At 54.5% G+C, this 65,000-nt stretch overlaps 3 protein-coding genes across 12 annotated transcripts in view; all 3 read right to left on the minus strand.

Moving 5' to 3' along the window:
- The window catches only part of LOC115397555 (rap guanine nucleotide exchange factor 1-like), a 21,840-nt gene extending 16,261 nt beyond the window's left edge, over positions 1–5,579 (minus strand). For 6 of the 8 annotated variants that reach the window (XR_003932516.1, XR_003932515.1, XM_030103899.1 and 3 more), the window contains exons 1-13: positions 5,423–5,579; positions 4,903–5,015; positions 4,627–4,829; positions 4,412–4,550; positions 4,066–4,325; positions 3,643–3,757; positions 3,481–3,550; positions 2,837–2,956; positions 2,616–2,753; positions 2,249–2,400; positions 1,018–1,061; positions 830–902; positions 681–747 (exon numbers count right to left, since the gene is read on the minus strand). Coding sequence is in view for 6 of the 8 variants with exons in the window: in XM_030103899.1 (XP_029959759.1) it covers positions 681–747; positions 830–902; positions 1,018–1,061; positions 2,249–2,400; positions 2,616–2,753; positions 2,837–2,956; positions 3,481–3,550; positions 3,643–3,757; positions 4,066–4,325; positions 4,412–4,550; positions 4,627–4,829; positions 4,903–5,015; positions 5,423–5,450 (1,522 nt within the window). In the remaining 2 variants the exon portion in view is untranslated. Of the gene's footprint in view, positions 1–680; positions 748–829; positions 903–1,017; positions 1,062–2,248; positions 2,401–2,615; positions 2,754–2,836; positions 2,957–3,480; positions 3,551–3,642; positions 3,758–4,065; positions 4,326–4,411; positions 4,551–4,626; positions 4,830–4,902; positions 5,078–5,422 lie in introns of all 8 variants that reach the window. The other 2 variants (XM_030103897.1, XM_030103898.1) reach the window with 2 other exon arrangements.
- A 4,617-nt stretch (positions 5,580–10,196) lies between these two features.
- LOC115397556 (dynamin-1-like) lies at positions 10,197–43,006 on the minus strand. Of its 3 annotated transcripts, none has more exons than XM_030103903.1 (24): positions 42,782–43,006; positions 42,362–42,435; positions 33,768–33,917; positions 33,196–33,399; positions 32,609–32,707; positions 32,372–32,532; positions 32,083–32,225; positions 30,540–30,675; positions 29,820–29,887; positions 25,831–25,969; positions 23,251–23,337; positions 23,088–23,158; positions 22,901–22,946; positions 22,746–22,763; positions 18,272–18,385; positions 17,956–18,065; positions 17,578–17,689; positions 13,952–13,963; positions 13,694–13,861; positions 13,514–13,600; positions 12,256–12,410; positions 12,013–12,180; positions 11,204–11,239; positions 10,197–10,258 (listed from the first exon to the last, which is right to left on the minus strand). In XM_030103903.1, exons 1-23 carry the CDS (start codon positions 42,940–42,942, stop codon positions 11,218–11,220), a joined length of 2,505 nt encoding a protein of 834 aa, XP_029959763.1. In that variant the 5' UTR covers positions 42,943–43,006; the 3' UTR covers positions 10,197–10,258; positions 11,204–11,217. The 3 variants fall into 3 exon arrangements, with proteins under 3 accessions (XP_029959763.1, XP_029959762.1, XP_029959765.1); XM_030103902.1 differs by having other exon boundaries at positions 22,746–22,757; positions 22,895–22,946; XM_030103905.1 differs by lacking the exon at positions 11,204–11,239 and having other exon boundaries at positions 10,198–10,258; positions 22,746–22,757; positions 22,895–22,946.
- Positions 43,007–52,820: 9,814 nt separating this feature from the next.
- On the minus strand, positions 52,821–64,365 carry LOC115398268 (disabled homolog 2-interacting protein-like). Its single transcript, XM_030104949.1, has 19 exons — positions 63,949–64,365; positions 61,341–61,369; positions 60,367–60,511; positions 60,096–60,268; positions 59,758–60,029; positions 59,466–59,674; positions 59,148–59,292; positions 58,891–59,035; positions 58,267–58,503; positions 57,727–57,916; positions 56,917–57,170; positions 56,744–56,835; positions 56,197–56,670; positions 55,878–56,125; positions 55,595–55,708; positions 55,186–55,308; positions 54,159–54,238; positions 53,190–53,277; positions 52,821–53,059 (listed from the first exon to the last, which is right to left on the minus strand). Exons 1-19 carry the CDS (start codon positions 64,363–64,365, stop codon positions 52,889–52,891), a joined length of 3,606 nt encoding a protein of 1,201 aa, XP_029960809.1. The 3' UTR covers positions 52,821–52,888.
- Between the last annotated feature and the right edge of the window lie 635 nt (positions 64,366–65,000).

The following is a 65,000-nucleotide window of genomic DNA, read 5'->3' on the forward strand; positions in this document are numbered from 1 at the left end:
AACCAGGGAAGAACCCTGCAGAACCAGGCTCAGAGGAGGAGGCTTTCAGCTACTGCTGTTGTGGTGAGGTCGTTAGTATGGGCTCTAGAACAGAACCCTGTGGAACTCCATGTTTAACTTTGACCTGAGCTGAAGACTCGTTAACAGGAACCAAGGAACCACTTTAACGCAGAACCTTTAATCCCAATAAGATGTTCTAGTCTCTGTAGCAGGTTGAGACCAGGACAGGGACCAGGACTGCGACCAGGACAGAGGCCAGGACAGGGATCAGGACAGGGACCAGGACATAGACCAGGACAGGGACCAGGACTGGGACCAGGACAGAGACCAGGACAGGGACCAGGACAGGGACCAGGACAGAGGCCAGGACAGGGATCAGGACAGGGACCAGGACTGGGACCAGGACAGGGACCAGGACAGAGACCAGGACTGGGACCAGGACAGAGACCAGGACTGGGACCAGGACAGAGACCAGGACAGAGGCCAGGACAGGGATCAGGACAGGGACCAGGACTGGGACCAGGACAGGGACCAGGACAGAGACCAGGACTGGGACCAGGACAGAGACCAGGACAGGGACCAGGACCGGGACCAGGACAGGGACCAGGACAGAGACCAGGACAGAGACCAGGACTGGGACCAGGACAGTCCGTCCTCAGTCCTCCGTCTGCTCCACCCACCACTGTCTGTGGCGAGGACCAGCAGGACATCGGCAGAGGCTGCCTTCATGTCGGGTCCGTCGTCGTCCTGAGGGACACAGGACCCTGGTCAGATGGGACAGGGGTCGGCGGGGACACACATGGCAAAGGTCAGAGGTCAAGGGCCATACCGCTGACTTCATCACGACCCGCTGAATGACTTCATCGCTGGACAGCAGCACCTCCTGCTGGTCGCTCTGCAACCTGCAGGGAAGACGCTGAGTCAGACAGAGTGTGTGTGTGTGTGTGTGTGTGTGTGTGTGTGTGTGTGTGTGTGTGTGTGTGTGTGTGTGTGTGTGTGTGTGTGTGTGTGTGTCACCTGTGTGTGTTCTCTGTGCCTTCAGGTTGTTGTTCAGTTGAATCCTGATGAAGAAACAGAACTGTCACTGCTGACGTGGTACTGTGGCTTTTAGTGTGTATTACTGTCACGGTGTTTTGTTACTGTTGTGCTACTGTCACGGTGTTGTGTTACTGTTGTGTTACTGTCACGGTGTTGTGTTACTGTTGTGCTACTGTCACAGTGTTGTGTTACTGTTGTGTTACTGTCACGCTGTTGTTACTGTTGTGTTACTGTCACGGTGTTGTGTTACTGTTGTGCTACTGTCACGGTGTTGTGTTACTGTTGTGTTACTGTCACGGTGTTGTGTTACTGTTGTGCTACTGTCACAGTGTTGTGTTACTGTTGTGTTACTGTCACGCTGTTGTTACTGTTGTGTTACTGTCACGGTGTTGTGTTACTGTTGTGCTACTGTCACGGTGTTGTGTTACTGTTGTGCTACTGTCATGGTGTTGTTACTGTTGTGTTACTGTCACGCTGTTGTTACTGTTGTGTTACTGTCACGCTGTTGTGTTACTGTCACGGTGTTGTGTTACTGTCACGGTGTTGTGTTACTGTTGTGTTACTGTCACGGTGTTGTGTTACTGTTGTGCTACTGTCACGGTGTTGTTACTGTTATGCTACTGTCACGGTGTTGTGTTACTGTTGTGCTACTGTCACGGTGTTGTGTTACTGTTGTGCTACTGTCACGGTGTTGTTACTGTTGTGTTACTGTCACGGTGTTGTGTTACTGTTGTGTTACTGTCACGGTGTTGTGTTACTGTTGTGTTACTGTCACGGTGTTGTGTTACTGTTGTGCTACTGTCACGGTGTTGTTACTGTTGTGTTACTGTCACGGTGTTGTGTTACTGTTGTGTTACTGTCACGGTGTTGTGTTACTGTTGTGCTACTGTCACGGTGTTGTTACTGTTGTGTTACTGTCACGGTGTTGTGTTACTGTTGTGCTACTGTCACGGTGTTGTTACTGTTGTGTTACTGTCACGGTGTTGTGTTACTGTTGTGTTACTGTCACGGTGTTGTGTTACTGTTGTGCTACTGTCACGGTGTTGTTACTGTTGTGTTACTGTCACGGTGTTGTGTTATTGTTGTGCTACTGTCACGGTGTTGTTACTGTTGTGTTACTGTCACGGTGTTGTGTTACTGTTGTGTTACTGTCACGGTGTTGTGTTACTGTTGTGCTACTGTCCTGTTGTGTATTCAGCCACACCCCAACCTGTTCCTGCTGTTTCTTCTTCGGTGGTAGAGCAGGAGGGTGTTCAGCTGAGGGGGTGGAGTCTGAGTCCAGGTGTGAGTCCAGGTGTCTCCGGTAGAGAGAAGCTGTTGACTGATCACTGTAGAAGGAACAGAACTGAAGATACTGATGGACTGGACACACACACACACACACACACACACACACACACACACACACACACACACACACACACACATTAGAGTTTCAGACGTACATTCAAACAACCAAATGAGGATTCAGAAATGAATTTTCAGGATCACTGAATGGACCTCTTCCTGAAGTGTGTGTGTGTGTGTGTGTGTGTGTGTGTGTGTGTGTGTGTGTGTGTGTGTGTGTGTGGACGCACTGTGCCGGGTCTTCTCGGGCAGCGGAGGCGGACTCTTGTTTGCATCGGGACCTGCGGTGTCTTCAGAGTGGGCGGAGCCCAGATGGTGAGGCGGAGAGTCAAACCCAGAGGGGGGCGGAGTCTGGGAGCAGGTGAGTCCTGAGGTGGGACAGACAGGGACGCTAAGTCAGAGACCTCAGAACATTCCGGCGGATCCGGTGGATCCCGGATCGTCTCGGTACCTGAGCCGGTCCTCGTCTTCTCTGGCAGGGTGGGGGGCGGGGCCACAGTGGAGGGGGGCGGGGCCAGAGTGTCCAAGCAGGACATGTCTGTGGTGAGGAAGCGGTAGTCTGGGTCGTCCTCTGTGAATGAGACGAGCAGGACACGCTGGAGCAACCCGTCTCCATGGTAACAGGGAGACGTGGCGGTCGGCTGGGTTCTGGGCTCTGGCCTGTGGGGGGCGCCGTCCCCCTGCTGAAAACCTGATCCCAGTCAGACTGACGGGGGCGGCTGGTCCAGCGCCGGGCCGGAAACACACAGGAAGTGTGTGTGTGTGTGTGTGTGTGTGTGTGTACTCGTATTTCTATCCTTGTGGGGACCAAATGTCCCCACAAGGATAGGAAAACCAGCTTGATGTGCCTTGTGGGACCTTCTTCTGGTCCTAAGTAGGAGAAACAGTGTTTTCTTCACCATGTTGTTGTTACTGAAAACAGTCAAAGGTCAAAACATTTCTTTAGGGTTCGGCTGTGTGGTGGTCAGGGTCAGGGTCAGGGTCAGGGTCAGGGTCAGGGTTAGGGGCTAGACATGAATGGGAGTCAATGGAAGGTCCCCACAAGGATAGAAATACGAACCTGTGTGTGTGTGTTTGTGTGTGTGTGTGTGTTACCGCAGTGTGAGTCATGAGCGGTAGACTCTGCAGAAGAAGAGGGTCGCTTCAAACAGTCATCTTCACACTCCTGTGAAACACACACACACACACACACACACACACAGGTATTAAAGTTTGTGTGTGTGTGTGTGTGTGTGTTTGTGTGTCCGGTCTGCTCGCCTGTTCGACCTGGCGCTTCTCTTCAGGCTCTTGTCTCATTGGTGTTACTATGGCAACCCTGCAGGGGGCGGGGCCTGATGATGGCTGACGCTTCTTTGGAGGGAGAGCTGGAGGACTGAGACAGTCAGACAGTTACAGTGGCACAAACTCTGTGTGTGTGTGTGTGTGTGTGTGTGTGTGTGTGTGTGTGTGTGTGTGTGTGTGTGTGCGCGTGCACTATGTTGCTTCTAATTTCTACACCTTGACTTCGCCAGCAGAACTGCAGGCCTGTTCACCAGCTTCCTGCTGTTAACACACAGAGGAAGTGTGTGTGTGTGTGTGTGTGTGTGTGTGTGTGTGTGACTTCCTGTTTGGTTCTGCTCTGTGTTTCAGCAGATCAGACAGTCGGAACTGAAACTTACAGAGTGTCAGTGAATGCCTCACCTCTGGCCCAGTGAGACTCTGGTAAGGGGGCGGGGCTTCAGGGGCTTGGGCGGAGCCAGATCGGTCTGCCCCGCCCCTGTCCTTTCCCCACTCACTGCTTCCTCTTTGTCCTCGTCCCTTAAAATACTGAAGCATGTCTCCGAACTGTTCAGTGTCTCCTGGTCATCAGAATGTCCCGTCTGTCCCCCAGCAGTCTGCGATTGGACGGAGGACAAAGGGGCGGAGACTTTGTGTCTATCTGCAGCCAAACGTACCAGATCCTGATGGACACAGAGACAATAAATCAGGAAGAGGACAGAGTGCAGAGGACAGAACAGGGAGGACGGAGAGGACGATCTGTCCTCACTTTGACGGTGTCCAGCACCGCCCTGATGACGGCGGTGATGCTCGGTGTGGACTCCTGGTTGCCGTGGGAGACGCCCTGCACCATCACCTGATCGGCCCAGCGAATCAGCCGAGCCAGAGCGTCGTACGAGACCGTCTCGCTACGAGGACACAGACGGGACGAGACGGGGGTCAGTGGACACGCCGAGACGAGGACCGGCAGGGGGCGGCTCGTACCTGTTCTCCAGCTGCTGCACCAGAGCCTGCACCGACTCCAGGACGCCCGAGGAGGCCCCGCCCACAAGACCCCCGACCACCGAGCGGTCCAGCAGCGGCCTGTCCCCCCCGTCCCCCCTGTCCAGGCCCAGTCTGTCCACCAGAGCTTTGAAGTACTGCAGGGCGCTGACCACGTCCCTCTGCCGGTCCAACAGCGCCGCCCGCTGCACACACACACACACACACACAGGTCAGGTGTGTGTGTGTGTGTGTGTGTGTGTGTGTGTGTGTGTGTACCTCGTGGTTCTGCTGCCTCAGGTCAGCTGGTTCCACCTTCACCGTCTCGGACCGTCGCCGTGGCGACTGCAGCTTGTCTCTCAGCTTCATGGTCAGGCTGGACAGCTGGGAGGCTGGAGACCAGCAGCCAATCAGCAATCAGGACAGCAGCCGGAGGCCACAGCACCTTCATCACCTTCATCACCACCATCAGCATCTTCGTCACCACCATCATCATCATCATTGTCACCATCATCATTATCTTCATCATCATCACATGATCTTCCTCACTACCATCACCAAGATCGTCACCATCAATATCATCACCAACCTTCATCCTCATCCTCATCACCATTATCTTCATCATCATCATCTTCATCACTACCATCACCAACATCATCATAGTCTTCATCATCACCATCAATATCTTCATCATCATCACCACCATAATCATCATCATCATCAGGTTCATCTTCATCGCCATCCTCATCCTCAGCAGCAGCTCCTCACTTCCTGGTTCAGAGGTGTGGAGGCGACCCACCTGTCTTACTGTCAGTCCAGGAGCTCATGTCTGCAGAGGGTTCCAGCGTTCCGTTCCAGGCTGACAGGAGGTTCCAGACTCTGACGGAACGTTCCGGACAGCTGAAGCCACAGACGGAGCAGAGTGTGGTCTTACTTCCTGATGTTCCACTCCTCTGTCTTCTCTTCTCTTTCTTCCTTCCTCCTTCGTTACTTCCTGTTTCTGTGTCACAAACTCTCATCATCGTGCAGCAGCCCCCCCTGCTGGCTGCAGGCTGAACAGCAGCCTGCTAACCAGAGAGGAGAACCCTGCAGAACCAGACTGAGGAGAACCTGCAGAACCAGACTGAGGAGAACCTTCAGAACCAGACTGAGGAGAACCTTCAGAACCAGACTGAGGAGAACCTGCAGAACCAGACTGAGGAGAACCTGCAGAACCAGACTGAGGAGAACCCTGCAGAACCAGACTGAGGAGAACCTGCAGAACCAGACTGAGGAGAACCTGCAGAACCAGGCTCAGAGGAGAACCCTGCAGAACCAGACTGAGGAGAACCTTCAGAACCAGGCTCAGAGGAGAACCTTCAGAACCAGACTGAGGAGAATCCTGCAGAACCAGACTGAGGAGAACCTGCAGAACCAGACTGAGGAGAACCTGCAGAACCAGACTGAGGAGAACCCTGCAGAACCAGGCTCAGAGGAGAACCCTGCAGAACCAGGCTCAGAGGAGAACCCTGCAGAACCAGGCTCAGAGGAGAACTCTGCAGAACCAGGCTCAGAGGAGAACCCTGCAGAACCAGGCTCAGAGGAGAACCCTGCAGAACCAGGCTCTGGGTCGGTCCGTGCTGGAGCTCTTCAGATTGTCTGGGCTGTTGGTTCTTCAGGAACGGTTCAGTTCTCACTGTTTAAGGACGGAACCTTCAGAACGTCTCACTGCTCCCAGGACCTGGTTCTCTACTGAACCTCCTGCAGCTGCTGGACCTCCAGGACCCCACTGGAATCTGGGAGCTGACCTTTGACCTGGCAGACCAGAACAGAACCTCCACATTCGAGAACCGCTGCTCTTCTGGAAACTGGAAAAGCTGCATAGGAATCCTGCGTGCTGAGAGATACAGCTGCAGTGAGACGTCAGGCTGCTGAAGCTGAAGCGACGTCGCTGCAGCTCCAGCTGGTTTGGCTCATTTCTGCCACACAGACCTGAAACACGGAGGTCTGAACGTTCAGCACAGATAATTCCTTTGTAGACGGCAGATCGTGTTTATTGATGAGGATGAGGAGGAGTCCTGAGAATGTTCTCCCCTGGAGGAGGTTCCTGCTCCTAAAAGAGAATCCTGGTCAAGTTAAATCCAGGTTTTGAATGATCATTTGGTTTGTAGACCTTTTTCACACTTCCTGGTTTTTTAGCCGGAAATACGTCATCACGGTGGAACTCCACTTCCGGCACAAGCTAAAAACAACAGATACTGTAGCCTCCAGATAACAGGGGACTTTCTGCCTCAGCTGGACCTAACTAGCTGCAGCTAACTAGCACTTCCTACCAGCAGTGATCAAGACTTACTTTATTGACCATCTTCATCCATCCGCCTGGTTCTCCTGGTGTTTGAGTTTTAAAGGTTCTGACTGGAAGGCCGCTGGGAAAACCTGGACTGGATTCTCAGCGTCGTGGTGGTTCTCTGTGAGAAGCAGTGGAATGGATTCACTGCAGGACTCTCTCATCCTCTTTCCCACTGAAACCAGCGGGTCGACCCGCCAACGACCAGAACCGCCTCCCGCCCCACTGCCCGCAGACCCGGGTCTGGTCTCCCGCAGACCCGGGTCTCGGGTCTGGTCTCCCGCAGACCCGGGTCTGGTCTCCCGCAGACCCGGGTATGGTCTCCCGCAGACCCGGGTCTGGTCTCCTGCTGGCCAGCTGCGTCACTGCGTTTTCCCGCGCTGATGATGTCCCACGTTGATGACATCATCAGCGCGACAGAGCACAGCAGGTAAACAGTGCAGAGAAGGTCAGCTCCGTTAGCTGAGGACGACTCTCCGCTCCCCCCGGATCCAGAGGCGCTCTCCGGTCTCCCGCCTCACCAACGCCGGCTCACCTTGAAGGAAATCTCAGCTGTTTCCAAAAACAAATAGCGCGCTAACGTAGCCACGCGACGGTGACGTCATCACGTAAATTACCACGTCGTCCCGGGTCTGCCTTTCCCCCTGAAGCCCATCGGAGGCGAGCTCAGTAAAACCCGGGTGGACCCGCCGTTGATCCAGACCCCCTCCTCATGATCCAGACCCCCTGATGATCCAGACCCCCCCGCTGATCCAGACCCCCCTGATGATCCAGACCCCCCTGATGATCCAGACCCCCCCTGATGATCCAGACCCCCCTGATGATCCAGACCCCCCCCCTGATGATCCAGACCCCCTCCTGATGATCCAGACCCCCCTGATGATCCAGACCCACCCTGATGATCCAGACCCCCCCCCCTGATGATCCAGACCCCTCCTGATGATCCATACCCCCCCCCTGATGATCCAGACCCCCTCCTGATGATCCATACCCCCCCCTGATGATCCATACCCCCCCCTGATGATCCATACCCACCCTGATGATCCAGACCCCCTCCTGATGATCCAGACCCCCCTGATGATCCAGACCCCCCCCTGATGATCCAGACCCCCCCCTGATGATCCAGACCCCCCCTGATGATCCAGACCCCCTCCTGATGATCCATACCCCCCCTGATGATCCAGACCCCCTCCTGATGATCCATACCCCCCCTGATGATCCAGACCCCCCCTGATGATCCAGACCCCCTCCTGATGATCCAGACCCACCCTGATGATCCAGACCCCCTCCTGATGATCCAGACCCCCCCTGATGATCCAGACCCCCTCCTGATGATCCAGACCCACCTTGATGATCCAGACCCCCTCCTGATGATCCAGACCCACCTTGATGATCCAGACCCCCTCCTGATGATCCAGACCCACCCTGATGATCCAGACCCACCCTGATGATCCAGACCCCCCCTGATGATCCAGACCCACCCTGATGATCCAGACCCCCCCTGATGATCCAGACCCACCCTGATGATCCAGACCCCCTCCTGATGATCCAGACCCCCTCCTGATGATTCAGACCCACCCTGATGATCCAGACCCACCCTGATGATCCAGACCCCCCCTGATGATCCAGACCCACCCTGATGATCCAGACCCCCCCCCCCCGGAGACCCACAGGAAGGACAAACCTCCAGCAGACTCTTGACTTCAGCCACGTTGTGTTTAATTCAGACGAACTGTGCTGAGAGGAACCGTTCTCCAGCCATACAACCTTTATTCAAGTCAACACAACACCAATATACACAACACATCAACAAACACACACACACACACACACACACACACACACACACACATACACACACACTTGAGTGTGGGCCGCTGCGTATCGGGTACAGACGTGGTTTAGACAGATTCTTCACACGGACCAGCGTCCAGAGTCGTCTTCACACAGAGTTTAACACAGAACAACGTGGAGAACACGTTCCACACGGCGCCTCACGGGCTCCGACGGCGGAGAACCCGGGTCAGCCGCATGCTGAGCCACCCGGGACGTCACAGCTACACCACGACACCGAGCGTGCACCGAGGGGCGGGGCTAGAGGGGCCAGAGGGGCGGGGCTACAGCGGCCAGAGGGGCGGGTCACAGGTGCTCCAGGGGGCGGGGCTAGAGTGGGAGGGGCCATATAGGCGGGTCACAGGGGCCATAGGGCCGGGGCAGGTCAGAGGGGGCGGGGTCAGCAGGGGAGGTTCCCATGCTTCACCTCATCCTAACCACAGGTACGCTATTTAACACAGCCTGTTAGTACCGACAGGAACCAGTCAGAACCAGTTAGTACCGACAGGAACCAGTCAGAACCAGTTAGTACCGACAGGAACCAGTCAGAACCAGTTAGTACCGGCAAGAACCAGTCAGAACCAGTTAGTACCAACACGAACCAGTCAGAACCAGTTAGTACCAACAGGAACCAGTCAGAACCAGTTAGTACCAACAGGAACCAGTCAGAACCAGTTAGTACCAACACGAACCAGTCAGAACCAGTTAGTACCAACACGAACCAGTCAGAACCAGTTAGTACCAACAGGAACCAGTCAGAACCAGTTAGTACCAACACGAACCAGTCAGAACCAGTTAGTACCAACACGAACCAGTCAGAACCAGTTAGTACCGGCAGGAACCAGTCAGAACCAGTTAGTACCAACACGAACCAGTCAGAACCAGTTAGTACCAACAGGAACCAGTCAGAACCAGTTAGTACCGGCAGGAACCAGTCAGAACCAGTTAGTACCGGCAGGAACCAGTCAGAACCAGTTAGTACCGACAGGAACCAGTCAGAACCAGTTAGTACCAACAGGAACCAGTCAGAACCAACAGGAACCAGTTGGTCACATTATTTATCACAGCAGGAACCATGAGGAAGTAGATGGTACTAAGAGAAACCAAAAGGAACTTGTCAGAACCAACAGGACCAGACCAGATGGAAGTACACTTACAGTTTGTGCTCAGAACCACATGTAGAACATTTGAGAACAAAGTGAGGAGAACTTCAGGAATACTTTGAACAGCAGCATAGAACACGAACAAATCTTTACAATAATCAAATATTCACAAATAAGTTAAATTCTAATGTCGAGAACGGTTCTCAGAGTCCGAGAAACAACAACTTTTCCACGTTATGAAGAACACTGAAGAGAACCGAGCGGGATGAGAAGCTGCTGCTCATCGGGTTCTGTCCGGGCCGCAGGGTTCCGTCAACCCTCCACAGAGGACTGCGGGCTCTCGCCGTGGGCGGGGCTACCTTTGTTTGGACGACTGGAAAGAAACCACAGAACAGAAAGAAGAACTCAACAGAGAGAGCTGCAGCGAGAACCAGCTGGAACCAGTGAGAACCAGCTGGAACCAGCGAGAACCAGCTGGAACCAGCGCGAACCAGCTTTAACCAGCTGGAACCAGTGACAACCAGCGAGAACCAGCTGGAACCAGCGAGAACCAGCTGGAACCAGCGAGAACCAGCTGGAACCAGCAAAAACCAGCTGGAACCAGCAAGAACCAGCGAGAACCAGCTGGAACCAGCAAGAACCAGCTGGAACCAACGAGAAACAGCGAGAACCAGCTGGAACCAGCTGGAACCAGCAAGAATCAGCTGGAACCAGCGAGAACCAGCTGGAACCAGCGAGAACCAGCTGCAGCCGGGGAGAACCTGAACAATGCGGGGATATGGAATGGTGGCTCAGACCACTCAAACCAGCAGGAACCAGGTAGAACCAGGTAGAACCGGCTGGACTCAGTCGATGTTGATCAGAACTGGGTGGTGCCGGTTAGAACCGGTCAGAAGCTGCCTTGCCCATCGGTTGATGGAATTGTGCAGTTTGCCGGAGCCCGGTAGTCACAACAGGGTGGAACCAGGTGTGGAACCAGATGTAGCACCAGGTGCGGGACCAGATGTGGAACCAGGTGTGGAACCTTGTGAACTCAGGGAGACTTTCTGTGCTTTGATGTGTGATTGGTGGATGTGTGTGAGGGGGCGGGGCCAGAGGCGGGTCTTGAGGATCAGGATGGAGATGCGGAAGCCTCCCACTGGACACAAACAACAACAAACAAATAAACACAACAGAGAAACAACAACATGAAGAGTCAGTCGCAGGCCGGAGGAGCTGTCAATCACACATGGTGCTGGGGGAGTGGGCGGAGTCAGAACTGAGATGAGGAAGGAGGGACGATGACATCACAGTGACATCACAAGAACACCCGACGTACCATTGGAGAACTCCTCACTGGTCACTGATAGAGATTCTGCAAGAATAACCATATATGGTCACTGTGAGAGCAGGAGTGGGCGGGGCTAACTGCTGTACCACACACCTGACAACTTCCTGTTTTACCTTAAAAGGTACTGATAGACCAGGATCACACAAACAGAGACAATCCCAGGTAGAGACAGTCAGAGACAGACAGACAGGTGGAGAGTAGAGACAGGTACTGACAGACAGACAGGTACTGACTCGTACAGCCAGACAGCCAGACAGACAGACAGACAGACAGACAGACAGGTAAGACAGGTACTGACAGAGACAGACAGAAGGACAGAAGGACAGGGACAGACAGACATGGCTCCATGGTGAAGTGAGGATGAGGTGAAAGGTTCTGTGGTCTGGACATCGGGGGGAGTGATGGCATGAGAGGGAGGAGTCTGATGAGCAGTGGGAGGAGTCAGAACATGAGTGGGAGGAGTTTAATGATCAGTGGGAGGAGTCAGAGAATCAGTGGGAGGAGTCTGATGTGAAGTGGGAGGAGTCAGAACATTAGTGGGAGGAGTTAATGATAAGTGGGAGGAGATGGTGCATCAGTGGGAGGAGTCTGATTAGCAGTGGGAGGAGTCAGAGGGTCAGTGGGAGGAGCTTGATGAGGAGCGGAAAGACCAGCGGTCTTTCTTATCCATGTCTGTGGAAGTTGTTTGTGGATCCCTGTTTTACGTTGCACAGCACCAACGAAGAAGAAGCCGTGTCTTCTTTGTTGTGAACAACCGTACAAATCGGTGTGTGCCACACTGCAGCAGGGGGCGCTACCTGGGCACTCCGGGAGGAGGCGCTCTGTTGGGCCGGGACGGGACGGAGGGCGGTCCGGGGTCGGGCGACACCGCCGGGCGGGACGGGGGTCCCGGGGCGGAGCGGCCCCCGGGTCGTGGCGGTCCCGGAGGCGCCCGGCGCTGCGGCGTGGGGCTGGACATCGGGGACCTGCGGGGAAGACGGGGACGGGTTCAGAGTCCACCTCCTCCACGTGGATGGACGGGAGGTCTGTTGCTAGGTTACCTGCGTCCCGACGGCATCCCCGTCACCTGCAGCCACGAGTCGTCCACCGGCGGCGGCATCGCCGTGGTGATGGTGGACGTGCTGATGTCCCCGATGATGTTCAGGCCCTCGCGCAGGGCGTGGTACATCCGCAGCATCTCGTCCCGGTGCTGCGCCTGGGGGACACGGGGACGGGTCAACAACAACAACAACACAACAACAACAACAGCAAAAACAACACAACAGCAGCAGCAGCAACAACAACAACACTACAGCAACAACATCCGCAGCATCTCATCCCGGTGCTGCGCCTGGGGGACACGGGGACGGGTCAACAACAACAACAACAACCACAACAACCACAACAACACTACAGCAACACAACAACAACAACAGCCACAACAACACAACAACACCACAACATCAACATAATAACATTAACACAACATCAACACAACAACAACATCAACACAACAACAACAACAATACATCGACACCACCACAACAAGAACAAGAACAACAATATCAAAACAACAAAAAACAACAATGCAACAACACCAACACTATAACAACAAAATAACAAAACCAAAACACTATAACAGCACAAAACACTACAACAAAACCACAACAATAACAACAACAATAACAACAACAATAACAACAACAACAACAACAACAACAACAGCACTACAACATGCTGAAGGACTGTTGGTCCAGTGTCCTCCCAGTAGAAGCAGCAGCCTGCCTGCAGACCCGGTTCCCTCTGCTCTAACAGCTCCATGGCTCTGAGGAACAGATCGAAGGACCATGACCTGCTCTCTTCCTCTCTTTAGAACGGCGCTAAAGAACAGTCTAGAACCCAACGTTCTTCAGAACTGCAGGCCGGAACCCAGCTGACCACTTTAAAGTCAAGTTCTAGAAAGACTGGTTCTAACCAAGTCAGCGACTTTTAATCACAAATAAGATTTTAGAAAGACGTCAGTCTGGTTCTGGAGGGAACTGCAGAACCCAGACGCCTGTTAAAGGTTTTAAATGACATCAGGAGGAATTTAGACAACAGAAGACTCAGTGTTGGTTCTACTGGACCTGACAGCAGAACCTCACATTTTAATGAACAGACTGACACCTGGTGGACCTCTCTGGTACTGCTCTGAACCGGTCCGCCCTTTTCTCCCTGATCTGTGGTTTTATCTAAGTATGGATGTGTGTGTGTGTGTGTGTGTGTGTGTGTGTGTGTGTGTGTGTGTGTGTGTGTGTGTGTGTGTGTGTGTGTGTGTACCTGTTCCTGGGACTCCTCCATCAGGGTATTCTGGTCTCCACAGGAGTACAGCTGAGCCAGCAGGTCAGCGTGGATGAACTCTTTAGTCTGAGGACGAGAACACAACAGTGTGTGTGTGTGTGTGTGTGTGTGTGTGTGTGTGTGTGTGTGTGTGTGTGTGTGTGTGTGTTCCTGTCGTACATTGTTGACCATCAGGTGCATGATGGTCTTGGGGATCAGGTCCCTGACGGTGCGGTGGATGATGGACAGGTACGAGTCCACCAGGTTCCTGACGATCTCCACCTGCCGCTCCAGCTGAGGGTCCAGACTGTGGATCTGACCGTCAGTACTGGACTCCTCCACCTCCGCCTGGACACACACACACACACATTACACACACACACGCACGCACACACGCATGCACACACGCACGCACGCACGCACACACCACAAACTAACCTTTTCTTTGTCCTGCAGCCGTAAAAAAGGAAACAGTGAATAAGATTAACTGAAGCACTATTGCAGTAATAAGCAGCAGTATTGTAGTAATAAGCAGCAGTATTGTAGTAATAAACGGCAGTATTGTAGTAATAAGGGGCAGTATTGTAGTAATAAGCAGCTGTATTGTAGTAATAAGCGGCAGTATTGTAGTAATAAGCAGCTGTATTGTAGTAATAAGCGGCAGTATTGCAGTAATAAGCAGCAGTATTGTAGTAATAAGGGGCAGTATTGTAGTAATAAGGGGCAGTATTGTAGTAATAAGCAGCTGTATTGTAGTAATAAGCGGCAGTATTGTAGTAATAAGCAGCTGTATTGTAGTAATAAGGGGCAGTATTGTAGTAATAAGCAGCTGTATTGTAGTAATAAGCGGCAGTATTGTAGTAATAAGGGGCAGTATTGTAGTAATAAGCAGCTGTATTGTAGTAATAAGCGGCAGTATTGTAGTAATAAGCAGCTGTATTGTAGTAATAAGGGGCAGTATTGTAGTAATAAGCAGCTGTATTGTAGTAATAAGCGGCAGTATTGTAGTAATAAGCAGCTGTATTGTAGTAATAAGCGGCAGTATTGCAGTAATAAGCAGCAGTGTTGTAGTAATAAGCGGCAGTATTGTAGTAATAAGCAGCTGTATTGTAGTAATAAGCGGCAGTATTGTAGTAATAAACGGCAGTATTGTAGTAATAAGGGGCAGTATTGTAGTAATAAGCAGCTGTATTGTAGTAATAAGCGGCAGTATTGCAGTAATAAGCAGCAGTATTGTAGTAATAAGCAGCAGTATTGTAGTAATAAACGGCAGTATTGTAGTAATAAGGGGCAGTATTGTAGTAATAAGCAGCTGTATTGTAGTAATAAGCGGCAGTATTGCAGTAATAAGCAGCAGTATTGTAGTAATAAGCAGCAGTATTGTAGTAATAAACGGCAGTATTGTAGTAATAAGGGGCAGTATTGTAGTAATAAGCAGCTGTATTGTAGTAATAAGCGGCAGTATTGTAGTAATAAGCAGCTGTATTGTAGTAATAAGCGGCAGTATTGCAGTAATAAGCAGCAGTGTTGTAGTAATAAGCAGCTGTATTGTAGTAATAAGCGGCAGTATTGCAGTAATAAGCAGCAGTATTGCAGTAATAAGCAGCAGTATTGTAGTAATAAGCAGCTGTATTGTAGTAATAAGCGGCAGTATTGCAGTAATAAGCAGCAGTATTGTAGTAATAAGCAGCAGTATTGTAGTAATAAGCAGCTGTATTGTAGTAATAAGCAGCTGTATTGCAGTAATAAGCAGCAGTATTGTAGTAATAAGCAGCAGTATTGTAGTAATAAGCAGCTGTATTGTAGTAATAAGCGGCAGTATTGCAGTAATAGGCAGCAGTATTGTAGTAATAAGCAGCTGTATTGTAGTAATAAGCAGCTGTATTGCAGTAATAAGCAGCAGTATTGTAGTAATAAGCAGCAGTATTGTAGTAATAAGCAGCTGTATTGTAGTAATAAGCGGCAGTATTGCAGTAATAGGCAGCAGTATTGTAGTAATAAGCAGCTGTATTGTAGTAATAAGCAGCTGTATTGCAGTAATAAGCAGCAGTATTGTAGTAATAAGCGGCAGTATTGTAGTAATAAGCAGCAGTATTGTAGTAATAAGCAGCTGTATTGTAGTAATAAGCAGCTGTATTGCAGTAATAAGCAGCAGTATTGTAGTAATAAGTGGCAGTATTGTAGTAATAAGCAGCAGTATTGTAGTAATAAGCGGCAGTATTGTAGTAATAAGTGGCAGTATTGCAGTAATAAGCAGCAGTATTGTAGTAATAAGCGGCAGTATTGCAGTAATAAGCAGCAGTATTGTAGTAATAAGTGGCAGTATTGGAGTAATAAGCAGCAGTATTGTAGTAATAGGCAGCAGTATTGTAGTAATAAGCAGCAGTATTGCAGTAATAAGCAGCAGTATTGTAGTAATAAGCGGCAGTATTGCAGTAATAGGCAGCAGTATTGTAGTAATAAGCAGCAGTATTGCAGTAATAAGCAGCAGTATTGTAGTAATAAGTGGCAGTATTGTAGTAATAAGCAGCAGTATTGTAGTAATAAGCGGCAGTATTGTAGTAATAAGTGGCAGTATTGCAGTAATAAGCAGCAGTATTGTAGTAATAAGCGGCAGTATTGCAGTAATAAGCAGCAGTATTGTAGTAATAAGTGGCAGTATTGGAGTAATAAGCAGCAGTATTGTAGTAATAAGCGGCAGTATTGTAGTAATAAGCGGCAGTATTGCAGTAATAAGCAGCAGTATTGCAGTAATAAGTGGCAGTATTGTAGTAATAAGCAGCAGTGTTTTAGTAATAAGCGGCAGTATTGCAGTAATAAGCGGCAGTATTGTAGTAATAAGCAGCAGTGTTGTAGTAATAAGCGGCAGTATTGTAGTAATAAGCAGCAGTATTGCAGTAATAAGCAGCAGTATTGTAGTAATAAGCAGCAGTGTTGTAGTAATAAGCGGCAGTATTGTAGTAATAAGTGGCAGTATTGCAGTAATAAGCAGCAGTATTGTAGTAATAAGCGGCAGTATTGCAGTAATAAGCAGCAGTATTGCAGTAATAAGTGGCAGTATTGTAGTAATAAGCAGCAGTGTTTTAGTAATAAGCGGCAGTATTGCAGTAATAAGCGGCAGTATTGTAGTAATAAGCAGCAGTGTTGTAGTAATAAGCGGCAGTATTGTAGTAATAAGCAGCAGTATTGCAGTAATAAGCGGCAGTATTGCAGTAATAAGCGGCAGTATTGTAGTAATAAGCAGCAGTATTGCAGTAATAAGCAGCAGTATTTTAGTAATAAGGGGCAGTATTGAAGTAATAAGTGGCAGTATTGCAGTAATAAGCAGCAGTATTTTAGTAATAAGTGGCAGTATTGCAGTAATAAGCAGCAGTATTGTAGTAATAGGCAGCAGTATTGTAGTAATAAGCAGCAGTATTGTAGTAATAAGCGGCAGCATTGCAGTAATAAGCGGCAGTATTGTAGTAATAAGCGGCAGTATTGCAGTAATAAGCAGCAGTATTGTAGTAATAAGCAGCAGTATTTTAGTAATAAGCGGCAGTATTGAAGTAATAAGTGGCAGTATTGCAGTAATAAGCGGCAGTATTGCAGTAATAAGCAGCAGTATTTTAGTAATAAGTGGCAGTATTGCAGTAATAAGCAGCAGTATTGTAGTAATAAGCGACGGTATTGCAGTAATAAGCAGCAGTATTGTAGTAATAAGCGATGGTATTGCAGTAATAAGCAGCAGTATTGTAGTAATAAGCAGCAGTATTGTAGTAATAAGCAGCAGTATTGTAGTAATAAGCAGCAGTATTGTAGTAATAAGCTGCAGTATTGTAGTAATAAGCGGCAGTATTGTAGTAATAAGCGGCAGTATTGCAGTAATAAGCAGCAGTATTGTAGTAATAAGCAGCAGTATTGTAGTAGTAAGCAGCAGTATTGTAGTAATAAGCGGCAGTATTGCAGTAATAAGCAGCAGTATTGTAGTAGTAAGCAGCAGTATTGTAGTAATAAGCGGCAGTATTGCAGTAATAAGCGGCAGTATTGCAGTAATAAGCGGCAGTATTGCAGTACTGCAGTACCACGCTGCGTTCAGGGTACACTCCGGCCCGTAGGAAAGACGCCTTCCAGCTGTCCACCTCCTCCTGGGACTCGCTGGCCAGCTCCAGCTGACGGTAGTCTTTGTAGACATTCCTGGAACCACACAGCAGTCTGGTTACCCCGTCACACGCAGAACCCGCAGAACCCACAGAACCCGCAGAACCCGCAGAACCCACAAAACCCGCAGAACCCAAAAAACCCGCAGAACCCACAAAACCCGCAGAACCCGCAGAACCCACAAAACCCGCAGAACCCGCAGAACCCAAAAAACCCGCAGAACCCACAAAACCCGCAGAACCCACAAAACCCGCAGAAACCGCAGAACCCACAGAACCCTGAGGAACAGCCGGGGTTCTGACCTGTGTTCCGTGTTGAACAGGGCGAAGATGTGTTTGCTGGACATGAAGCTCTTCTCGATGTCCTTCAGCTTCAGGTTGTCCACCGGCAGCATGTACTTCTTCTCCTTCTCCTGCAGGGGGCGACAGACCGGGCTCCAGTGTGTGTGTGTGTGTGCGTGCACGTGCACATGTGTGTGTGCGTGCCTGTGTGTGCGTGTACGTGTGTGTGCGTGTGTGTGTGTGTGTGCGTGCCTGTGCGTGCGTGTACGTGTGGGTGCGTGCGTGTGCGTGTGTGCGCGCGAGTGTGCGTGCGTGTGCGTGTGTGTGTGTGTGTCACCTCGTCGTCCTTGTACCAGGACAGCGTCTCGGCCGTCAGGACGAACCAGTACTCTTTGGCTCCGCCCTTCATGATGCCGATGTTGTTGATGGTTAACCAGCCTTTACGGATCACCTGACGATGACATCATCGGAAAGCTGGTTGGTCACGATGTCACCTAACCCTAACCTACCCAGACCGGTCTGAACTAGTCTGCAAAAGAACTTGCTGAGCCTGAACTCGGCTCGCCGCCCGGTCCCAGCCCGGCCTGACTGGCTGAACCTGGTGATACGAGGGGGTGAAAATGAACACATGACAGGAAGCAACACCCGTTCATGTTCCAAGCTGCTGGTGCTGTCCGGGGTCAGGGGGCGGAGCCAAGCCAACCTGTGAGCAACAGTGCGAACCACTGCACCACCGTGACACCAAGCAGTGTCTGAATCCGGAGCCCGCGCCGCCCTGACCGCCCACCAGAGGGAGCTGTGAGGAGCAAAGCTCCAGAGCCTGCAGGGCGTCGTACCGGCAACCCCTGGCGGAACCTCCGCCGGGACACACAGCTCTCTGCAGATCAGGAAATGTGAGCAAAATATACGAAGGCATGAAGACGGCTGCAGTCCCAGAACCATCAGCACCAGGACCGCCCCCCAAGACCACCAGCACCAGGACCGCCCCCCAAGACCACCAGGACCAGGACCGCCCCCCCAAGACCACCAGGACCAGGACCGCCCCCCAAGACCAGGACCGCCCCCCAAGACCACCAGGACCAGGACCGCCCCCCCAAGACCACCAGCACCAGGACCGCCCCCCAAGACCACCAGCACCAGGACCGCCCCGCAAGACCATCAGCACCAGGACCGCCCCCCAAGACCACCAGCACCAGGACCGCCCCCCCAAGACCACCAGGACCAGGACCGCCCCCCAAGACCACCAGCACCAGGACCGCCCCCCAAGACCACCAGCACCAGGACCGCCCCGCAAGACCATCAGCACCAGGACCGCCCCCCAAGACCACCAGCACCAGGACCGCCCCGCAAGACCATCAGCACCAGGACCGCCCCCCAAGACCACCAGCACCAGGACCGCCCCGCAAGACCATCAGCACCAGGACCGCCCCCCAAGACCACCAGGACCAGGACCGCCCCCCCAAGACCACCAGGACCAGGACCGCCCCCCAAGACCAGGACCGCCCCCCAAGACCACCAGGACCGCCCCCCAAAACCATCAGGACCAGGACCGCCCCCCAAGACCACCAGGACCAGGACCGCCCCCCAAGACCACCAGGACCGCCCCCCAAAACCATTAGCACCAGGACCGCCCCCCAAGACCACCAGGACCGCCCCCCAAAACCATCAGGACCAGGACCGCCCCCCAAGACCACCAGGACCAGGACCGCCCCCCAAGACCACCAGGACCGCCCCCCAAAACCATCAGCACCAGGACCGCCCCCCAAGACCACCAGGACCAGGACCGCCCCCCAAAACCATCAGGACCGCTGAGATGGAGAGCCGGGCGGAGCACTAAGACCTGTCCTCCAGAGGAACCACCGCCTCAACACAGCCTCCACCGTCCACCGTCCCTCCACCGTCCACTGTCCCTCCACCGTCCCTCCACCGTCCACTGTCCCTCCACCGTCCACTGTCCCTCCACCGTCCCTCCACCGTCCACTGTCCCTCCACCGTCCCTCCACCGTCCACTGTCCCTCCACCGTCCACTGTCCCTCCACCGTCCACTGTCCCTCCACCGTCCCTCCACCGTCCACTGTCCCTCCACCGTCCCTCCACCGTCCACTGTCCCTCCACCGTCCACTGTCCCTCCACCGTCCACTGTCCCTCCACCGTCCCTCCACCGTCCACCGTCCCTCCACCGTCCACTGTCCCTCCACCGTCCACTGTCCCTCCACCGTCCACTGTCCCTCCACCGTCCACTGTCCCTCCACCGTCCCTCCACCGTCCACTGTCCCTCCACCGTCCCTCCACCGTCCACTGTCCCTCCACCGTCCCTCCACCGTCCACCGTCCCTCCACCGTCCACTGTCCCTCCAACGTCCACTGTCCCTCCACCGTCCACTGTCCCTCCACCGTCCCTCCACTGTCCACCGTCCCTCCACTGTCCCTCCACCGTCCCTCCACCGTCCACCGTCCCTCCACCGTCCACTGTCCCTCCAACGTCCACTGTCCCTCCACCGTCCACTGTCCCTCCACCGTCCCTCCACTGTCCACCGTCCCTCCACCGTCCCTCCACCGTCCACCGTCCCTCCACCGTCCCTCCACCGTCCCTCCACTGTCCACCGTCCACTGTCCCTCCACTGTCCACTGTCCCTCTACCGTCCACTGTCCCTCCACCGTCCCTCCACCATCCACTGTCCCTCCACCGTCCCTCCACTGTCCACCGTCCACTGTCCCTCCACCGTCCCTCCACTGTCCACCGTCCACTGTCCCTCCACCGTCCACTGTCCCTCCACTGTGATCCCAGTATTCCTAGTTTTCCCTGTATTCCCAGCATTCCCAGTGTTCCCAGTATTCCTAGTTTTCCCACTGTTTCCTGTATTCCCAGTGTTCCCATTATACCCTGTGTTCCCTGTATTCCCAGCATTCCCAGTGTTCCCAGCATTCCCAGTGTTCCCAGCTTTCCCAGTGTTCCCTGTATTCCCAGTGTTCCCTGTATTCCCAGTGTTCCCAGCATTGCCAGTGTTCCTTGTATTCCCAGTGCTCCGAGCATTCCCTGTGTTCCCTGTGTTCCCAGCGTTCCCAGTGTTCCCTGAATTCCTAGTGTTCCCATTATTCCCAGTGTTCCCAGCATTCCCTGTGTTCCCAGCGTTCCCAGTGTTCCCTGAATTCCTAGTGTTCCCATTATTCCCAGTGTTCCCAGCATTCCCTGTGTTCCCAGTGTTCCCAGCGTTCCCAGTGTTCCTTGTATTCCCAGTGTTCCCAGCGTTCCCTGTGTTCCCAGCGTTCCCTGTGTTCCCAGTGTTCCCTGTGTTCCCTGTATTCCCAGTGTTCCCTGTATTCCCAGTGTTCCCAGCGTTCCCTGTGTTCCCAGCGTTCCCAGTGTTCCCTGTATTCCCAGTGTTCCCTGTATTCCCAGTGTTCCCAGCGTTCCCTGTGTTCCCAGCGTTCCCTGTATTCCCAGTGTTCCCAGTGTTCCCTGTATTCCCAGTGTTCCCTGTATTCCCAGTGTTCCCAGCGTTCCCTGTATTCCCAGTGTTCCCAGCGTTCCCTGTATTCCCAGCGTTCCCTGTATTCCCAGTGTTCCCAGTGTTCCCTGTATTCCCAGCGTTCCCTGTGTTCCCAGTGTTCCCTGTATTCCCAGTGTTCCCTGTATTCCCAGTGTTCCCAGTGTTCCCTGTATTCCCAGTGTTCCCTGTATTCCCAGTGTTCCCAGCGTTCCCTGTGTTCCCAGCGTTCCCTGTATTCCCAGCATTCCCAGTGTTCCCAGTATTCCTAGTTTTCCCACTGTTTCCTGTATTCCCAGTGTTCCCATTATACCCTGTGTTCCCTGTATTCCCAGCATTCCCAGTGTTCCCAGTGTTCCCAGCTTTCCCAGTGTTCCCTGTATTCCCAGTGTTCCCTGTATTCCCAGTGTTCCCAGCATTGCCAGTGTTCCTTGTATTCCCAGTGCTCCGAGCATTCCCTGTGTTCCCTGTGTTCCCAGCGTTCCCAGTGTTCCCTGAATTCCTAGTGTTCCCATTATTCCCAGTGTTCCCAGCATTCCCTGTGTTCCCTGTATTCCCAGTGTTCCCAGCGTTCCCAGTGTTCCTTGTATTCCCAGTGTTCCCAGCGTTCCCTGTGTTCCCAGCGTTCCCTGTGTTCCCAGTGTTCCCTGTGTTCCCAGCGTTCCCTGTGTTCCCAGCGTTCCCAGTGTTCCCTGTATTCCCAGTGTTCCCTGTATTCCCAGTGTTCCCAGCGTTCCCAGTGTTCCCAGCGTTCCCTGTGTTCCCAGCGTTCCCTGTGTTCCCAGCATTCCCAGTGTTCCCTGTATTCCCAGTGTTCCCAGCGTTCCCAGCGTTCCCTGTGTTCCCAGCATTCCCAGTGTTCCCTGTATTCCCAGTGTTCCCAGCGTTCCCAGTGTTCCCAGCGTTCCCTGTGTTCCCAGCGTTCCCTGTGTTCCCAGCATTCCCAGTGTTCCCTGTATTCCCAGTGTTCCCAGCGTTCCCAGTGTTCCCAGCGTTCCCTGTGTTCCCAGCGTTCCCTGTGTTCCCAGCATTCCCAGTGTTCCCTGTATTCCCAGTGTTCCCAGCGTTCCCAGCGTTCCCTGTGTTCCCAGCATTCCCAGTGTTCCCTGTATTCCCAGTGTTCCCAGCGTTCCCAGTGTTCCCAGCGTTCCCTGTGTTCCCAGTGTTCCTCAGCTTGTGCTGGACTTGATGTTCCAGTTGATGGAACGTTGTGGAACGCTGTCAGGCTGAACTGGAAAAACGATGAACCTGAATCTGGACACTGGAGGGAGTGACGGTGACCCCTGACCCTGTCACGACCCCCGACCCCGACATACACACTCACCATGATCTCGTCCTGGTTGCCACGGCAACAGACGCAGAAACAGGTTGAGAAGAAAAAGAAAAGAAATGACATGAAGAGTCTTGAGCGATTCACCTCTGACCTCCCAAAACACACACACACACACACACACACACACACAGGTGACTCACCTGGTTTCCAGCTGCCTTCTTCTTATTCATTTGACTGCTCTTCTGCTGAGCACTGTCTCTCACACACACACACACACACACACACACACACAGACACACACACACACACACACACACACGGACACACACACACACACAGGTTGTCAGTGTGTTGTCGCTCCCTCACGGGAGCGTCGAGCTGAAACTTCCTCACTTTGCGAAGCCGATGAAGTCTTCATGGTTGGTGTTCATGTAGGCCAGCTCGATGTCGATCAGCAGCAGCACCTGGACACACACACACACACACACACACACAGAGCCGTGTTGAAGCTCCGCCCTGCCGGGGCGGCGCCACCCACCGGGAGGCGGGGTCAGACCTGGGACTTGGTGCGGCTCTCCCGGTCCCGGATGTGCTGCGTGACGATTCGCTCCATCTCCTCCCGGAGGAGAGGATACTGAGCCAGCTGAGGAGGAAGAACATGCAGCTGCCGTCAGGCTCAGGGCTCACAGGTCACGGGTCACAGGTCACAGGTCAGGGCTCACAGGTCACGGGTCACAGGTCACAGGTCACGGGTCAGGGGTAACGGGTCACAGTGTGGTGTGTTTGAGTCACATGGTGATGACGTCATGCTGTAAAGCGGGCGTCGGCTTTTTGTCGGCTCTGTTCTCACACCCCGGGGCTGATGGGAAATGGATGCTGAATGAAGTGGTTCATTCATTCATTCATTCATTCATTCTAGGGCTGAATGATACATCGTTATCATATCGATATCGGGATCTGAACATTCAGGACTTTAGTTTCTCAAAATCAACGACATCAAGATTCATGCACAGTCAGCTCCATGCACAGGTCAGGCCGGCCAATCACAAGCCTCCTTTACTGGTTGACAGCTGATGGCAGCCAATGAGAAGCATCAGAGGGAGGGGCAGGAGGGAGACGAGACGCACACGCCACAGAGAGTAAGCAAAACAGCAACAGGAGTGCTGAAGAGAGGGCGGCTGCAGAGTCCGGCGGTGGCAGCGAGCTCTCATGAATAAATCTGCTTTTCTTTATGATGTTTTTATTTTTCTGAAAAATGCTTAACTTTCACTGAATCCATTGTAATATATCGTATTGATATCGAGATATCTGGCATGGATACAGAGATATGAAATTTTGCCCATATCGTTCAGCCCTAGTTCATTCATTCATTCATTCATTCATTCATTCTCCGCTGTCGTCCGGTTCGTTATTCTGGATGAGACACTGGCGAGGAGGATGAGCTTCGACTCCGCCCCTCCCTCAGTCCCTGCTCTGCCGGCGAGCCGCCATCCCCTGGACCCGACGGTCCGAGTCCTCTCAGACTTTCCTCACCGCCGCCGGGCTAGCCGAGCTAGCCAAGCTAGCGCCGCTAATCCACACCTGGGAAGCCAGGGACCACGTATCTTCCACACTCTGGGACCGAGAAGGACAGGACTGTCGTCTCACTGGTGGACACTTCGCCATCGTCCGGCGGATCGCTCTGACGGCGCACAGATCGGGTGAACCCGTCCACCAGGACGTCCCGGACCTCCGGTGTTTGGCTAGCTTCTGCTAATTCCTTCATCTGGACGACGAGTTTCTTGGCGACCAGCCGGCGGAGCAGACAGCTGATCTGAAACCAGGTGAGGAGCTGCTCCTGGCGCCGGGCGGCCTGTCCTCGTCAGGCGGTGAGACGGCGTTCCAGCTGGAGGCGGCCGCAGTTAGCATCACGGCTAACGGCTTCGTCGCGCTCAGCCTCGCCCCGGCGGCTCCGCCCCCCGACCCCGCCGACTCTCCTGACGAGCTGGAGGTTCAGGTCGGGGTCGCCGGGGTCGCTCAGCGGACGGCTCGTCGTCCCAGCGGTCCGTCCAGCTGCAGGACAGACGGGGGTCTGAGTCCTGCGGGGGTCTCAGGCAGGTGAACCAAGCTGTGGTTCCAGAGAAAGACCCGCTCCCCACAGTGGAGGCCTCTCTGGTCCAGGACTCGACCTAGACCTGCACCAGGACCACCTGCAGGTCCCTCTGCACCCCCATACCCTGGGCCCGGCTCTGGTCCCGGCTGCTTCCGGAAGGCCTCCCTGGTCTGGCGGTTTACCTGGACCACCTCCGCCCTGCTCGGAGACCGCCTCTCCAGGGTCCTGGACGTCCTCTCAGGTCCTGACCTCTGACCCCACGGTGAGGAGCGCCGCTTCACAGCCGCTGCCTTCGAGTCCGTGAGGCTCCGCCCAGACGGCGAGGGTCAGAGTCCGCTGCATCCCGATCTGACGCCGTCCTGGCCCGAGGCCCGCGTCCCTCCAGGACTAAATTCCGGACTTTGGAGCTCAGCTGGTTCCACGTCCCGGTCCACGTCCCGGTCCACGTCCCGGTCCACGTCCCGGTCCACGTCTCGGTCCACGTCCCAGTCCACGTCCCGGTCCACGTCCCGGTCCACGTCCCGGTCCACGTCCCGGTCCACGTCCCGGTCCACGTCCCGGTCCACGTCTCGGTCCACGTCCCGGTCCACGTCCCGGTCCACGTCCCGGTCCACGTCTCGGTCCACGTCCCGGTCCACGTCCCGGTCCACGTCCCGGTCCACGTCCCGGTCCACGTCTCGGTCCACGTCCCACGCCGTGGCAGAGCAGGTCCGCAGGGCTCTGCCGGTGAACCGGTCCCGCCGGCTGCTCATGGGGGTTCAGGCGTGTTAAAGGGGTTTGAGTCACATGGTGATGATGTCATGCCACAAAGCAGGCGTCGGGGATTTGTCAGTGCTGTTGTCGCACCGCAGGGCATGATGGGAAATGTCTGCTGAATAAAGTATTCACTGAAGCTACACCGTCACTCTGGATGTAATACAGAGGTCAGGGGTCAGGGGTCAGAGGTCAGGCGTCATAGGTTAGGGGTCAGGGGTCACAGGTTAGGAATCAGGGGTCACAGGTTAGGGGTCAGGGGTCACAGGTCAGGGGTCACAGGCGCCCTACCTTCTGAGTGCACTGCCTCACGGTGTTGACCAGCTCACTGATCACCATGTCGACGCACTTCTGACACGGTTCCTTGATCTGAGCGATCTGACGCTTGACGATGGTCTCAAAGGCCATGTCCGGGGTGAAGAGCCCCGTCCTGCACACACACACACACACACACACACACGCTCAGTCTTGTATTTCTATCCTTGTGGGGACCGTCCATTGACTCCCATTCATGTCTAGCCCCTAACCCTGACCCTAACCCTAACCCTAACCCACACCACAACAAAGCCTAACCCTAAAGAAATGTTTTTGCACTTTTACTTTTTTCAGTAACAACAACATGGTCAAGAAAACACTGTTTCTCCTACTTAGGACCGGAAAAAGGTCCCACAAGGCACGTCGTTCCACGTTTTGCTATCCTTGTGGGGACATTTGGCCCCAACAAGGATAGAAGTACGAGAACACACACACACACACACACACACACACACACACACACACACACACACACACACACACACACACACGTCTGGTCTGCTATTCCGGTGGGGACTTACCCTTGACTCCCATTCGTATCTAACCCCTAATCCCGAGCCCCTGACCCTAATTAGGAGATTCCATGTCGGGTACGGAAGGTCTTTGAGCAGCGGGAGTAGGTGCGTTTGAACGGGCTCGTCGCGCTGAGCAACATATCAACTCTGGCCAACTTTACCCGGAATGTGTCACTGGGATTTATTTCCCTAACCATGGACTCTAACCTGGAATGGACCATATAGGAGCGTTCAGGGGATTTTTTAGAGCCTGGTGATGTGCTTTTTGACCCTCTAGCGCCTTTTTTCAGTTGTTGCAGTACCGCCGGATCGCCACCAGATGGAGCAAACACAATGTAGCAATTTGGAACCGGCTTCCGCTAACCTACATCGCGCTGGATAAACATGCTAGAGACCTGGAAGTGCGTGGAAACTCAATCTTTGGAGCGGGTCTCTGGGGTCCCCAATTCTGGAGTCCCTGTGACCCTTCCCCTAATATGGATCTAACTTCCACTAACCTACATTTCTCTGTAGAAACATGCTAGAGAGTTGAGAGTGTCAGCAAACTAAATCTTTCGAGCAGTTCTCCGGGGTCCCCAATTCTGGAGTCCCTGTGACACTTCCCCTAATATGGATCTAACTTCCACATTCCAGAAAGTGACATTACATCAAGCTCGAGCTCTGGGACCAGCTGCAAATGAAAGCTGAGGTCCTCAGCAGTGGATTGGTAGGAGTTTTAAGCATGAAAGCTTGTGTCTGCCCCAAACTTTTGGTAGGGACATGAGACGCTAGATCCTTCATCGGGGCTGCCAGGGCATCCATCGTGTGAATTTTCAGCTCTCTACAAGACTTTTCTGCCAAAAAAGTGGCCGAGGGAGATGAAACGCTAGCTCCTGCATGGTGGCTGCCAGGACATTCACTGTGTGAAGTTTTCACATATCTCTCGGGGGTCTGATTGTCTGTTTTGGGTGTTTTTGGGCTGATCCAAACACTTAGAGGTTCAATGTCGCTTTATGGAATGCAATTCCAGATTTCGTCAACCAATGACTGATCCTGGAATCCTCTGTAACACTGCTCAGGAAGGAGCTAGAGGGCTGGGATTGGCTTCAAATGAGAGCTAAGAGCCTTACAAGTGTGATGGTGGTAGTTTCAAGTGTCAAACTTATCCTTTAAGGGTCAATGTCGCTTTATGGAATGCAATTCCAGTTTTGGTCAACCAATGTCTGATCCTGGAATTCTCTGTAACACTGCTCAGGAATGACCCAGAGGTCTGGGATTGGCTTCAGATGAAAGCTGGGGGGTCCCTGACAGGTGTGTTGTGATGTCATCTCTCTAGCCCTTGCAGAAAAATTTGACCTCATGAATCACCCCATAGTCTATATGGTTGGATCCGTGGGGATGAGCCTTGGGTGTCCTGAGGGTCGGTTCGGTCAATTTCCACCATGAAATTTGGGACCCTCCGGGGACTGGCAACGACCCCGCACACATCTTTTTTGGGGGGGTGACTGTATGTTTTGGGTGTTTTTGGGCTGATCCGAACACTTTTTTTAAGCAGTGACATTTCGGTCGAAAAACCCATATAGCCATGTTCTCTGATTTATTTAGAGTCATTTTGGTGAAAAAAATGGGTTACCCACTTCAAAAGGGACTTTTAAAATGCATTTATAAAATTTCATGGCTCTCTAGCACCAAAAAATATAGTGGCCAAGTTCCGGAATTGAAGCCGGAATGAATCAAATGGAAATTCCAGAACTGAAAATTCCAGATCCAGAATCTTCAGTTCTGGATCCGGAATCTTCAGTTCTGGAATCCCAGATTCCTATCTGGGGAGATGAAATGCTAGCTCCTGCATGGTGGCTCCCAGGAGTGTAATGGTGGTAGTTTCAAGTGGGTTAAGGATCTGGCGAGAGATAAATTCCACATTGCTGCATTGTGGAAGAAAATTCCAGGTTGCTGCAATGTGGTTTCAGGCTGTAACTCTGCCCAGGAAGGAGCTAGAGGTATGTGATATGCTGCAAATGAAAGCTTAGAGCCTCAGCAGTGTAATGGTGGTAGTTTCAAGTGTCTATCTACAACTTTTTAATTTTCAATGTCGCTTTTTGATATGCAATGCCAGGTTGCTGCATTGTGGAAAGTAGCTTTAACTCCTCTCAGGAAGGAGCTACAGGTGTGGGATGGGCTTCAAATGAAATCCAAGGGCCTTAGCAGTGTAATGGTGGTAGTTTCAAGTGTCTAACTTAAACTTTAAGGGTCAATGTCGCTTTATGGAATGCAATTCCAGAATTGGGTAACCAATGACTGATCCTGGAATCCTCTGTAACACTGCTCAGGAAGGAGCGAGAGGGCTGGGATGGGCTTCAAATGAAAGCTTAGTGCCTCAGCAGTGCAATGGTGGCAGTTTCAAGTGTCTACCTGCAACTTTTTAATTTTCGATGTCGCTTTCTGGAATGCAATGCCAGCTTGCTTCATCATGGAAAGTAGCTTGTGTGAGATGGGCTTCAAATGAAAGCTTAGGGCCCCAGCAGTGCAATGGTGGTAGTTTCAAGTGTCTAACTTAAACTTTAAGGGTCAATGAAGCATTCTGGAAAGGGATTCCAGATTTGGTCAAGCAATGACTGCTTCTGGAATCTGCTCTAACTCCGCCCAGGAATGACCCAGAGGTCTGGAATTTGCTTCAAATGAAAGCTGGGGAGGTCCCTGACAGGGGAGTTGTGGTGTCATCTCTCCAGCACCTGCATAAAAATTTGACCTCATGAATCAGCCCCCACTCTCTAGCGTTGATCCGGGGGGAAGAGCTTTAGGTGTCCTGAGGGTCGGTTCAGTCAATTTCCACCTAGAAATTTGGGACCCCTTGGGGACCGGCAACACCCCCACACACATATCTGTTGGGGGGTTGACTGTCTGTTTTGGGTGTTTTTGGGCTCATCCCAACACTTTTTTGAAGCGGTGACATCTCGGTCGAAAATCCCATATAGCCGTGTTCTCTGATTTATTTAGAGTCATTTTGGTTAAAAATATGGGTTACCCAATTCAAATTTTAAAATGCTTTTCTAAATTTTTATGGCTCTCTAGCGCCAAAAAATATAGTGGCCAAATGCCGGAATTGAGATTCCAGAACTGAAAATTCCGTATCCGTAATTTTCAGTTGTGGAATCCGGAACTTGCAGTTTTGGAATTCCAGATTCCTATCAAATCGACGCTGTCCCCTGACCCTGACCCTGACCCAGACCACCACACAGCCAAACCCTAAAGAAACGTTTTTGCACTTTCACTTTTTTTAGTAACAACAACATGGTCAAGAAAACACTGTTTCCACCGGTGGAGACCTCGTTTTAGGTCCCCACCGTGAGACAAGTCCCCATCTAAATACACACAGTCAGGTCTAAGTCCCCACCAGTATGTATAAACACACACACACACACACACACACACACACACACACACACACACACACACACTGGTTGGCCAGACCTGATTCCGTGGATGTTCTTGATGGCGTAACTGATTTCCTTCCGCAGTGTTTTCTCATCACCTTCAAGCTGCAGAAAGTAAGAGGTTCAGTCGTTACGGAACAGTCAGTCCGACTGTCAGACTATATCAGTCGGACTGTCAGACTGTATCAGTCGGATTGTCAGACTGTATCAGTCGGACTGTCAGTCAGACTGTATCAGTGGGACTGTCAGACTGTATCAGTCGGACTGTCAGTCAGACTGTATCAGTCGGACTGTCAGACTGTATCAGTCGGATTGTCAGACTGTATCAGTCGGACTGTCAGTCAGACTGTATCAGTGGGACTGTCAGACTGTATCAGTCGGACTGTCAGTCAGACTGTATCAGTCGGATTGTCAGACTATATCAGTCGGACTGTCAGACTGTATCAGTCGGACTGTCAGTCAGACTGTATCAGTCGGATTGTCAGACTGTATCAGTCGGACTGTCAGTCAGACTGTATCAGTCGGATTGTCAGACTGTATCAGTCGGACTGTCAGACTGTATCAGTTGGACTGTCAGACTGTATCAGTCGGACTGTCAGTCAGACTGTATCAGTCGGATTGTCAGACTGTATCAGTCGGACTGTCAGTCAGACTGTATCAGTCGGATTGTCAGACTGTATCAGTCGGACTGTCAGACTGTATCAGTTGGACTGTCAGTCAGACTGTCAGACTGTATCAGTGGGACTGTCAGCGTTACCTTCACCAGCTCGAAGGGGAAGCGCTCGTGGAAGATGCGGTTGATCTTTGCTCCTCCTGACAGCTCGTACGTGTCCACCTGGTCCCCAGACCCCTCGATCCGCTTCTCAAAGTCTACCGCGAACTGCTGCACCATCCTGACACACACACACACACACACACACACACACACACACACACACACACACACACACACAGCATTAAAGGAGGAAGCAGTGTGATCCTGCTGGTTCTGCTATCAGTGATGCCCTGGAGGCAGTTTTAAGTTCCTCCAGTAGCTTTAGCATTAGCTTTAGCATTAGCTTTAGCCGCGATGTTGTGAGTGTGGTAGCATTAGTCTTAGGGCCGATCCCAATTCTACCCCTTACCCCTACCCCTTACCCCTACCCCTATGATATGCGCGTTCACGAGGCTTCAGGGCTATCCCAATTCTCCTTTTTGAACAGGGGTAGGGGTAAGGGGAGGGGCTATTTCACCCCTTTCAGCGAAGTCTGCATCGATGCTCCCTGTTCTCTGTAGGGGTAGGCGGAGTTTCACATTGGCCAGAAAAAAACAACATGGCGCCCACCACGGAGTCGCACAAATGTAAGATTGCTTTCTGTATACTATTTAAAAAGCTATAAAAAGTGTATTTGCTTCACTGAATTTATAGATATACTAGTGTGACAGTGTCCCAGTCATGGATTAACGTTTTAGCGCTGCGCAGCACCGTGTCCGATCGTAAATGTGTAACTTCTGAAGAGCACTAATCACTGTATTAAAGTCATCTTTTATCACGTTTTTAACGTAATATGTTTGACACAGGGACCCCCGATGAAACCCGACTTCTGATTCAGTTTAGAGGTGAAAATGAAGAAAAGTTTTTGAAATCAAAATACAGCGCCAAAACACAGTGGGAGTAAATTATATTATTCGTCTGAGCTATAATATGTCAGTAATAAAACGTGTTTATATAAACATGTATGTATTACTTTAGGAAATTCATAAAAGAAAATGGCTTGGAAGGGGAAGCTTCAAAAAAGTGGGAGAACCTCAAAAAGAAATATAAGGTAAATAATAATACCATTATTAAAAAATTTAAGTAATTTCTAATGTAATTTCTATCATTTCTAATATCCATAATTTGTTGTTGTTATAGGAGCGCGGCGGGGCTTAAAGGGCCGAGGGGGATCCCAGTTCATAGTGCTGCAAAGAGCCCCGGCCCTCAGCCCTGTTCTGAAGGGGGAGGAGAGTGATGGGGGAGGGCCGAGGGCTGAGGGGGAGGGGGGAGGGGGAGAATTGGGACTGGCCCTTAGTATTAGCTTTAGCAACAATATTGTGAGTGTTGTATTATTAACTTTAGCAGCAGTGGTTTTATGAATGTGGTAGCGTTAGCGTTAGCCGCAGCATTGTTATGCCTGTGGTAGCGTTAGCGATAGCAGCAGTGGTGTTGTGGTAGTGTTAGCATTAGCAGCAGCGGTGCTGTGACTGTGGTAGCGTTAGCTGTCGCAGCAGCAGTATTGTGAGTGTGTTAGCGTTAGCAGCAGAGCGCTAGCGGCACTGACTGCAGCAGGGCCTTGGTCTTGCGGCTCGGGTCGTCGGGTCTGAAGTTCTTGTACTCCTCCACCTCCTTCTCCATGGAGAGCAGCTGACTCTGCAGTTTGCTGCGTAACCCCGGCAACGTGTCCCGGATGTGGTTGGTCAGTTGCTGGGAGAAACGAACAGGCGGCAGTTACTGGTGTGTGTGTATGAGTGTGTGTGTGTGTGTATGAGTGTGTGTGTGTGTGTGGTTTCTAGTGGTCCTTTCCAGGACCTTGCTGTGTCTCCTGGAGCGTTGCCGTGGGAACGGCTGACCTGGTTGAGGACCTTCTGCAGGTAGGCGGTGCCCATGCGGTCGGCCAGGTGACGGTAGGACGGGTGGGACAGGAAGAACTTCCTCTCGGCCTGCAGCGCCGCCGTGATGTCCTTCCTGCCGTCGATGTCCTTCTGGCTGCGGTTCACCACGCCGATGTAACCTGAGACGGTCCCCGGCGTTAGTCCGGCCCGCCGCGTCTCGGCCAATCGGCCGCCGGCGGGCCGACGACGTCGTACCTCGGCGCAGTGGGAGGAGCTTGTTCTCCAGGATGTCTCTGGCGTCGGTTCCTTCGTCCATCAGGTCCAGCTTGGTGATCACGCCGATCGTCCTCAGACCTGAAGACACAACGGAGACACAACCTGCTCCACCTGCTGCTCATCAAGGCTCCGGCTTCAGTGGAGGGTGGAGGATGGAGGGTGGAGGATGCAGGGTGGAGGATGGAGGGTGGAGGATGCAGGGTGGAGGATGGGTGGAGGGTGGAGGATGGAGGGTGGAGGATGGATGATGGGTGGAGGGTGGAGGATGGATGCAGGATGGAGGGTGGAGGATGGATGATGGGTGGAGGGTGGAGGATGGATGATGGGTGGAGGGTGGAGGATGGATGATGGGTGGAGGGTGGAGGATGGATGATGGGTGGAGGGTGGAGGATGGATGCAGGATGGAGGGTGGAGGATGGATGATGGGTGGAGGGTGGAGGATGGATGATGGATGGAGGGTGGAGGATGGAGGGTGGAGAATGGAGAATGGAGGGTGGAGGGTGGAGGATGCAGGGTGGAGGGTGGCAGGTGGATGCAGGGTGGAGGCTGCAGCCTGCGGCGGTGACCTTGCGGGTCGACCTCCTTGGCGACCTTCAGGGCGTCGGAGTTGGCCAGGTCGCTATTGGCCGGGGAGACGGCCAATAGGAGGCAGTTCTCCTTGGTGACGAACTGCAGCAGCATGTCTTTGATCTGCTGCTCGATGTCGGCCGGCTGGTCCCCCACCGGGACCTTGGTCATCCCGGGCAGGTCCACCAGGGTCAGGTTCAGGACTGCAAGACACCAGGGCGGGGTCACCAGAGGTCACCAGGGTCAGGGTCAGGGGAGACAGGTGGTGGTTACCAAGGTGATGACAGAAGTGTGTGTGTTACGGTTGGGGCAATGTGTGTGTGTGTGTGTGTGTGTGTGTGTGTGTGTGTGGTACCGTTGGGGGAGAACACCCTCAGGTTGATGTGTGTGTGTGTGTGTGTGTGTGGTACCGTTGGGGGAGAACACCCTCAGGTTGATGTGTGTGTGCGTGTGTGTGTGTGTGTGTGTGGTACCGTTGGGGGAGAACACCCTCAGGTTGATGTGTGTGTGTGTGTGTGGTACCGTTGGGGGAGAACACCCTCAGGTTGATGTGTGTGTGTGTGTGTGGTACCGTTGGGGGAGAACACCCTCAGGTTGATGGGCACGGGGCTGATTCCTTTGTTCTGTCCCGTCACTCGATCCGTTTCTGCTTCGATTTCCTGACGAACTTCGTCGAAGTCGGTGAACTTTTTCCCCTTACAGTGCAGGAACTCCGCGTACTCTGGAACAGACCGGGACCGGGACCAGGGTCAGACCGGGACCAGGACCAGGGTCAGACCGGGACCGGGACCAGGGTCAGACCGGGACCGGGACCAGGGTCAGACCGGGACCGGGACCAGGGTCAGACCAGGACCAGGACCAGGGTCAGACCGGGACCAGGACCAGGGTCAGACCGGGACCAGGGTCAGACCGGGACCGGGACCAGGGTCAGACCGGGACCAGGACCAGGGTCAGACCGGGACCAGGACCAGGGTCAGACCGGGACCGGGACCAGGGTCAGACCGGGACCGGGACCAGGGTCAGACCGGGACCGGGACCAGGGTCAGACCGGGACCGGGACCAGGGTCAGACCGGGACCAGGACCAGGGTCAGACCGGGACCAGGACCAGGGTCAGACCGGGACCAGGACCAGGGTCAGACCGGGACCAGGACCAGGGTCAGACCTGGACCGGGACCAGGGTCAGACCGGGACCGGGACCAGGGTCAGACCAGGACCAGGACCAGGGCCAGACCGGGACCAGGACCAGGGTCAGACCGGGACCAGGGTCAGACCGGGACCGGGACCAGGGTCAGACCGGGACCAGGACCAGGGTCAGACCGGGACCGGGACCAGGGTCAGACCGGGACCAGGACCAGGGTCAGACCGGGACCGGGACCAGGGTCAGACCGGGACCGGGACCAGGGTCAGACCGGGACCAGGACCAGGGTCAGACCGGGACCAGGACCAGGGTCAGACCGGGACCAGGACCAGGGTCAGACCGGGACCGGGACCAGGGTCAGACCTGGACCGGGACCAGGGTCAGACCGGGACCGGGACCAGGGTCAGACCAGGACCAGGACCAGGGTCAGACCGGGACCAGGACCAGGGTCAGACCGGGACCAGGGTCAGACCGGGACCGGGACCAGGGTCAGACCGGGACCAGGACCAGGGTCAGACCGGGACCGGGACCAGGGTCAGACCGGGACCAGGACCAGGGTCAGACCTGGACCGGGACCAGGGTCAGACCGGGACCGGGACCAGGGTCAGACCGGGACCGGGACCAGGGTCAGACCGGGACCAGGACCAGGGTCAGACCTGGACCGGGACCAGGGTCAGACCGGGACCGGGACCAGGGTCAGACCGGGACCAGGACCAGGGTCAGACCGGGACCAGGACCAGGGTCAGACCGGGACCAGGACCAGGGTCAGACCGGGACCAGGGTCAGACCGGGACCAGGACCAGGGTCAGACCGGGACCAGGACCAGGGTCAGACCGGGACCAGGACCAGGGTCAGACCGGGACCAGGACCAGGGTCAGACCGGGACCAGGACCAGGGTCAGACCGGGACCAGGACCAGGGTCAGACCTGGACCGGGACCAGGGTCAGACCGGGACCGGGACCAGGGTCAGACCAGGACCAGGACCAGGGTCAGACCGGGACCAGGACCAGGGTCAGACCGGGACCAGGGTCAGACCGGGACCGGGACCAGGGTCAGACCGGGACCAGGACCAGGGTCAGACCGGGACCGGGACCAGGGTCAGACCGGGACCAGGACCAGGGTCAGACCTGGACCGGGACCAGGGTCAGACCGGGACCGGGACCAGGGTCAGACCGGGACCAGGACCAGGGTCAGACCTGGACCGGGACCAGGGTCAGACCGGGACCGGGACCAGGGTCAGACCGGGACCGGGACCAGGGTCAGACCGGGACCAGGACCAGGGTCAGACCGGGACCAGGACCAGGGTCAGACCGGGACCAGGGTCAGACCGGGACCAGGACCAGGGTCAGACCGGGACCAGGACCAGGGTCAGACCGGGACCGGGACCAGGGTCAGACCGGGACCGGGACCAGGGTCAGACCGGGACCAGGACCAGGGTCAGACCGGGACCAGGACCAGGGTCAGACCGGGACCGGGACCAGGGCCAGACCTGGACCGGGACCAGGGTCAGACCGGGACCGGGACCAGGGTCAGACCAGGACCAGGACCAGGGTCAGACCGGGACCAGGACCAGGGTCAGACCGGGACCAGGGTCAGACCGGGACCGGGACCAGGGTCAGACCGGGACCAGGACCAGGGTCAGACCGGGACCGGGACCAGGGTCAGACCGGGACCAGGACCAGGGTCAGACCTGGACCGGGACCATGGTCAGACCGGGACCGGGACCAGGGTCAGACCGGGACCGGGACCAGGGTCAGACCGGGACCAGGACCAGGGTCAGACCTGGACCGGGACCAGGGTCAGACCGGGACCGGGACCAGGGTCAGACCGGGACCAGGACCAGGGTCAGACCGGGACCAGGACCAGGGTCAGACCGGGACCAGGACCAGGGTCAGACCGGGACCAGGGTCAGACCGGGACCAGGACCAGGGTCAGACCGGGACCAGGACCAGGGTCAGACCGGGACCGGGACCAGGGTCAGACCTGGACCAGGACCAGGGTCAGACCTGGACCAGGACCAGGGTCAGACCGGGACCAGGACCAGGGTCAGACCTGGACCAGGACCAGGGTCAGACCAGGACCAGGGTCAGACCTGGACCAGGACCAGGGTCAGACCAGGACCAGGGTCAGACCGGGACCAGGGTCAGACCGGGACCGGGGTCAGACCGGGACCAGGACCAGGGTCAGACCGGGACCAGGACCAGACCGGTTCTCTGAGGAGTCTGGGGTTCTGGTTCTAAGCGGAACCCTTTCTCGGTCCCACAGACAGAAATTCACTGAGTGAAACCAGAAACACTGTTAGCCCCGCCCCCTGCAGCTCGACTCGTTTACACTCAGCTTCTAGGCTCCTCCCCCTCCGCCTGCCGACCCAGGTCTCACCGCCTGCTGGCGAGCCGCGTCCCGGCGTTTTCCCGCGCTGATGGTGTCCCACGTTGATGACATCATCAGCCCGACGGAGCACAGCGACAGTAAACAACGCAGCGGAACACCGGCTGTGTTGGAAACCGCGTACTGACCTACTACCACACTGACTTACTGAGGATGCAGAGCGTCTGCACTGGCAGTGTGTGATTTGTGAGTATGCGAGAAGTTCCCGATGCATACTGCATTCGCCAGAAATGTTGAGTAGACATCGTGAATTCACTACTCATACTGAAATTACCCAAGATGCAACGCAACGGACATTTGAATAAACTTCATTCAGTTCACAGTGACTGTTTCTTACTGATGTACATCTACCAGGCTGAGTGTGGTTCTAGATATAATCTTCCCTCCAATGTTTGTGCTGGTAGGAATGTTATGTTAGAGATTTCTGATTGGATTTCCATTGATTAAAAATAGTTCGAAAAAAACCCACTTACATCTGACACTAAGTCCCTGCTGAAAGTGACCATGATGCAGCGAAGACGGCGAGCCGATCGTCGTTGAGGAGCCGAAAAAACTCTCCGTCGGTAAAGCATCATAATTGGCGTCATAACTGGTCCGTTAACGGGACAGCGGTCCAAACGGCGACGTTAAGCCAGATATATTGCTGAAAGGTTGGCTTCTTGTTTTCAAAGTAAAAGCACAGATTTATCACTCAGGTTTTTTTGCATGAGAAAGGGAAAGGGGTGCTTTATTTTGGTGAAAATAACCGGAAGTGCGTTGCTCACTGCGGCTGGCTCACATTTCGCCGAATTCGTCCGAACAAAATCCTAAACGGCTGATATTCTGACGAATAAACGACACACTCGGCTCTGAACCACCACTCTGTCGCCTAATTTAAAAAAAATCTCGATGAAGTTGTACATTTGAGGAGTTTAGAGCTAAAGTGAAATCAGCTTTAGCAGGTCGATTTCTGCTCATGGAGGAGTGCAATGCATTGTGGGTTATTATATAGTATGCTGTAGTGTAAACACTTTGCATACTGTCTGATGGACTGAGTATGCAGGATGCAGGATGGATAGTATGAGTATGTGAGGATGTAGGAGGCAGGATGCGGTTTCGAACACAGCCACCGTCCCCGTCAGCTGAGGACGAGTCTCCTCTTCCTGGATCAGGAGACGCTCTCTGGTCTCGCCGCCCTGCAGTGCTGGTCTCACGCTGTGTCCAGAAACAACAGCTAGCGCGCTAACGTAGCCGCGCTAACGTAGGCACGCTAACGTAGCCACGCTAACGTAGCCACGCTTAGGGTTGCCAACTCCCAGAGATTGAAATAAGGGATGCCTCTCGTGGGCAGCTGAAAAAAACTGGGTTTTTGGGGGTCAAAAACACACACATACATATATATGTATATGTGGCAGGATGGGTGTGTTTAGTGTTGTTCTCAGCTATAAAAACCCCTCGTACGTCTGTGTCGCCCTCTGGTTCTTGCACTTCCGGGTTGCTGCTGGCTGGTGGCGGTGGTTCGTGAGAGCAGGTAAAGGCTGATTCCCCTCATGAAATGTATCGTATTGGTTTTGATGAAAGTTCCGCCCTGCAGTGTCGCGATGGCTCCGGGGGAGCGTCCAGCGCATGCCGCAGCAGCTGTAGGTCGGGCGCGGGGGTCCCGCCGGTCCGGTGCTGGTCTGAGCATTTGTCCCGCTAACGGAAGTAGGAAGCGGTTCTGCCCTGTTCGAGCCCCGTTTCCAGCGCAGACACACCACGGCTGTCTTTGTCTTGGTCTTTGTCCGTCCCGGAGCTGCTGTCATGTTAAATGTTATCCTGTGTCTACGGTGGCGTGTTGGTGTGGGCCAGCCCAACCACGCACGGGACTTTGGGACCGAAATGAAGCGCTCGCCTCTCTGTGTACTTCAACGGATAATTTAACCGAACTCAACTAAGAACAGAATAAATTATTTTAAAAAAGGAACCACTGTACTCCTTTTGTCAGCCGGTGAACCTGTGTCCTTCTGTGTGACTGGAAGCTGAGGAGATTACTATCACCCAAACTGACCAGTCGCACCCACTCTGTTATATATATATATATATATATATATATATGTATATATATTGTAATGGAAATTTCTCATGTATGCATGCTTTTTCTCACTTGTAGTGCTCGCAGAGGTATTTTTGTAAACAACCGTAGCTCACACACTCAGATGTGTGGGGAACCATGAATGCTTTGTCTAGAATTTACTTTTCCTGATAATCTTAGCGTAGCAGCTGCGGCACTCGTGGGAGTCTTCCTGTGTCCAGCCTATGGCTGGGTGCAGTCGAGGCCCCTGGGAGTGAACGCAGCAGATAGTTATTAGAGGCGTGCACGCCCCTGCGAGGGCAGAACTCACTCTGTTACTCTGTTGACTGCGTGACTTCTCCTGCTGTACAGCATAATAAAAGATACCAAAACAAACTCACCGGCGGAAGCCCTTTATTAAATAAAATTGCCATAACAGTTGGCGTCACGAACAGGATCCTACGAGTGGAATCTGGTGGAGGACAGAGACCTGGTGATTGGCCATCCTGCGGACAAATTGCTGCAGCCCCGCCGCCATTGACGGACTCTATGGGGACCGGGTCTGAGCCTACCGTCCGGACCACCGCTAGGATCCACGAACTGGTTTCCCTCCTTTGCGGGGAAACTCCTACAAGCACCCGGTGAGTTCTTTCCATACTGGACTGGTTGGAGGGCGAGTGACTGATGTAGTGCCGGTCACTATAATACACAGCATAAAACTTCAATCCTCCCAGAGTGTTTAGTGTTTGGAGTGGGAGAGAGATTGGAGAGGGTTTTTTTTAGCACTTTTGCACCCTCGGGTCTGGGCTGGGACCGTAGAGGCGAAAAGGCCGTTGGAGACGTCCAATTGAAAATGGATAACAGATCTGTTGACCACTAGGAGACCGGAAAGGGGTCATTTGTCCCCTGTCCCGGTGTCGGACGGGAGAGGAGTCATTTGGCCCAGGCTCATCTGTTTGTCAGAGTACGTCTGATAGACAGGTTGGAGGGACCTGGTCTCCCAGTGGAGAGTCCTCCAGACACCCCAATATGTAATGACATGTCAGGAAAGTATGGGCCCGAGTGTGTGGGACGTGTGAGAGAATTGAGTGAATGGTTTGGGTTCCCCAAAGGGGGGAAGTTTGAGCATGAGACAGTGACTGGTTCTGCTAAAATGTTCAATGGAAAACAGAAAAACCGGGGATAAGAAGAAGATTGAGAAGTCACTTTGGATGAGTGAAGCTGGAAGCAGAGATAGAAAGCAGAGGGAGAGAACAGGGAGAGAAAACATCATGAGGGACATGAAAGGGTTTTACTACAGATACAGGTGTCTCCGTGCCATCTGCTCTCTTTCGAGGTCGGTTCGTACTGGACGTCGGATGTGTGAGGAAAGTGACTGGACTCCTCCCCTTCAAACATCCATCCAACCACCGTGGCCTCTGCTCTACTCTACTCCCACCCTCTCTGACGTGTCGAACTCCACCTCTGCATCGGCTTCCTGCTGAAGGAGTGGTCTGGTCTGTCAGACACTCCCAACACATCGGCGCTGGAAAGCACCACCTCCTGGATGAACGATGGAAGTAAAAACCGAGCCAACAGCTCAACATCATTCATGGTTCTTCCGAAGCAACTCTCCTCAGGGCTCAAGCTATATGAACCACCCTGACGGGGACGGAGGACGCCAGGGTGAAGCTGGTGGACAGACTGGACACTGGGTCCGTAACTGCCCACATAAGAACTGTGGACATGGACGATGGTGTGGAGAACCAGGCAGAGGAGCACAAGAAGGGGGGACACCGGGTCACGCTGAATTCTCATCCGACTGAAACTGACTCTCAGCCAATGAGCTGCCGCAGCCTGCTGGGAAGCGTCTGTTTTGGAGGATCTCTTGTGGTGGTTAGAATAATGGTGATCTGTAGCAGACCTCTCTTGATGCTCGCCCCGAGTTTACTACTAGTTACGACTAGCTATATTCAAAAAAAAAAAAAAAAAAAAAAAAAAGGGTTTGTGGTGTCCTTGCATTTCCTTCCTCCCCTACACCTCCTTTTATTTCTGTGGCCTGGTCTGTTCACTAATATGGTTCGGAGAAAAAAAAAAAAAAAAGTATGTATGGTTCTGTAATTTTCTGTGTTGGTTGTCGGCTCTGTTTTGGTGTTGTCTAGATTGGGGGTTTGGGATTGTTCTAGGTTGCGTGTGGTGCGTCGACAACACTGTTTTGTATTGTGACTTTGTACATAGGTTGTGCCCCCCCCCCCCCCGTTCTCCCTCTCTTTATCTCTCTCTCCTTCTGTCTCTCGCTCTCTGAGCGTCTCCGTCCCGGTCCTGTCCTCAGCCATGCCGGATGCCAGCTTTAAATAAAGGCAGCAGCAGGAGGAGACTCAGTCTCATCCTGCTGCTGACAGTAAAATCTGTTCAGAGAGTAAAAGGCTACAGTCACACAGTGTTGCACGCCCAGCTGCCGAACAGGACAAGGGAAAAAAAAAAAAAAAAAAAAGGAACGGTCTGTTTGTGACCAATGAGATCAGAGTGATTCTGCGTTGTCGAGCCATCTCTGTCAGCTCATTGGTCACAGAACCTCAGAGAGCCGGTGAACAACTTACCCTAAGTTTTCATAAAAAAGCACGAGCTCCACTGCTCACGTTTTGACTCTCACAAAAACACGGAACAAAGAGCGTTCCTCTTCAGCTCCATACGGAACGCACACTTTAGTCCAAATACGGAACGATTCCGTTTTTCAAGGAACGGTCGGCAGCTGTAGCCACGCTGCGTTCCCGGATGATTCCCTCGCACTGAAAGCCGTTCTGCTGCGTTCACTCCGCCAAATGCTTTCCACGTTTTTGCGTCCAAATGTCATTTAAAACATCGGGGAACGTGCGTTCTACCGGCCACCACACGCGTTTTCGTGGCGCGTCGGGGCGTTCTGCCGTCTGCGGCGCGATTTTGTGGCTGACATTGAAGTTGGGAAAACTGAACGTTTGACGCGTCGCGATTTTGCGGCAAACCAATCAGAGAGCGTCTCCGAGGTGACGCAGGTCAGGGGGCGGGGCCGGGGAAACAGTGGCGCGGCTCCTGGAGCGACGCTGAAACTCAGCAAACTCCCAGCGTCTGTGGATCACATGGTGCTCCAGGCACGGCGTCCTGTCCGCCGCCGGCGCCGCTGGCTGGCTTCATTAGCATAAACCATGATGCTAAGCTAACACAGTGAAAGGCCGGAAGCCCCGCCCTCCACCAGTCAAAACGCGCCGCGCTGTTCAGCGCCGGACCTCAAAATGGACGCGCGTTCAACTTCTGGCGTTGTTCGTTGTGACGCGGCTTCAGAGCCGACCGCTAAGACCCGGGTCGATGCCGGGTTTGAAGACCCGGGTCGATGCCGGGTTTAAAGACCCGGGTCGATGCCGGGTTTGAAGACCCGGGTCGATGCCGGGTTTAAAGACCCGGGTCTGAACGCCGGGTAAACCCTTCACTCTGCCAGGAGGATCTGGTGTCAGCAGGTTTAAACCGGTTTTTTTGGACGCTGGGAGAGGGGCTTCAGGGTGTGTGTGTGTGTGTGTGTGTGTGTGTGTGTGTGTGTGTGTGTGTGTGTGTGTGTGTGTGTGTGTGTGTGTGTGTGTGTGTGTGTTGGACCTGTACCTGTGGGGCAGTTGATCAGCTGGAGCACCAGGGGGCGCCGAGTGACGATTCCTGAGCCGCGAGGGAGGAAATCCCTGAGGGGGGAAGAAGACAGACCCTCAGAGACCCTGAGAGACCCTCAGAGACCCTCATGGACCAGAGGACCCTGAAGACCACCAGAGGTCCAGAGGGTCCACTTCTTAATGGACCCGGGTCCAATTAGTCCACCTCCTATTTGGACCTGGGATGAGGACTGGACCTGAGAAACACACTGCTCTGTGGGGGTCTGAGGGGGTCCGAGGGGGTCTCAGCTGGTCTCAGACCTCCTCAGAGTCCTGGACCAGAACACGTGACACCGTCTCTGCAGGTGGAGCTGCAGCACGACACGCACGCACGCACGCACACACACACGCGCGCGCCCGGCCGGCGCTCGGGACTCACTTGCCCACGAAGTTCTCCAGCACGGAGCTCTTCCCGGCGCTCTGGCCCCCCACCACGGCGATCTGCGGCAGGTCCAGGGTGGCGTTCTGCCCGATGGACGAGAAGGCGTCCTGGAGCCGGTTCACCAGCGGGATCAGGTCCTCCATGCCCCGGTTCCCCATGGCGGCGGCGGCGGCGGCGGCGGAGAGGAGGAGGATGGAGGAGAGGAGGAGGATGGAGGAGAGGAGGAGGATGGAGGAGAGGAGGAGGATGGAGGAGGATGCAGACCGAGGATGGAGACGGAGCGCGCGCGGGGGACGGACAGGTGGAGTCGCCGCGGCACGCGGCAGAGAGCGGGGCGCGTGCCCGTGCGTGCGACTGAAAGCTCGATGATCAGCTGATCAGGAGATCGATGAGGATGAAGAGCAGGAGGAGGAGGAGGAGGAGGAGGAGATCCTGACAGTGACCTTCAGCTCCGCTCCTCTGCGGAGACACACACTTCCGGTGCGGAGCTCCACAATAAAGGCGGCGCGCGCGTGCGTGTGTGTATGCATGCTTGTGTGTGTGTGTGTGTGTGTGTGTGTGTGTGTGTGTGTGTGGATGGTTTTGTTTGATTGGTTCAGTCTGTCATGAAAATAAAAAATAAAACATCAGCAGTGATTTGAGTTCTTGATCCAAGGATCACAGACACGGGGGGGGGGGGGGGGGGGGGGGGGGGGCAGCGAGGGGGCGGGGCCAGCGAGGGGGCGGGGCCCCGGGGGGGATAAGCTAGCACCGAACTGCAGCACCTGCTGAGGAGGAAGGACTGGTTGCTTCAGGTTAAAGTTCTGCCGAGGACCTGAGTGTTCAGAGCTGCGGTTCTCAAACTGGGGCCCCCGGACCCCCAGGGGCCAGTGAGCCAGAGCTTGGGTCCATGCTGACCATCAATGAATCACCCTGAAGGACTGTCCTGTGGACCAATCAGAACCTGACCTGACTGATCCGGATCGCTCTGCTCACAGGACCCGGCTCAGTCCTGAACCTCCTGCAGCACCTGGACCTCCAGGACCCAGCTGGACTGCAGTGTGTGTGTGTGTGTGTGTGTGTGTGTGTGTGTGTGTGTGTGTGTGTGTGTGTGTGTGTCCAGTCTGCATTAGAGACATGCTGTCCACAGCAGAGACCTGGAGACGAACCCGACGTTGACGTCTGACGGTGTCCTGAGCTCTGTCAGAAACAGGAAGTGCAGCGGAGTGGTGTCAGAAACAGGAAGTGCAGCGGAGTGGTGTCAGAAACAGGAAGTGCAGCGGAGTGGTGTCAGAAACAGGAAGTGCAGCGGAGTGGTGTCAGAAACAGGAAGTGCAGCGGAGTGGTGTCAGAAACAGGAAGTGCAGCGGAGTGGTGTCAGAAACAGGAAGTGCAGAGCGGCGAGCGGAGCAGCAGCTCTCAGAGTGAACCGGTTTAAATCCCGTCCAGAGACCTGAAACCAGATCAGGATGAAAGAAGGAAAAAGACAAACCGTCCTTCAGTCTGACCTGGAGGACAGGGTCCCGGTCCCGGAGGACAGGGTCCCGGTCTCGGAGGACAGGGTCCCGGTCCCGGAGGACAGGGTCCCGGTCCCGGAGGACAGGGTCCCGGTCCCGGTCCCGGAGGACAGGATCCCGGTCCCGGAGGACAGGGTCCCGGTCCCGGTCCTGGAGGACAGGGTCCCGGTCCCGGTCCCGGAGGACAGGATCCCGGTGGACAGGGTCCCAGTCCCGGAGGACAGGATCCTGGTCCTGGAGGACAGGGTCCCGGTCCCGGTCCCGGAGGACAGGGTCCCGGTCCCGGTCCCGGAGGACAGGATCCCGGTGGACAGGGTCCCAGTCCCGGAGGACAGGGTCCCGGTCCCGGAGGACAGGGTCCCGGTCCCGGAGGTGACCAGTGTGTTCAGAGTGAGGATGAGGACTCGGAGAGCGTCGCTGTGGAACCCTCTGAGACGGCTCTGGACCGATGATTCAGAATAATGAGCAGAACCGAGACGAGGACGGATTTGTCTGAACGTCTGAGAGTGGAGCCGCTGCGGTGAGGACAGGCGGAGAACAGGACAGAGGACGAGACGAACCCGTGGAATCCAGAACCTGAACCTTCAGAGGAAACCAGGAGGCTGGATGGAACCAGAACCAGAACCAGATCAGACCCGACGGGACTCAGAACCAGAGACAGAGACGGACAAGAAGGACTTCATGGACCAGGCAGGTCCAGAGGGACCGGGTCTTGGGTCACGGTTCAGTTCTCCTCTTTGTTCTGGACTCAGTGCAGAATAACAGGAAGTGACCAGCAGGGGGCAGTGTCTGCTGAAGGGCTCTGAGAGGGGGCGGGGCTTATCAGGGAACACTTCTGAACACAAGACTCCACCTGGACTGGACCTGGACTGGACCTGGACTGGAACCTGGACTGGAACTGGACTGGACCTGGACTGGACCTGGACTGGAACTGGACTGGAACCTGGACTGGAACTGGACTGGACCTGGACTGGACCTGGACTGGAACTGGACTGGAACCTGGACTGGACCTGGACTGGACCTGGACTGGACCTGGACTGGACCTGGACTGGAACTGGACTGGAACCTGGACTGGACCTGGACTGGACCTGGACTGGACCTGGACTGGAACCTGGACTGGAACTGGACTGGACCTGGACTGGACCTGGACTGGAACTGGACTGGACCTGGACTGGACCTGGACTGGAACTGGACTGGACCTGGACTGGACCTGGACTGGAACCTGGACTGGACCTGGACTGGACCTGGACTGGACCTGGACTGGAACTGGACTGGAACCTGGACTGGAACTGGACTGGAACCTGGACTGGAACCTGGACTGGACCTGGACTGGACCTGGACTGGACCTGGACTGGAGTCTCAGGGAGAGCCGCTGTCTCTGAGGACGACAGAAGACTCCACTGCTGGAACCTCCAGGAGACTCCAGACTGTGACCCGGTCCAGACTCCAGACTCCAGACTGTGACCCAGTCCAGACTCCAGACTCCAGACTGTGACCCGGTCCAGACTCCAGACTCCAGACTGTGACCCGGTCCAGACCTCCTCCAGGACCAGAGCCTGACCGTGGGTTCCAGCAGGTTTCAGGTTGACCAGCAGAAGAGAACATGGAGCAGATCCAGAACCAGGAGCAGATCCAGAACCAGGAGCAGATCCAGAACCAGGAGCAGATCCAGAACCAGGAGCAGATCCAGAACCAGGAGCAGATCCAGAACCAGGAGCAGATCCAGGACCAGGAGCAGATCCAGAACCAGGAGCAGATCCAGGACCAGGAGCAGATCCAGGACCAGGAGCAGATCCAGAACCAGGAGCAGATCCAGAACGCCGCTCTGCTGCTGCAGCCAGGAGGCTCGCTCAGCATGGAAGAATCAGAGGTCAGAGGTCAGAGCGGCAGCGGGGCAGAACCCTGCAGGGGGCAGACGGGGTCAGGGGTCAGGGGTCAGGGGTCAGCTTCTGACTGCAGCTCCTGGCGGCTCTGACACCATAAATACCGGTTCTGTCCGTCTGTCCGACCGGTCTGGAGGACATGGACCGTCCAGGGGACACAGTGGACCAGCGTCTCGGCCCGGACCGCCCGGTGACCCGGGTCACCGTCTGAACTCCTCCAGGACGGTTCTGGTTCTGCTGTCGGCGGTTCCTCCTCAGAACCGCAGTGACGAGGCTGGAACCGGTCAGAACCGGATCTGTGCCGCCGTCCCTGCAGTCCGTCCTGCAGTCTGTCCTGCAGGGACGTCCGTGTCTCCGTGTCTCTGTCTCTCCGTGTCTCCGTGTCTCTGTCTCTCTGTCTCTGTCTCTCTGTCTCTCCGTGTCTCTGTCTCTGTCTCTGTCTCTCCGTGTCTCTGTCTCTCCGTGTCTCTCTGTCTCTCTGTCTCTCTGTCTCTGTCTCTGTCTCTCCGTGTCTCTGTCTCTCCGTGTCTCTCTGTCTCTCTGTCTCTCCGTGTCTCTCTGTCTCTCTGTCTCTCCGTGTCTCTCTGTCTCTCTGTCTCTATGTCTCTGTCTCTGTCTCTGTCTCTCTGTCTCTCTGTCTCTCTGTCTCTCTGTCTCTCCGTGTCTCTCTGTCTCTGTCTCTGTCTCTCTGTCTCTCCGTGTCTCTGTCTCTGTCTCTGTCTCTGTCTCTGTCTCTCAGTGAGCCGCTGCAGGCCTGCTTCTCTGAGGTTTGGATTCTTTCTGCTGCTTCAGATTTTCATTCTTTCCTCGGAGACGTCGCGTCTCTGTTGTGTTTTCTTTATTCCAGATCTCATTCAGGTCTCGGACTCCGACGTCCTGACCGGGATCAGTTTCAACTTCCCTCTAAATCCTCCAGGTGTTCCCTCCAGGTGTTCCCTCCAGGTGTTCCCTCCAGGTGTTCCCTCCAGGTGTTTCCTCCAGGTGTTTCCTCCAGGTGTTTCCTCCAGGTGTTTCCTCCAGGTGTTTCCTCCAGGTGTTTTCTCAAGTTGTTTCCTCCAGGTGTTTCCTCCAGGTGTTTTCTCAAGTTGTTTCCTCCAGGTGTTTCCTCCAGGTGTTTTCTCAAGTTGTTTCCTCAAGGTGTTCCCTCCAGATGTTTCCTCCAGGTGTTTCCTCCAGGTGTTCCCTCCAGGTGTTTCCTCCAGGTGTTTCCTCCAGGTGTTCCCGCCAGGTGTTCCCTCCAGGTGTTCCCTCCAGGTGTTCCCTCCAGGTGTTTCCTCCAGGTGTTCCCTCCAGGTGTTTCCTCCAGGTGTTTCCTCCAGGTGTTCCCTCCAGGTGTTCCCTCCAGGTGTTTCCTCCAGGTGTTTCCTCCAGGTGTTTCCTCCAGGTGTTCCCTCCAGGTGTTTCCTCCAGGTGTTTCCTCCAGGTGTTCCCTCCAGGTGTTCCCTCCAGGTGTTTCCTCCAGGTGTTCACTCCAGGTGTTCCCTCCAGGTGTTCCCTCCAGGTGTTCACTCCAGGTGTTCCCTCCAGGTGTTTCCTCCAGGTGTTTCCTCCAGGTGTTTCCTCCAGGTGTTCCCTCCAGGTGTTTCCTCCAGATGTTCCCTCCAGGTGTTTCCTCCAGGTGTTTCCTCCAGGTGTTCCCGCCAGGTGTTCCCTCCAGGTGTTCCCTCCAGGTGTTCCCTCCAGATGTTCCCTCCAGGTGTTTCCTCCAGGTGTTTCCTCCAGGTGTTCCCGCCAGGTGTTCCCTCCAGGTGTTCCCTCCAGGTGTTCCCTCCAGGTGTTTCCTCCAGGTGTTCCCTCCAGGTGTTCCCTCCAGGTGTTCCCTCCAGGTGTTTCCTCCAGGTGTTTCCTCCAGGTGTTTCCTCCAGGTGTTCCCTCCAGGTGTTCCCGCCAGGTGTTCCCTCCAGGTGTTTCCTCCAGGTGTTTCCTCCAGGTGTTCCCTCCAGGTGTTCCCTCCAGGTGTTTCCTCCAGGTGTTTCCTCCAGGTGTTTCCTCCAGGTGTTCCCTCCAGGTGTTCCCTCCAGGTGTTTCCTCCAGGTGTTTCCTCCAGGTGTTCCCTCCAGGTGTTTCCTCCAGATGTTCCCTCCAGGTGTTTCCTCCAGGTGTTTCCTCCAGGTGTTCCCTCCAGGTGTTTCCTCCAGGTGTTCCCTCCAGGTGTTTCCTCCAGGTGTTCCCTCCAGGTGTTTCCTCCAGGTGTTCCCTCCAGGTATTCCCTCCAGGTGTTTCCTCCAGGTGTTCCCTCCAGGTGTTTCCTCCAGGTGTTTCCACGACTCAGTTCTGATCTTATTACAGCTGTTTTATGGAGGAAATCCATTTCACTGTCATCATTCACTGTCGTCACACCGTAAAAAAATAACTCTTTGTTTCAACTTAAAAAAGTGAGTGTCCAAGCTGCCTTAGAATTTTGAGTTGCTTTAATTTAAGAAAATAATTTCAAGTAACTTCAGAACTATTCAAAATAAATGGTATTTTCAAATTGAATGAAATTGATTCCAATTCAATTATACTCAAATTTTTAAGTTTTCATAACTTGAGTAAAAATCAGTTCCAATAGAATTCTATAGTTTAGTCAACACAATCATTTAATCCCTTTCAACTGAAATTACAAGTCTGAAATAACTTAATTTACTGTTCAGTTTACCTACAATGTTGAGTTAACCTAACTTTACTTTTTGTCAGCTGAAAATTACATTGCATTGGAGTCCGCTTCAACAGGACTCAATTCTAATAAAGTTTTAAAGTTCTGCATACAGATAAGTCCTTACATGTTTGTTGAACTTAATCTCGTCTCTATACATTTGCAGAAAAAAAAATTAAAAAATCAAGTTCCGTCTTTTCACCACTGCAACATTTATTAACAAGTTATTTAGCAACGACATCACAGATTCCCATCAAACATTTTCTCAATACCATCTCATCATGGTAACTATCTGAGGAAAAAAACATTTCTTTGTCACCGTGCTCACATATGAAAAAAGTTTGCAGTTAAACTGAGCACTGACACTGAAAAAAGAGATTCTTGCCAAATGCTTGGACTGAAGAGAACTGTGAACTTACAACACTGTAAAACTGTTAAATTGACAATACTGAAAGACCCATTTCAAGAATGACATTCTCCAATTAAAACCCAATAAAACCAGATGAAACTGGAGGAGAATGCTGGGCCCACACGCAACACAATCTCCTGCCTTTATAGACTGGGCTTGTGAGGAAATCTCTTAATTTAGCAACATTTTTACAAAGTGGTACCCGAATAGTGTCACAAGAACAGTACAACAGAGACTAAATGAAACCTTCGAGACAGTTCTGGAACATTATAGCAGTGACATACTTTGCAGCAATGGTCTCTGTGTGGTTCCTACAGTCCCACAGAGGACTCTGGTCCTCAGTCCATGGACTCTTGCTGAGCAGTGGTCACTTCCGATGCCCATCACAACCTTCGGAATGACTTCAAAGGTATATTTTAGCTCCGTGGTGTAGTCGATGTTGAGTACATACAGGAGTCCAAACAGCAGAGTAGTGAGTAGTCCTGGATGCCATGCAGGATGATCTGAGCCTCCAGCACCACAGCCAGGTCCGTCAGATCCTCCCCTTCTGGTATTCTGAGGATTCCCACGTTCAGTCCCCTCGTCACGTCGTCCTCCATGTCTGTGGGCTCCTCAAAGATAAAAAGAAAAACAGAAGAAAACACTGTTAGAATTTTTAATTGTCTGCAGGTTCCTCAAAGTCACAAAAGAGACATTTAACTTCAAGGTCCACTGGTTTGCTCCTGCTAAATCCATGTTGTCTCACATGGTTTGGAGAGATTTAAAAAAAAACACACACACACACACACAATCACTGTAAATGCAAAGGACAGCTAAACTGCTTCCATCATGACCACGGCTGGTTCTGTAGTGTTCAAGTGTTCTTCTGTGTTTCCCGTGACAGAAGTGCAAAGCTTACCTGTGCATCTCATCCATGAAGCAGCCAGGTGGAGCAAATACGATGAGCTACAACAGAAAATCTCATATTAGTACAGAGACAATGGTCACAACACACTCAACAGTCATAATAGTTTTGATGTTCCAGAGGCGTGCACATACACTTGCCTATCAATGCATAGCTTTTGTGTCAAATTCAACAGTTTAAAGGATTTAAAAGCTGAAAAATATTTTAGGTGGGCTGAGGGCAGCAGCACTGTGCTGTTTATTCCTCAACTAAACTGAAGACTTGGACCTTGAAGGGAACAAAAGTAAACACCATAAAAACAACAACAACATTGTTTTCCCTTAAAACTTAAAAAATGCTTGTTTTTGAATTAAGACTTAATGTCAGAAACATGTGTGGAATCTGTACTGACAGATTTACAAGACTGACAGATTCGACACCCCCCCCTCCCCTCCCCTCCCCCACCGTGCACTCACAAACATCATCAAACATCGTCTGCTGCAATTCAACTTGCGTTTTCATGGTGCAGTCTGCACAGAGCAGACTGGATTCATCTCGTTCAGTGACAAGTTGTGAATTAACATGTTTAAAATCGCAAAGTGTGTCTCGCTCGTTGTCCTGAGAAGCTCCACTTAGCATAGCTAAAGGTCTCATGTTTAGCCTTCTAATAACTTAACAAGTTAAAAGCAAGAAAAAACCTCTGGGCAGTATTCATAAAGAACGGTCGGTGACTTACCTTTTCTGAATATGTGAGCGTGACTGAACCCAGACTGAAGGAACACGTCGCGTGCAGCTGCAGAAATGGCGGACAGCAGAACCGCCGGGCTGTTTGAATGCACGTTCAACGTGCTGACGTCATCAGAAATGTCCAATGAGGAGAAGTATAATCGGTTAATCGTTTTGACTCAAATTCCTAATTCTGCTGGAATCGTTTTTCTAAGTTTAACAAATTTTCTTTAGTGAACACAACATAAACACAACATCTTGAGTTATCACAACTGTTTCAATAATATGAAGTCCTGCTGACTAAAATTCTTAATTTATCATGACTAAAAGAATTATTAGAATTATTATTAATAGAATTATTATTAATAGAATTATTTTTTACAGTGCATCGCCATGACAACAAACAGGGTGACATCAACTGCAGGCGCCGTGTGCTCCACCCGCTTCACCTGGCAGGGGGCGGAGTCTAGCCGGGGCGCCGGCGCTGTCCAGGTAGACCGTCTGTTTCCATGACAACGGTGCTGTATTAGTCCACAACACACACTGGGAGAACAGACCGTGTTCCTCCGGAGAGAACGGCCAATCACAGGTGGCCGACGCCGCCTGTTCCGGGCCGAAGGCTGGAGGTCAGCCCGTGGTGAAGGCGGGGTCGTCCCTGATGACCTCTGACCCCTGATGCAGCCAGTCGTTTGTATGTTGGATGCTTGATCAGACTTAAGCGCCGTTTCCACGACGACGGCGACGACAACATTCCACCAACTCCCGGCTTCTGCCGTTTCCGTGGAAACTGACATCGTCTTGAGAACGTTCCGTCGCCGCGGGGTAAATGGGATCCGCTTCGTACGGCTCCAGTTCCAACATGGCCGCTTCGTAGCACAGTGTTAGCATTATTAGCATGATTAGCACCTGGTCCGGTATCAGGTGGAGGAGGTTCCAGGGCGTCTCCGCTGCCGTCTCCATGGTTACTGGTTCTCTGGGTGTTGGACAGGTTCTTGGCGTCACCTCCAGAACTCCACTCCTTCCTCCTGGTTCGATCTGATACTCATCCAGGAAGTCTGACCTGAACACTAAAAATGGGTCCTCATCCAATATGGCCACCTCTGACACGTTCTGCTGCACATGGCCTGTTTCCACGGCAACGATCTGGTTCCACGCGGGTCCACTAGGTGGTGCTGTTTGTTCTGTAGTCAAAGCTCACCTGCTTCCTGTGGCTCCGGCACCGTTGTCGTGGAAACGGGGCCTTGGTGTCAGCGGGGGTTGAACTGCAGAGCGACTTCAGGAGCGACCGGTACCGGCCGGGACCACCGGGACCACCGGGACCACCGGGACCGGGCCGTCCAAACAATGAGCTGTGGGACGTCTCCATGGCAACAGCTGTTTATTGGAGCTTTTATAAATAGTCATATCGATAAATAAGATCTGAAACAAACCAGACAAAAGCCACAATACAGCTGTGTGTGTGTGTGTGTGTGTGTGTGTGTGTGTGTGTGTGTGTGTGTGCGCGTGTGTGTGTGTGTGTGTGTGCGTGTGTGTGTGTGTGTGTGTGTGTGTGTGTGTGTGTGCACCGTCATCTTTTAAAGTTTATACAATAAAATCTGTTGTTTACATTAAAATTCTCTGAAACGACACGAGCTACGGTGAACTCTCTCCTGGATGGACGTGAACTAAACACACTGGTCGCCCCGGAAACGCCGCCGCCGCCGCCGCGTGCTAATCTACGCTAACCTGCAGGGACGGTTCTGTCCAACGGAAAGAGGAACATGGAGACGGACCGGCAGAGTCCCCCACGCCGTCCGAGGCCGGGACACCGGGTCAACATGCAAAATGAAAGAGTGAAAGCAACCGGGAGGCGGAGCCAGGCCCAGAGGGGGAGGAGTCAGGCCCGGAGGGGGAGGAGTCTGTCCTGGAGTGGAAGGAGTCAGGCCCGGAGGGGGAGGAGTCTGTTGTGGAGGAGGAGCCAGCCCACAAGCTCACATCTGGTCAAACTGTCCACTTTGGCCCCGCCTCCATCTGGTTCCTCGCGTCAAGCCCCTCCCCCTCCCTGCAGGGACGGCCAATCAGAGCTTGGGAGCTCAGCAGTTGCCGGAGTTGCGGAACTCTCCGTTCTCGGTGATCTGCAGGGACGAGGTGTTGCTGGGGGACAGGCCGTTCCTCTGGGACGTGGCGGCGTAGCGCTCCTTCAGCTGGGACAGCGCCGCCATCAGGCGAGTGTTCGCCGCGTCCAGACTGGAGATCCGCTTCTCCTGGGGGACAGACGGGCGGGACAGGGTGAGACAGGGGGACAGACAGGACAGAGGGACAGACGGGTGATGCAGGGTGAGACAGAGGGACACAGGGACACAGGGGCAGAGGGACAGACGGACAGACGGGTACCTGGGCCTCGATGATCTTCTGCTTGGAGTCGACCACAGCCTGCATGTCTGAATGGTCCTTCTTCAGTTCTTCTTCTACAGCCATCAACCTGCAGGGGACAGGGGACAGGGGACAGAGGACAGGGGGAGGACAGGGGACAGGGGGAGGACAGGGGACAGGGGAGAGGGGAGAGGGGACAGGGGACAGGGGACAGGGGGACAGGGGACAGGGGACAGGGGACAGGGGACAGGGGGAGGACAGGGGACAGAGGACAGAGGACAGGGGACAGGACATTCACTTAGTTTACTCCAGGCTCTGAAGGGACAAAGACTCATTCAGGATCTCACAGACCAGGACCAGGTTCTGACAGGACCAGGACCAGGACCAGGACCAGGGCCAGGTTCTGACAGGACCAGGACCATGACCAGGGTTCTGCGGTCTGTTTGTGGTCCTGTTCACACCCCTCATTAAAACACACTTCAGTCCACGTCCCCGGAGGTCTGGGACACATCAGACCACAGAGGTCCAGAGAACTGGTCCAGCGTTCTCCAGGACAGGAACACCTGTGATCCTGAACCGGGTTTTAGTTCAAGAGAACAAGACAGTCTGAGTTCTGAAGGTTCTCCAGCGTCCTAAAGAAAATATGAAGAACGGGGGCCTCATAGTGGTCTGGAGGTCTACAGAGACCCGGGTCCTCAACAGAGACCCGGGGCCTCAACAGAGACCCGGGGCCTCAACAGAGACCCGGGGCCTCATAGTGGTCTGGGAACAGGAGACCGTCTCAGGTTCTCGAGGCGACTTGATCTTTTAACAGAAGTGATTTTGAGGAACCAGCAGGATCAGTACTCTGATCTGAGCTGTGAACCGGTTCCGAGTTCTGTCAGACATGGGGAAACATTCTGGTCCCTGTTCAGAGGTGTTCTGGTCCCTGTTCTGAGGTGTTGTAGGCGGTTCTGAGGTGTTCTGGACGGTTCCGGTCTGGTTCCAGACCTGCTGATGATGCTGTTCATCTGAAGGTCCTTGTCGTCCTGCAGCCTCCTCAGGCGGCTCTCCGTGTCTTCAAGACGGGCCTGAAACACAGTGGAGTCATGTGACCTGAGAGAGTCATGTGACCTGGGAGAGTCATGTGACCTGAGAGAGTCATGTGACCTGGGAGAGAGTCATGTGACCTGGGAGAGTCATGTGACCTGAGAGAGTCATGTGACCTGGGAGAGTCATGTGACCTGGGAGAGTCATGTGACCTGGGAGAGAGTCATGTGACCTGGGAGAGTCATGTGACCTGAGAGAGAGTCATGTGACCTGAGAGAGAGTCATGTGACCTGAGAGAGAGTCATGTGACCTGGGAGAGTCATGTGACCTGGGAGAGAGTCATGTGACCTGGGAGAGAGTCATGTGACCTGGGAGAGTCATGTGACCTGGGAGAGAGTCATGTGACCTGAGAGAGTCATGTGACCTGGGAGAGCGTCATGTGACCTGGGAGAGAGTCATGTGACCTGGGAGAGTCATGTGACCTGGGAGAGAGTCATGTGACCTGAGAGAGTCAGGTGACCTGAGAGTCATGTGACCTGAGAGAGTCAGGTGACCTGAGAGTCATGTGACCTGAGAGAGAGTCATGTGACCTGGGAGAGAGTCATGTGACCTGAGAGAGTCAGGTGACCTGAGAGAGTCAGGTGACCTGAGAGTCATGTGACCTGAGAGAGAGTCATGTGACCTGGGAGAGAGTCATGTGACCTGGGAGAGAGTCATGTGACCTGAGAGAGTCATGTGACCTGGGAGAGCGTCATGTGACCTGGGAGAGCGTCATGTGACCTGGGAGAGAGTCATGTGACCTGAGAGAGTCATGTGACCTGAGAGAGTCAGGTGACCTGAGAGAGTCAGGTGACCTGAGAGTCATGTGACCTGAGAGAGTCATGTGACCTGGGAGAGCGTCATGTGACCTGGGAGAGAGTCATGTGACCTGAGAGAGTCACGTGACCTGAGAGAGTCAGGTGACCTGAGAGTCATGTGACCTGCTCACCTGGTACTCCTGCAGCATGCGCTGGTTCTGCTGGTCCTGGACCATCAGGCGAGCTTCACACTCCTCCTGACGAAGAGCAGCGACTCGGAGCTTCTCCTGCAGCAAGGCGATCTCCTGCTGGTACTGCACACACACACACACACACACACACACACACACACACACACACACACACACACACACACACACACACACACACACACACACACACACACACACACACACACACACACACACACACACACAGGTCCAGGTTCTCACTGGTTCCTGTTCCAGCCTGTTCCATAATGTGTGGAACCTGAAGTGAAGAACCTGGAACTGGACCATAGAGTCCAGGGACCCGCCTGGTCTCTGGTCCAGGTCCTCTTTGTGGCTGTTTGTGGCTGTGGCTCCTGTCTCGTCCTCTTACCTTGTCCACCAGCGCGTCGTCATGGCGATCGTCCTCCGTCTCTCCGTAGGACGAGGTGGAGTTCATGTTCAGGAGCCAAGCAGCGGTCCGGTCCAGAGCACAGGGGGACGGGGCCTGGAACCAGAGACCAGCAGAGACCTGAAGCCACCAGAGACCTGAACCACTGAGACCTGGACCCTGGACACTGTCTGTCTCCTCTCTTAATGAAGCTGTCTTGCAGTGAGTACAGGGATGCGGTTGCCATAGCGACAGCAGGGCCTGGTTGCCGTGGTGACAGCGTTACCTTGGTGACGGGCCGCTGCTTCTCGGGGCTGTCTCCTTTGGAGGACGAGGACGTCTGTCTGAGCCGCGACTGTCCGCTGCTGGGCCAGTCGGGGCTGGAGGACATCATGCTGCCGGAGGCGGGGCGCGGCGGGTAGGCGGAGCCTCCGACGCCGGGCGGCGTGCGGCCCCGCGGCGGCGCCGGCGGGGGGGGCTGGTCGATGCGCCTCTGGGGACCCGAGGAGTTCTGCCGCGGGGGGGCGGAGCCACCTGCGGGGCAACGGCGACATCATCAGCGGCGGAAACGAGAGTTGGCGCGGCGGCGGGGGGCGGGGCCAAACCTGCGAGCGTCTCGCTGAGCGGCAGCGCCCGGCGGGAGTACTCCTCGCCGCTGCTGCTGCTCGACATGGCCGACAGCCGCTCCCCCCTCTCCGCCCCCCCCAGCCCCACCGACATCTGGGTGAGGAAGGCGGGCTTGGCGGCCGTGACGCCCCGCTCGTCGGCGGCGCCGTGCGACCCCGAGCCGTCGGGGGGCGTGGCGTCCGCCGGCTGCTGTGGCGGCCGCGGCGACGTGGCGCTCATGTGGTACACCGGGTTCTGGAAGGACAGGGGGAGGAGCCCCGGCCTGCGCTGCCATTGGCTCTCGTCCAGGCCGTCGCCGGGGGCGGAGTCCCGCAGGTCCACCAGGGACAGGCTGCGGCTTTCCTCGGTAAGCTCCGCCCCCTCCCTCCGCCCGCCGTTGGTCATTTCGAACGCCGCCTCGTTCTCGTTGGGCTCGGAGTAGGAGGAGCTCGGGGCCGGGGAGCCCCGCGGGCCTGCGGGGTCAGAGGTCAGAGGTCAGACGCCGAGAGGAGACAGCGGCGGGCGGAGAGGAGGGGGCGGAGTCACCTGACGCCGGCTGCAGGCTGGAGCCTTTAGTCACGAAGAACAGGTCTTTGTTCTCTGGAGTCGGAGACGGGAGCCGGGTGAAGTCCACCATCCTGCAGGGACAGGGTCTGAGAGGGGCTGGGCGTGTGCGTGTGTGTGTGTGTGTGTGTGTGTGTGTGTGTGTGAGACCTCACCCTCCATCCAGTCCCACGCCGCCCTGCAGGCCGATGGAGGGATTACAGGCTGCCAGAGGAGGAGACAGAGGCGGGGACAGAGGGGGCGGGGACAGAGGGGGCGGGGACACAACTCGCTGAGGCTCTGGAGAAGACACCGACACGCCCCCAACGCCAGACACGCCCCCAACGCCAGACACGCCCCCCGGGTTAGCAAGAGCCGCCGACACGTCTCTGAGGATCCGAGGAAGAGGGCTGAGCTTAGAGAGACATGACTGCAGGAGAGAGAGAGAGAGAGAGAGAGAGAGAGAGAGAGGGAGAGAGAGAGAGGGAGAGGGAGAGAGTTTCAGTGTTGAAATAATCAAAGCAAAGCAGTGAGGCCCCTGATGGAGCTCCGAGCTGGGGCCCAGTCCATATAATCAGGAGTGTCGTAGATCAGTCTCCACCCGTCCAGCCCCGTCCCCTGCTCGTCCCCTGCTCGTCCCCTGCCCGTCCCCTGCCTGTCCCTGCTCGTCCCCTGCTCGTCCCCTGCTCGTCCCCTGCCCGTCCCCTGCCTGTCCCCTGCTCGTCCCCTGCTCGTCCCCTGCTCGTCCCCTGCCCGTCCCCTGCCTGTCCCCTGCTCGTCCCCTGCTCGTCCCCTGCCCGTCCCCTGCTCGTCCCCTGCTCGTCCCCTGCCCGTCCCCTGCTCGTCCCCTGCCCGTCCCCTGCCCGTCCCCTGCCCGTCCCCTGCTCGTCCCCTGCTCGTCCCCTGCCCGTCCCCGTCCCCTGCTCGTCCCCTGCTCGTCCCCTGCCCGTCCCCTGCCCGTCCCCTGCCCGTCCCCTGCTCGTCACCTGGTCCAGCTCGGTCAGCAGCGTGTGCAGGCTGGACAGCTCCCTCCCCAGGTCGATGTAGCCGTCGAAGCCGGCCGTCTGGCCGAGGCCTTCGGGGTTGGAGATCTCCAGCAGGAGGCGCTGCATGCTGCTCCACTGCCGCTCCACAAAGTCGTTCATGAACAGCATGTACTCCTCCTTCGTCCCGAACCTGGACCGGGGACGGGGACGGACAGACAGGGACGGACCGAAGAGACAGGGACAGATCAGAGACACGGGGACAGATCAGAGACACGGGGACAGATCAGAGACACGGAGAGAGATTAGAGACACGGGGACAGATCAGAGACACGGGGACAGATCAGAGACACGGGGACAGATCAGAGACACGGGGACAGATCAGAGACACGGAGAGAGATTAGAGACACGGGGACAGATTAGAGACACGGGGACAGACCAGAGACACGGGGACAGACCAGAGAGACAGGGACAGATCGGGGAGACAGGGACAGATCAGAGACACAGGGACATTTCAGAGACATGGGGACAGACCCCCCTCACTTGCTGAAGTTGGCCAGGGTCTGGATGACCTTGGCGATCAGGGTCAGAGTTCGCGCCGTGCGCTCGTCCGGGTACTCCTGGGTGAGGTCGAACAGGGACGGGGACATCACCGCCGGACACAGGAAGCGCAGGAACAAGGAGGCGGAGACCAGACGCTCGCTGATGTCCGGTCGCCCACGGTTACCGCACTCCTGACGCCACGACGCAAACACCTCCTTCAGCTCGCGAGGGAAAACCCTGAAGAAGAGCGGCGTGTGAGGACACACACCGGGACACACCGGGACACACCGGGACACACCCCAGAACACCTGGACACACCTGGACTTTCCTACACACACCTGGACACACCCCAAAACACCTGGACACACCTGGACATTCCTACACACACCTGGACACACCCCAAAACACCTGGACACACCTGGACACACCCCAAAACACCTGGACAAACCTGGACACACCTGGACACACTCCATAGTACCTGGACACACCTGGACACACCCCAGAACACCTGGGCACACCTGGCTGTGTACCTGTGTGTGAATGTGTACCTTTGTGTGTGTGTGTGTGTGTGTGTGTGTGTGTGTGTGTGTGTGTGTGTGTGTGTGTGTGTGTGTGTGTGTGTACCTGTAGGAGTCCAGGATCTTGCAGAAGGCCAGTTCGCAGCACATCCTCAGGTTGGCCTGATGCTCGGCGAGGTCAGAGGTCGCACAGCGGGACGGGTCGACCTCACAGTTCTCATCAGACTCGTACAGAGCCTTGATGAACTCACCTGGAGACACACACACACACACACACACACACAGAAATAAAGGATGTCTTCTCATTGTGTGTGTGTGTGTGTGTGTGTGTGTGTGTGTGTGTGTGTGTGTGTGTGTGTGTACCTAGGGCGTCCTGAAGGTACTTCTGTCCGATCAGTTTCAAGTATTCCTCGATACTTTTTGTGGCCAGCGTGTTTTCTCTGAAGATCAGCTGATCGTTGTCACGGCAACGATCCACCTCTGACATCATCAGGTCCGTGAGGAAGTCCTGTATACAGGGGTCAAAGGTCAAACATAGCCAGAGTCAGTGGTGTGTGTGTGGGAGTGGTCTGTGATGTTGGCGGGGCCTGGTTGTGGGCGGAGCCTGTGTTGTGTGGGCGGGGCCTTTGCCGTGCTGGCATGGCCTGGCTGTGGGCGGGGCCTGGCTGTGGGCGGGGCTACCTTGGCCTTGCCGGTGCTGTGCAGGATGTGCACCAGCGCGGCGGCCAGCTCCTCCTTGGCGCGGAGGCTGATGGAGGCCTCCAGGGTGGAGCAGAGCAGCAGGTAGTTGGAGCTGATGAACTCGGCGAACTCCTTGTACTGCTCCATGGGCAGGATGACCATGCTCTGGTACCGCGCCTTGACCCGCACCGTCGGGACCGCCGACTTCCCTGAGAACCCGGCACACACACAGAGGCTGTCAGACCCGGACCGGCTGGAGACCCGGTCTGCACCCGGACCGGTCTGGACCCACCTCGGCTGCTGCTGGGCGTGCTCACGCTGTACCACTTCTCCACCAGCTGCCTCCCGGTCACCGTGGCGACGGGGATGTTGACCAGTCCCACGTAGCTGCTCTTGTCCTTCTTGCGCTTGCGGTCGGTGTCTTTGTAGAGGTGCAGCGTTACCGCGGCGACGGGCGGCAGGCCGCCGAAGTCGAAGCGCTCGCCCCAGAAGACGTTGTCCGTCCTCAGCTTGCAGGACGTCCGGGCGTAGAGACAGTCGTCCAGGCACAGCTCGCAGAAGTACCTGCGGCGGTTCCCGTTACTCTACCGGCACCGGCACCTCTCGGGGACTCGGGAGTGATGGGATTACCGTTTCTTGGCGGGCAGGTCCTTGGCCTCAATCACCCACGCCGTCAGGACGTTCTCCAGCCGCCGGCTGTTGTCCTTGTTGGGGTGGACGGCCCGCCGCAGGTTCTCCATCCATTTGTCCCGCTCCGCCGCCGAGCGGCACGAGAAGCACTTGGTTCCCGTCGAGGTCGTTACCTGGGAGACGCGGGAGAGGCCATCACCGTGGAGACCAGCTGTGTGTGTGTGTGTGTGTGTGTGTGTGTGTGTGTGTGTGTGTGTGTGTGTGTGTGTACCTCGAAGCAGTAGTCCTGGCCCAGCAGGGACGAGTGGACGGGTTTGATGATCACTGATTGGTCCATCCTGAGCTCCAGAGACGACACACAGCCGGCGCTTAGCAACGGGTCCTGACTGCCACCGCGCACCCGGCGCATCACACACCTGCAACACACACACACACACACACACACACCTGCAGTAGGGGTTCTGGCGGAACCGCCGGGTTCCACCAGGAACCAGCACAACACCCGGTTCTCCAGCTGTTCCTGCCTGGAGGTTCTCCAATCCCTCCCAGACCAAAAAACAGATCTGAGCCCTGGACTGACCTAAGGACCTCCTCCCAGTGGGACCTGATCCTGATCCTGATCCTGATCCTGAACCCAACCGGATCAGCATCGGGATCAGGATCCACCCAGAACCTGGTTCAGCTCTGAGTCTGGTTCTCCTGATGTTCTCTAAACCGTTTCCCTCAAGAATGAAAGCATTTAGTGATCAGGGATGAACACACACACACACACAGACACACACACACACACACACACACACACACACACACTACACACACTACACACACACACACACACACACACACACACACACACACACGCGCGCACACGCACAGTGTGGTTGCTCATCTTGTTAGAAAAAGGTGTCTAATGTTAGCTGCTCACATGCTCATGATGTGTGTGTGTGTGTGTGTGTGTGTGTGTGTGTGTGTGTGTGTGTGTGCGCGTGTGTGCGCGTGCGTGTATGTGTGTGTGTCTGTTGGGTCTTTCAGCATTTTAAGCAACCATATGTGTCTAGCTTTGCTACATGCTAACACAGCTAGCTGTGTGCAAACTGCATCAATGAAACACACACACACACACACACGCACTCACAGACACACACACACACACACACACACACACACAAACACACACACACACACAGATTGCAACAGATTTGTGCATTTAGAGGACAAAGGCAGTGAATGCAAGCGGCGACTCACCGAGCATCCTGTGTGAGGAAGAGGAGGAGGAGGAGGAAGAGGGAGAGGGAGAGGAAGGGGGAAGATGATGGAGGAGGAGGAGGAGGAGGAGGAGGATGGGGGAGGTGTTACGGATCCATGTCCTCCACAGCACAGAGGAAGATCGGAAGCAGAAAGACGCTGCTGATCCTGAATCTCTGAAAACCCTGTCTGTCCTCCTGTCTTCTGTCCTCCTGTCTTCTGTCCTCCTGTCTTCTGTCCTCCTGTCTGTCTGCCGATAGCTGCACCCCCCTCCTCTCTCTCTCTCTCTCTCTCTCTGGATGAGGCTCGTCCTCTGGCAGCAGCCCCTCCCCTGCAGTGAGGCTGCCCTACTTCCTGTCTGATCCTCATGTCTCAGCTCCCCTGTCTCCTGACCCCCCCCCCCCCCCCCCCATCATCATCAATGGAATGCATCAATGGAAACCAGATTTCCACCTGGTTGTGGCTTTACTGGTTTCCAGCAGGTCTGCTTCACTCTGATGCGGTTACAGCGAGCGGCCAGCAGGCGGCGCTGTGCTCTTCACATGGTGGAAGCAGAGCCGGCCGGTCACCACAGAGCGAGACAGACGTCTCTGTTCTGCTCACCGTCGCTGTGGCTTCAGGACAAATAAAATGCGTTTCGCCAGCGATCGATTTTAAAAGTGGGACAGATTTTGGCGAGCCAGCCAGCAGGAGGCGTCGGTGGACCAGAAGACCAGCAACTAGGGATGCACCGATACCGATACCAGTATCGGCAGTGGCCCCGATACCGCTCTAAAACGCTGGTATCGGTATCAGCGAGTACTAACAAATGACACGCCGATGCCATTCACAGACTTTCATATTGCACTTGAACGCCCCGCCGTGCTGCGTCATCTGTTTTCAGCGAATGAGCAGGATGTTACATCCCAGTGAGGATGCAGGTCCTGTTCCAGAGCCTGGATCTGAGTCTGTGTGAGTCTCTCTGAGTCTTATTAGTGTTTGTGAGATGAAGCTGGTCTCCAGCTGCAGGAGCAGACTGAGTCTGGAGTTTAACCGAGTTCCTGGTGAAGTGAGGAAAGCAGCCGGGCTCCAGGAGCCGACTGGAGGTACAGGTCCACACGATGTGTGTCGTTCCGCTCTGCAGTACTTTGCTCTTTTAATCGGTCAGCATCGTTCCATATCCTCTGCGCTGCGCTTCATGTATGAACCGCTCAGCCGCTAGTCAGGGGGCTGCAGTGTGGTGAGTCCCGGTCGACGGTAACGCCAAGAGAGATGGCCGTAGTGCAACCGTAAGAGTACAAGCTGGAGAGAGAGCTGCCTCTCAGCTGCTTAGGTTACCTACGCAAGATGGCGATTTGAAACCCAGCACAGCCAATCCTGCCCTGTTTTCTCTGACATCACGCCCTTACGCAAGTTAAGCCCCTCCCACAAGAGCCTGTGACGAACGCCCCTCGACCAATCATGGTTAGAGCCTCATGGGCTCTTCTGATTGGTCAAAGATACCTGGAGCTGTGGAGATTCCTTTTCAGCTTAGAACAGAGACAGTTGGAAGCGCTGCGCCCTCGCGGTAGAGCAGTGATGCTGCACTCCTAAAGGATTATCAATGATACTCTAACATTTAATCCAAAGAAAACACAGAAACATCAGCACTGACTAGCAGAATCCTGCCTACAGCAGCTTTAAGACTGTTGTTTTGCCACCCGGTCCCAATAAGCAGTGGAAGGTGGATGGATGGATGGATGGATGGATGGATGGATGGATGGATGGATGGATGGATGGGTGGATGGATGGTGGATGGATGGATGGATGCGTGGATGGGTGGATGGATGGATGGGTGGATGGATGGATGGATGGTGGATGGATGGGTGGATGGATGGATGGATGCGTGGATGGGTGATGGATGGATGGATGGGTGGATGGATGGATGGATGGGTGGATTGATGGATGGATGGGTGGATGGATGGATGGGTGGATGGATGGGTGGATGGATGGATGGATGGATGGATGGATGGGTGGGTGGATGGGTGGATTGATGGATGAGTGGATTGATGGGTGGATGGATGGATGGATGGATGGGTGGATGGATGGGTGGATGGATGGGTGGATGGATGGGTGGATGGATGGATGGATGTTGTTTTGCTGTAGCGTTGCCGTGGTTACAACCACAAAGTTCTGAAACTCATAGACCAGCATTTAGAATCCAGCTGGTCTTCCTTCCGTGCGGCTGGACGCTACATCATCCTGTCCGCTGCGTCTTGTGGCCCGAAAAATACAAACTGTAGTAAATGTGGAGATGAGGCGGCTGTGCAGCAGCAGCCGGTCGACACCAGAGGGCAGCAGAGAGCAGGAGGAGGAACAGCAACACCGCCCCCACGTGGTGGCCCAGGTTTTCCAAACAGCGCGGTATTGGCCACCAAAAAATGGTATCGGTGCAACCCTACCAGCAACCTGGACCAGAAGACCAGCAACCTGGACCAGAAGACCAACAACCTGGACCAGAGGACCAGCAACCTGGACCAGAAGAACAGGAACCCCCCTCCCACACACAAGAGACTGTCTTCAGCCGTCTTCAGTGGAATGAAGGGAACTCAGTGAGTGAGGGAAGAACCGATCCTCTCTGGACCCTGACGGTCTGGACCCTGACGGTCTGGACCATGACGGTCTGGACCATGACAGTCTGGACCCTGACGGTCTGGACCATGATGGTCTGGACCCTGACGGTCTGGACCCTGACGGTCTGGACCCTGACGGTCTGGACCCTGACGGTCTGGACCATGGTGGTCTGGACCCTGACGGTCTGGACCGTAACGGTCTGGACCCTGATGGTCTGGACCCTGATGGTCTGGACCCTGACGGTCTGGACCATGGTGGTCTGGACCCTGACGGTCTGGACCACGATGGTCTGGACCGTAACGGTCTGGACCCTGATGGTCTGGACCCTGACGGTCTGGACCCTGACGGTCTGGACCCTGATGGTCTGGACCCTGACGGTCTGGACCCTGACGGTCTGGACCAGAGGTGGGAGGTTGGAGCCTGATGGAGTCATCTCCATGCCATGTTTGCTGGACCATGTACCGCACCAGGTGGATCTGATCAGCCCTGCTCCTCAGCTGGTCTGAGGCACCTGGTGAGGGCAGAAACATGGCATTTAGATGACTTGATCAGGCTCCAATCTCCCACCTCTGGTCTGGACTGTCAAGTCCAGCATTGTGTCCCGGAGCCAGATGAGACACTGGATGGAACTGAGACCATCAAAAATTCTGGACAGCATCTTGAGAGACAAAGAGGAGAAAACAGGACGAGGACCGAGGTCCTGGGGGACGTTCCAGCTGAGCCTCTGTCCAGCGAGTCCTCAGACCCGTTCAGACTGGACTGGTCAGGGACTGTTCAACGTCTAGTCCACCTCAGGAGCATCAGAACCACAGATGAGGACCTCAGAGGACGGAACCGAAGTCTCCGGACGGGACCATGAGGCAGAGAAACTCAATGCTAAAGGTCCAGAGTCCAGGAACTCAGCTCCACTGCCCCCCAGGGATCCCTCTGAGTCCAGGAGTCCTTCTGGGTCCAGGAGTCCCTCTGAGTCCAGGAGTCCCTCTGGGTCCAGGAGTCCCTCTGAGTCCAGGAGTCCCTCTAGGTCCAGGTGTCCCTCTGGGTCAAGGAGTCCCTCTGAGTCCAGGAGTC

Source organism: Salarias fasciatus, chromosome 12 (assembly GCF_902148845.1).
Source record: "Salarias fasciatus chromosome 12, fSalaFa1.1, whole genome shotgun sequence".
Classification (NCBI taxonomy): Eukaryota; Metazoa; Chordata; class Actinopteri; order Blenniiformes; family Blenniidae; genus Salarias; species Salarias fasciatus.

Coding starts and splice junctions, on each gene's coding strand:
- LOC115397556 (XM_030103905.1), bottom strand. CDS start 42,942: ATGGGGAACCGGGGCATGGAGGACCTGATCCCGCTGGTGAACCGGCTC. Junction 30,676..32,082: donor AAGACCAAGGCCCTGCTGCA/GTCAGTGCCGCT, acceptor TGTGTGTGTCAG/GATGGTGCAGCAGTTCGCGG. Junction 25,970..29,819: donor AAGAACATCCACGGAATCAG/GTCTGGCCAACC, acceptor GTGTGTGTGCAG/GACGGGGCTCTTCACCCCGG.
- LOC115398268 (XM_030104949.1), bottom strand. CDS start 64,365: ATGACTCCATCAGGCTCCAACCTCCCACCTCTGGTCCAGACCGTCAGG. Junction 61,370..63,948: donor AGACCGTCAGGGTCCAGACC/GTCAGGGTCCAG, acceptor CTCTTCCTCCTC/CTCCTCCTCTTCCTCACACA. Junction 56,126..56,196: donor GCTCAGCGAGACGCTCGCAG/GTTTGGCCCCGC, acceptor GTTGCCCCGCAG/GTGGCTCCGCCCCCCCGCGG.